This window comes from Chrysochloris asiatica, unplaced genomic scaffold, assembly GCF_000296735.1.
Source record: "Chrysochloris asiatica unplaced genomic scaffold, ChrAsi1.0 scaffold00054, whole genome shotgun sequence".
Lineage (NCBI taxonomy): Eukaryota > Metazoa > Chordata > Mammalia > Afrosoricida > Chrysochloridae > Chrysochloris > Chrysochloris asiatica.
In genome coordinates, this window is record NW_006408572.1 from 2646977 (window position 1) to 2716557 (window position 69581).

General features: G+C 51.1%; 4 protein-coding genes across 5 annotated transcripts in view; 3 read left to right on the plus strand and 1 right to left on the minus strand.

Annotated features, from left to right (window-relative positions):
* Positions 1 to 23609: 23609 nt before the first annotated feature.
* DPH1 (diphthamide biosynthesis 1) lies at positions 23610 to 32818 on the plus strand. Its single transcript, XM_006863235.1, has 12 exons — positions 23610 to 23678; positions 25606 to 25758; positions 25882 to 25945; positions 27557 to 27678; positions 28100 to 28257; positions 28390 to 28511; positions 30074 to 30142; positions 30516 to 30672; positions 30790 to 30890; positions 31744 to 31822; positions 32439 to 32579; positions 32729 to 32818. The coding sequence occupies exons 1-12, from the start codon at positions 23618 to 23620 to the stop codon at positions 32816 to 32818; spliced, it is 1317 nt and encodes a 438-aa protein (XP_006863297.1). The 5' UTR covers positions 23610 to 23617.
* Positions 32819 to 33011: 193 nt separating this feature from the next.
* OVCA2 (ovarian tumor suppressor candidate 2) lies at positions 33012 to 34060 on the plus strand. The gene is made up of 2 exons (XM_006863236.1): positions 33012 to 33195; positions 33567 to 34060. Exons 1-2 carry the CDS (start codon positions 33012 to 33014, stop codon positions 34058 to 34060), a joined length of 678 nt encoding a protein of 225 aa, XP_006863298.1.
* A 10418-nt stretch (positions 34061 to 44478) lies between these two features.
* Positions 44479 to 49001, plus strand: HIC1 (hypermethylated in cancer 1). Of its 2 annotated transcripts, none has more exons than XM_006863238.1 (2): positions 44479 to 44617; positions 46017 to 49001. In XM_006863238.1, the coding sequence occupies exon 2, from the start codon at positions 46037 to 46039 to the stop codon at positions 48173 to 48175; it is 2139 nt and encodes a 712-aa protein (XP_006863300.1). In that variant the 5' UTR covers positions 44479 to 44617; positions 46017 to 46036; the 3' UTR covers positions 48176 to 49001. The 2 variants fall into 2 exon arrangements, with proteins under 2 accessions (XP_006863300.1, XP_006863299.1); XM_006863237.1 differs by lacking the exon at positions 44479 to 44617 and adding an exon at positions 45660 to 45696.
* A 1022-nt stretch (positions 49002 to 50023) lies between these two features.
* SMG6 (SMG6 nonsense mediated mRNA decay factor) overlaps positions 50024 to 69581 on the minus strand; it is a 286565-nt gene continuing 267007 nt past the window's right edge. Inside the window, exons 15-19 of the mRNA XM_006863239.1 lie at positions 68673 to 68819; positions 57686 to 57839; positions 54525 to 54736; positions 54129 to 54210; positions 50024 to 50857 (exon numbers count right to left, since the gene is read on the minus strand). Coding sequence (XP_006863301.1) covers positions 50727 to 50857; positions 54129 to 54210; positions 54525 to 54736; positions 57686 to 57839; positions 68673 to 68819 — 726 coding nt within the window. The 3' untranslated portion in view covers positions 50024 to 50726. The remainder of the gene's footprint in view (positions 50858 to 54128; positions 54211 to 54524; positions 54737 to 57685; positions 57840 to 68672; positions 68820 to 69581) is intronic.

Consider the following 69581-nt stretch of genomic DNA (forward strand, 5'->3'; position numbering starts at 1 on the left):
TGTGGGCCAAGGTAAGCCCAGTGTTGGCTGTAAGAGGTTTTCATAGCAAAAGGCTGGGAAAAGCCCTATACACAACCCCAGGGGCCTGACAAGTCATACAGTAGAATGTTTTGTATTCTCTGAAACTGAGGTTTACAACCACTAACATAGCCTAGTATGTGGAATAAAGTGTTAAGGCATCAAACCTGGGCATGTTCACAAGAATGTACGAAAGACTTGTAGAAGGCGGCACCCACTGCTCCAGCACGCTGGGAGGGATGAGCATCCTCACACTTTGCTTTCAGTTGTGGAGTTTAGAGCAATTTTCTTCTTTTTGTCGATTTGTGACTTTCCAAGTTTTCCACCGCGTAGATGTATGATATGGGAAGTTCTAAAAAAAATTTCCTCGATAGCTGTTGAGTCAACCAGCCTTCCTTCTCCTCCTCTTCCCTGGTACTAAAGACTCTGCAATGATCAGGTCACCACCAAGCATGCCACCACTCCAGGCCAGGGACTTGGTTCCCAGTGTCCATCAGCTCCAACCTTTCCAGCTGCCCTTTCCCTCCAGGGCTCTCCTCCCCTCTCCCCAGTGAGACTGCCTGGTGAGTTGGAACCTCACCATCTGCCCTGCCTACTTTTAGACCCCTTTCTAACCACTCTGCACCATCCCCCTTAGGTCTTCTTTCTCTCACCAGGTCAATTCCCCAAGTGTGAGCACCAGTACTCAGCTCTTCCCTCATGCCCCATAGTCCCTGGCCCACAGCGAGGGTTCAGTTATTGACAAAATGACTGCAAGACCCAGGTGGTTCCAGCCTGGTTGGAGCTGCTAGTCTAACTGGGGAGAAAAGGGTAATGTATAAATTAGGCAGCAAGTGCAAAAGACTGTACACAGACGTTCTGTGCTTTGTGCTTTGGAAAGTGAATGGGAAGAGCTCCTGGGAACCGATCTCTGGACCTTGGCAGAGGCAGCAGCCTAACTGCAGTAACAGTCATGAACCTGTAGCCTTGGTATCTGGACTCTTGGTCAAGCAGTGCATGGTGTACTTGGGGCTGACCTTAAGGGCTGGTCCTCTCCAAAGGAATTTGAAACTCCTCCCCAGGCCTCTAACGGCCCCTTCAGAGAGGAATGCCCTGCCCATAGATAGCACTAGCCACAGAGACAACCAGATATTGTTTTAAGCACACTCCCTCCAACACAATCCAGATACAGGGCCTTTGCACTTGCTGAACTCTGCCTGGAGATCTCAAGTCTTCATTTCTGTTTAGATGTTAACTTACCAGGGGCTCCCTTGGTGAGTCTAAAGTAACAGCAATCTTACTCCCCCCCCCCCCCCCACGATTTGTTCCTTAGCTCTTAACTCTACCTGACAGAATGTTGTTACTAGGTGTCCTTGAGTTGGTTCAGACCCATAGCGACTCTGTACAGGGTTTCCGAGGAGTGGCTGGTGAGTTTGAGCCACCAACCTTGCGGTTCAAAAAGACTTTGCAGTCCAGTGGATTAACCAACAGCACCACACTAGGACTTCATCTGACAGAATGTTGTTGTTGTTGTTAAGTGCTGTTGAGTTGATTCTGATGCACAGAGACCCTGTGTAAGGTTTCCAAGGAGTGGCTGATGATCTTGAACCGCCGACCTTCCATTCAAACTGACTTTGCAGTCCAGCGCATTAACCCACAGCGCCACTCCAGGATTCCTGACAGAACAATTACTACTTTATTGTCTATCTCTCTCACTAGAATGAAAGCCTCATAAGAATAAGGAATCTGGTTTTTATTCATTGTTTTATCTTCAGGACAAAGCAGACAATGGGCAATCACTTCATCAATAGTTGTTAAATAAATGTTTGTCAAATGGAGAACCTTTTCAGACCCCTCTTGGTGGACAGAAAAAAGGGCAAACACCTCATTCATGGGCAGTCTGTAGACAACCAACCAAGATCTACAACACGGTCAGACATGAAAAAATCACGTGTAGGTCAACGTGAGGTCTTCCTTCTGGGAAATTACGCTGGAAACACCAAGAATCTGAGGGGTGGGAGACTTTATTGTAGAGGACACCCCGGGCTGCCATTTTGGGCTTAGTGTAAGGTGCAAATGCAGGGATCCAGGCAGAGTGCCGAACAGGAGCTGGGCTGGATAGAGAGGCTATGAGAGGGGCCACTGGCTGTTTCCTGGAAGCTTCCAGAATCCTGGCCACACATCTTCTAGCAAGAATTTCCTATTTCCAATGAGCTACCTTGAATCGCTGCAATCAAATGTGTCCGCTGAAAGCAAAAATCCCAGCACATCACTGGACCAATTAGAAGATGATAACCTCAACTACCTTGAGGCAGGCCCGGGGCCAATCGCAGCTCCATGATTTGGAAGTAATATTTCCTTTTGGTTGGTGAGTTCTCCTGAGTGTGACCCCGTGAACTGCCTGGGTCTCTCTCACCTTACCCTCTGTCCAGAGATTCTATTTAAACCATAGGCCTGGGCAACAACCTGGGAGCCCTCCCTGTGAGAAAAGAAAGCTGTTCAAAGTAACAACTCATTTTCACAGATGGGAGAGAAGACAGAAGAGACAGTCTTCTCACCTCAGGCACCACCTGAGCTCTGCTCGCCTGGCAATTCTATCTCCTCATGTTCAGTCCAGCTTCATTTAAACATTCAGATCTCTCAAGCCCAGAGTGTCCATGAGAGATTTTCATTTGCTATGGGATCAATAGTGCAAATTTTGTTCCATAAGAATCTGCCAAGTACAACCCTAACCTTTTCCAAGTAACAGGGCTGTTTCCTGGCCTGTGTCTTCTCAGACAGCCTGTCTACCTGGGCCCTGCTCTCTTCCGAGAGTCACAGAGCTGGGAGCAAGAGCTGGACTGGGGTGAGGCAGCAGCAACCCTGGGCCTGAATGAGCTATTTAGCCTCTCCAAATGTCAGTGTCTTCATCTTTAACTCGGGGATCATACCAGTGGTTGTTGCTTCTGACTCATGGTGACCCCATGTGTTTCAAATTAGAACTGCGTTCCATAGGGTTTTCAATGGCTATGACCTTTAGGAAGTTGATTACCAGGACTTTCTTCTGCAGCACCTCTGGGTAGATTTGAACTGCTTACTTTCCTGTTAGTCCCTAAGTACGTAACCATTTGCACCACCTAGGGACTCCAAATAGTTAATGTTCACAACTACTAATCAAAAAGTTGGAGGTTTGAATCCAACTCAGAGGCATCTCTGAAAAAAGGATAAGAAATTCACTTCCAAAAAATCAGTCATTGAGAACCTTTTGGAGCAGAGTTCTACTTTGACACACATGGGGTCGCTGTGAGTCAGAGTCAATACCATAGCAACTGGTTTTGTGGGGCTAATAAGGTCTGCCATCTCTAGTTTTAATGAGGCACTGGGCAGGGAGATCTGATACCTTTCCATAGCCTCCTCACTAAAAACAAAAAACCATTTCTACCTGGTTTCTGACACTGTTTATTTTTTAAGTGCTAGGATTACTTTTTCTTATGGTTACAGTCCAATTGAAAAATTAGGTTTTGGGGGGTGGGGAGGAAATTAGGTTTTGGTACTAGGATTCTTGTGTTCCAACTAAGTGTACCAGCATTCAATCAACATTAACTCAGAAAGACTGAACATGAGGTTATTGATTTGACACAAGTCACTATCTGGTAGGTTTTATTTAGGACGCTGGTACAGTCAGGTCCTGGCAGGTAACAGGGAGCACCTCAGAGTGAGTGATTTGATGTGTACAGTGAAGATGAGACCAGGGGTAGGAGGCTCCATGAGATAATGCCATTACCCACTCCCCAGGTGGAGGAGAATGAAAGGAACGCTTGCTGAATCTGGACAGGGGGCTGCTGGCAGATATGTGGCAGAGGCCTATAAAGACCTGCCCATTTCCCTTGCTTTTACCATTTCAACCTACACCTGCCTGACTTCTAACTGCCAGAAGCTGCATCTCTTTGCCTGAGGGCTTTCTCTAGCAGTGAAGCCAGCTTTGTTCATCTACAGGAGAAGGCCAAAATGAATACCTCCACAGGTATTATACCTAGAAATGAATACCTCCCCAGAGCAACAATCAATCAGTTGGTATATAAATACCCCAGCTCCCTCACCCTATTAGTGAGATAACTTTGAGGTGCTCTAGGCCATATCTTCCAAAGTTCCCCTGTGAGATTAAGCTCTGATTGCCCACACCGGTCACTTAATTGACAAAGCACCCTTGACTGGTTTCTCTCCTTCCTTGTCTCCATTCCATTCCCCTGCTGGTGTTTCCTAGAATCTCTCTGAAATACACAACTTGCACCTAAATTCTTGTCTCAGGCTGTGTTTCGGGGAAAACTTTTGGGTGGCTTTTGGTGGAGGGACACAGAAGGCCATGATGACTCACCGTTTGTTATAACCAAGTGGAAATGAGAGGGTATGAGACCCCACTGTTAAGTTAGATAATAGTCCAGCCTCTGAGGCAGAGAGCGGGGTGGGGAAGGATAAAGAAGGGTAGGGAGAAAATCTAGAGGAGCAATCAGTCTCCTCACAGAAATTAGCATTCAAATAATTAGCGTGAGATATATTTATATAATATAAAAACAATTTCAATAGAAGGAGGTGAGTACCATGATGAAGAAGTAGAGGGTGTGATGGGATTGCCAGGATCCCTCCTCTAGTTCAGGCAGGAGAAAGAAGGCTACCAAAGGAGGTGATGTGTAAGTTGAGACCTGAAGGATAGAAATGAAGATGAAGAGAATGGTCTAGACAGAATGAGTTGCTTATGCAAATCCTTAGAGATAAGAGAGTGTGATTCAGTAGAGGAGGAATTGAAGGAAATTCAGTAGACCTGGAGCTCAGAGGGGTTAGGGAGAGGGGCAATTTTTAGCGCTGCTGCAGGTGGAGAAGGTGGGAGGACTGGCAGTCAGATCAGAAAGTCAGGACCATGACCAGAGGGAAATGGGGACCACCAAAGGTTTTGAAGATGGGAATGACCAGATGATGTAGCATGTTAGAATCTGGCCACAGTGTAAAGTCTAGGAAGGGTGAAGGCAAAAGTGGAGTAAGAAACCTGCTGGGTGATCACTGTGAGGCAGAGTGGGTGGAGAAAGAAAAAGTGAAAAGGGTACCAGGGACAATGGCCAGGCTTTGTGATGGAGACGGGGGAAGCAAGAGGAGACCATTAGAACCCCAGTTCTTGGCTTGGGCCCCTGGTTGAAGGGAGGTTCCAGACACCGAAATGCAGATAAACAGGGAGGAGGCGGTTTGCTATGGAAACAAGGAGGTGAGTTTCAGATATGCTAGTTTTGTCCAACGGCAGCTCCAGGGCAGCTGAATGGATGGTTTGGATGTCAGGAGAGACACCTTGGCTAGAGATGGAATCTGGGAGATATCAGCAAATGGCCACAGCAGCCATGGGAGTGGTGAAATCAAGTCGGAGTTGAACGTGGAGTGAGAAGAGGACCCAGAGCAGCTCCCAGGGAGATGCACATTTGAGCGATGCTATAACGAAGTACCACAAACTGGGTGACGAAAAGCAACAGACACAGTTCTGGAGGCTTGAATTCCGAATTCAGGATGTCAGCAGGGCCGTGCTCTCTCTGAAGGCTCTAGAAAAGAGCTTTCCTTGTTTCTTCCAGCTTCTGGGAGGCCAAGGCTTTCCCAATCCCTGTCTTCATTTTCACATGGTCATCTACCCTCTGTGTCTGTCTGTGTCTTTTCTTTTGAGAATGACACCAGTAACACTGGATTTAGATCTACCTGATTCCAGTACGACATTGTGTGAACTAACTAATTACATCTGCAGCGAACCTATCTCCAAATAAAGTCACATTCACAGGTACCAACAGTGGGACTTGGACATGTCTTTATGGAGGATACAGTCCAACCCATAACAAATGGCAAGATGAGGTGAAATTGGCAAAAGAGGCTGAAAAGGAGCAGCCACAGAAGTAGGAGAAGGCCAAGAGAAATTCGTGGGCCCCAAGAGTTAAATGCCACCAGGATGAGAAGTAAGATTAGGACAGGTCTCTTAGGGTTAGTCTCTAGGCCAGTGCAGCACAGTGGAGTGGTGAGGTAAAAATCAGAAGTCTGTGGGTTAAGGAGGCAAAGGAAGGTGAGCACAAGACTGAAGTGTAGCTCTTTCCAGGAGAGAGCTAGTGATTTCAAAGTGTCTTAAATGAGAGGTGAAAACAACCCACCCTCCCCTGCAGAAGAGAGAGCTCAATTCCAACACCTTGTGAGCACAGAACATAAATTTCCCTTTATTAGTAAACAACACATTTGTATGAGCACTGTGTGGATATGAGGCACCACAGGAAACTCCTGAGTCTCCCAACTACAGGGACCACCGGGGTGGCAGAACAGAAGAGAAAGCCCTGACTCAACCAGGACCACCCTGCTCATATTACATGGGAAACTGAGGCCTAGAGACGTAGAAACAACTTGGCCAGGGTCCTAGTGAGCCAGCCACAGAGATGGACCTGCTTCCTGACTCCAACTTTGGTATTCTTCCTGCAATCCCAAGAGTCTCTGGGTGATGCATGTAGTTAAGTGCTTGACTACCAACAGAAAAGTTGGCGGTTTGAGTCCATCCAGAGGCACCTCAGAAGACAGGCTTCCAAAAGGTCCCAGCCTTGAAAACCCTGTGAAGCAGTTCTACTCTGCACAAATGGGGTCGCCATGAGTAGGAATGGATTCGACAGCCAACTCACAGCAACTCAAAACCTCACAATCCCTGGAAAGAAAAGGGCATTGCAAGTCCAAAGTCAGGGTCACCACAGGGCTGCTGTCAGAGGCAGAGTCTGGCAGCAGGGAAGACAAAAACAGACAGGAAGGTAAACAGCACGCAGCGTGTCGCAGGCAGCACCTGCCAAAGACAGGCGGCTGTGGTGGGGGAGCAGCCCAGTCTTCCCCCAGAGTACCCCGACCACAGCTGCTACACTGGCCACACCAGTGACCCTCCTGGTCCCTGTCTCCACCCAGGCCAGCAGCCTTGCCCTGCAGCCCACTTCACTGCATGCTCCCTCCTCCCCACAGTCTGCTCAGACAAGCCCATGAATAGTACATTAAAGACAAACCCTTATAAAAGAGCAGCAGCTCCTCAGTAGGAGTAGACCCACTAAATGTCAAATGCAGAGCAAGGCTTCCTGCCTGGCGTGCCACTCACTAATGGAGGCACCTTAGCCTCCATACCCTCATCATCCAATTGCCCTATAAATAAATGATCATGAGAAGAATGCCAATTTCCCCCCCAGGGCCTCATGAATCTCTCCATACAAGCAGATGTAAAGGCCCCCTTCACTCTGGGTTGGCTCAGGGGCCCAGAGAAGATAGTAAACTCTTGCTAGGACAATCAGGGAGGCAGAAACAAACTCTCACTCCATGTAGTGAGTGGGCTGAGTACTGTCTCCCGACTCTGTGTGTGCAATTTCCTGCAGGCCCATTTCCTGCCTGACACCATGGTCACCACGGTGTCTCTGCCCTCTAGAATCAGCTCAGTTCACTGACAAGAGGATCTCTCTGGAGATGGTGGTGCTCTGTCCCCTGGCACCTATGTGATGAGTCGTGCCTACCTACCTCCCTATACGGGGACGGCACACACCCACTCAGCAAGTTTTGTTCCTGGCATGTGACACACATCCTACCGGCCCACCCACTCCTGAAGGCCCCCCTCCCTCCCGCTCCACTGAGTATCTCACCAGCTCACTCACAGCACCAATGCCACACTACAGGACTCGAGGTATGAGTGCCAAGGTGCTCTCCAGGGCTGCAGGCCAACCCTATTCAACAGGCACACTGCCCTACAATCCAGACCTCTGGCGCACAGGCTCCAGGGAGCCTGTTGCATGCCTACCAGGTGTGTTTCCACACACACACATGTAGTATTGTGCCAACCTCTTGTTGTGCCAGCACAGAGGCCTCCAGAGCAACTCTCCTGAATCAAATAGCAGGGCTGTCTGCAGTTTAGTCTCCAAACTTCGCTGCCTGATTAGACAGTAATCACAGGATCAGAAGCACCCGCCATATCTTAGATCAGACACTGCCTAACTCCGGCGGAGACGAGCTGCTCTACACAGAAGTAGAAATATTTCTTCTATACTGAGGGCCACTTAACTCTCTGCTTTGCTTTCTTCTTTTTCTTGGCAAACTTGGCCACTCTGGAATTTATGGCGGAGTATTAAGGCCCTCTTTAAAGGCTGAGGTGTTTGAGTTCTGAAGTTACCAGTCCAGCACACAGGCTCCTCAAAGTGAGGGAATAGGCAGGTGGGGGCAGATGGGGGCCTGGGTCGCTCCGCCTGCCACTTGTCATCCACCTGGGCCAGTGTGCTCTAGCTGCTGCTAGCAAACCCACCAGGCCAGCCTGCTAGGGAAGCCGGAGAGGAATGCAGGTTGGATCCAGCACTTAAATAAACCTGGCTCTAGCCTTACTCAGGACTCCTGGTATGGATTAGCATTGGCCAGATCAGCACTGGACTTGGAACCATACGGTCAGCAGTTCAAACCCACCAGCTGCTCCTGAGAAACCCTATAACAGGGTCACTATAAATTGGCACCAACTCTTACCAATAACAACCTTACTCAAGGGCATAAGAGTAAGGAGCCCACTGTCCTAGCTCTGTGTTCAATGAAGAAACCAGAGCAGCAGACAGAAGGTGAGAGTGTGTCCTTCCAGACACAAAGGGAGGCAGGGTAGAAGGGGACCCCAGGAGCCCCAGTCAGGGACCCTTCAGGAGGGCACATGAAAAAGGGAATACATGAGAAATACCGGGAAGCTGTGTAACAGGACATGAATGATTCAGCAGCACCCAACACCCTACAAAACAAATGTCATCTAAATCAAGACAGATGGGCAAGTGAGATGATGGAGCATGCAGGTTGAGAGAGCAAGGGAAAGAACCTGGGCTTGGCACACAGACCTGGGATGGCATCCCAACGCAACCATGTGCCCGCTGAGTGACCCAGGGCCAGGGACTTCTGTCTGTGCTTCAGTTTCCGTAACTGAAAAGTAAGTCTAAACCTAAGGTGGATTTACAGGGTGGTTGTGGAGACTGCATTGGATAAGGCATGGAGTACACTAAGTAGAGGACTTGGCACATAGTAAATGCTCAGTAAACATACACAGCGTTTATCAGCATGTAGGAGCCTTGGTAGCCTGTAGGCTAAGTATTGAGCTGCTAACCAGGAGGCTGGTGATTCAAAGTCACTGGCTGCTATGAGGGAGAAAGATGACACTGTGTGCTTCCGTAAAGATTTATACAGAGGAGTGCAAGAGTTGTTGTTGTTGTTGTTGTTGTTATGTGCCGTGGAGTCGGTTCCGACTCATAGCAACCCTGTACAGGGTTTCCGAGGCTGTAAATCTTGATGGGAGCAGAAAGCCTCATCCTTCTCCCACAGAACAGCTGGTAATTTCGAACCACTGACCTTGCAGTTCACAGCCCGATTCGTAACCACTATGCTACCAGAGCTCCTAAGAGTTACAGTGAATAGAGATAAATACTATTAACCATTGGTACAGGAGGGGATTTACAATCATTGTAATGAAGCAAAGTATACGATCTGTTGACTGTAAAATTGATGATCAGCTCTGTAAACCTTTATTCAATTCACACTTAAAGGGTTTTTTAAAAAAAAAGAAAAAGACAAGATTTAAAGTCTGGGAAATTCGAAGGGGCATTTCTACTCTGTCCTGTTAGGGTCCACATGAGTCAGAATCCAGTTGATGGCAGTGAGGTAGGTTTGGTGTCAGTATATGGACATGGATTGGCATAAGCAGATACAAAGAAGGTTGGGAAGGACTGTCCTCCTACTGCTCCTGTTTCCATATTTTATCTAGACATTCTCCAGAAGTAAGATCCAAAGCGGTTTCTCCTCGCTTTGGTGTTGGACACCAAGTCAGCCATGCCCTTTTCTGCCTGCTCCTGGGGCCAGCCTTTGGAGGCTCCCTCACCTTGGCATCCCTGCCCCACTCCTGCTCTGTAACTCAGTTCCTCCTACAGTGGCCAGGCCAGTACACCCTGAGAAAAAGGGCTGCTTCCGGTACTCTGCACGAAGGTCCTGCCTTCTGTTGTCCCTGGAGGCTCTGTTCCCATTTGCCAGCTATTTTGCTTCCTTAGCCATCTGTTACCTCCCTGTCATCGCCTCTCTACTTTAACCTTAACCACCACTTCACTACAGATGGTATCAAACAGATCCGCTCTTGACATCCTTCATGATGCCTGCCCCCTCTTTCCCATTTCCAGCAAGTGACCTTCTGCTCTGTCCTTTTGCAGTCCTAACCCTCAAGATGTGGCTGAAGTTTGGAGTTAGATTCACCCCTACAAGCCTCCTTTCTAGGTTCCATCTGCTGGAAATTCAGCCACAGGTCAGGGGACCAATACAACCTACTCCTTCGGCTGCTTTGCCTTTTCTTAACAAAATTTCCTGTTTTCAAATTTGGCCAAGGACCTGGCATCTCACCTTATGTTCACTGTTTTCTCTGGTCATTTACCTGGATTGCTATAAAAGAAAGAAAGAAACAAAACAGGCTGTCAAGTCAATTATAACTCAAAGCAACCGCATGTATGCCTGTGAGCCATAGAGTTTTCCGTGGCTGATTATTCAGAAGTAGATCACCAGGCCTTTCTTCCGAGGTGCCTCTGGATAAATTTGAACCTCCAACCTTTCTGTTAGTAGTGAGCACTGTAATTGATTGTGGTGGTGGTTATGTGCCGTGGAGTCAGTTCTGACTCATAGAGACCCTGTACAGGGTTTCCGAGGCTGTAAATCTTTACAGGAGCAGAAAGCCTCATCTTTCTCCCATGGAACAGCTGGTAGTTTCGAACTGCTGACCTTGCGGTTTGCAGCCCGATTCGTAACCACTACGCTACCAGAGCTCCTTAATTGATTATACTACCTAGGTATTCAGGATCTCCATAAACAACGTCTTTAATGCTCCTGAAGACTTGGGTTTGGTATGCTGAGGAAGAAACCCAAAACCCTGGTTGATTCCTGCAGTGAAGGGACCAGTGTGCCCATGCCTGGAGTTTGGGTCCTAAATATTTCCCTGTAGAACACAGATCTGAAAACTCTGTAGTGAGGAATTGGCCCTGTGTTGGCATGACAGAAACCGAACCCAAACACATTTTCTACACTGTCTGAGCTCACAAGGGAAACACTGCTCTACTTTGCTTGTTTTTATTCTGGTTGCTGGCGAGAAAATGCACGCCTGGGCTTTACTTAGCAACTCTGCCTCTCTCCTCTGCCAGAGAGTCCCAGCACTCCCAGAAAATTCCTCCTCTTGGCTTCTGTTTTCTGACCCAAGGACTGGAAGCTTCGAGGATGGGAACTACCCCCCCAAACAAACAAACAAGTAAACAGTGTTGTCAAGTCTGTTCCAACTCATGGCAACTCCATGTGTTACAGAACAGAGCTGCTTTATAGGGTTTTCTTGGCTGTAATCTTTTTTTTGGAAACTTTTTATTGTGAATTGAGTGAAAGTTTGTAGAACAGATCATCAGTTTTACATTCAACAAATCACACATTTTGTTTCATCTCAAAGGTTGTAATCCCCTCCATGTAACAACAGTTATCCCACTTCGTCCCTGTGGTTCCTATTTCTATTCCACCTTTCTTCCCAACCTTTCTGAACTTTGTCCTTAGGTAAATGTTGTTCTTTTGATCATGAATGACTGACCATTCCATGGTGAGTGTACCTCACTAGTGTTGTTAACCCCACTACCTGCCCATTTACTGCTTGGTTGAAAACTGGGCCATGAGAGTAAGTTCCATTCCAGACTTGAAAGGGCCAGTCTTGGGTTCCTCCAGTCTCTTTCTGACATTTAGTAAGCCTGGACTTTTTATAATTTTGAGTTTTGGTCCATATTGTCTCCCACTCTATCCAGGACCTTCCAATGTGATTCTTTTCAGAGCAATTGGTAGTGGTAGCGGCTATAATCTTTAAGCAAAAAGATCCCTGGGCCTTTTTTCCATGGGTTCAAACTGCCAAACTTTAGGTTAGTAGCCGAAAGCAAGCCATTTACACCACTCAGGGACCTATTAGAAGAAATTCAAACCCAAAAGTCAAACCTACTGCCATCAAGTTAATTCTAACTTACAGTGAGCCGATAGAGCAGAGTAGAACTGCTTCAAAGGGCTTTCCAAGGCTGTAATTTTCTATGGGAGCAGAAAGCCTTATCTTGTTTCCACAGAGCAGCTGGTGGATTTAAACCACTGTCCTTGTAGTTACTAGCCCAATACTTAATCCATGATACCACCAGGGCACCTGAAGCTCCTAAATGAAGAGGCTGTTTTGGTGAGATTGGGTCTATCAGACTATAGTCCTTGAATAGGACAGAAGTGGCAGACTGGGAAGACCAAAATTCCACTTGTGCACTTGGATTTGGGCCAATCTCAGCCCCTTCAGGAAGGGCTCCACACATCCTCACAACAGAGAGATGAGGGTCTTGGTCATCCATTCAGCATTCTTCTCTACCTTTCTCCTTTGGAGCTAAGAAGGTCCATGTACCAACAGTTTAGAGTCTGGTGATCCCAGAGAAGGGTAGAGATGGAGCCAGCTCACACCTAGCCGAATGGAGATTCTGATCACCAACTCAACCGTGACAACTCCAAGGTCCCTTCCTCCTCCTGTCTTCCTTTCTGACAAAGAAGACTCCACCTAGCCAACAGACCAGCCCATCTGGCTATGGAAACCAACAGAAAAAAAAAAAAAAAAAAGCATTTTACTGGGTTAAAGGCCTTAATCTAGATCTTGCTGAATTATTCAGGGATGGCATTAACTTATAAATGAGTGTGTTTGACTGATTTTGTGGTTGATGTACAGATAAATTCTAATGAAAGACAGCTACATGATTTTAAATTATTAATTAGACTGCCACTTAACAAAGCCGATTTGGCACTCTATTTCCTTGCTTAACAAGACAAAAACTTTAAGGAAAGGCTCGGTATTAGCCCAGAAGCTGTTGATTTGCATTCTGTTTTTATAGCTCTAAAAATGAAAACCATAGATCCTGACCTTAAGCAAGCTACTTCTGGCAAAGCAAAACCCCCAGCAGGCCTAGATGTTGCTTGGTGACTCGGGGCCTCGCCTGCCCTGCCTGCTTCTCATCTCTGACCAGAGGCTTGCTTTTTATATCCTTGGTTCTGTCACAGTAGGCCGGGAGATGGAGAAACAAGCAGGGCAGCTGCTGCTGAAGCCTTCAGCTACCAGCACTGTCAGCAGCTTGACCCCACTAGGGACTTGGGTTGGTCTAGTTCACAGCTGAGGGGCTGTGACCAATAGGGTCTGTTCATCAATAGACTTCAGACAGCACCTCCGGTGAAACAATACAACCAGAAATCAAAGAGATGAACCTCATGGTTCAAGGCCTACCCCACCTTCCTGGCTCCTCCTGGGGGCCTCTTACCACTTATATATCCCTAACTCCTCAGGGCACTTCCTTACACAAAAGTGACAAGATTCTTCCTTTCAGTCCCACTCTATGATGGGAGCAGGGGTAGCCTATTCTTTCTTCATCCTCCAAATTCTGTTCTAAATCATAATTAAACTTGATCAGGTCCAGAAGCCCATGCAGGACTTCTTCACTTGATAGCAGGGAAATAGCAACCATTATCTTCACCTAAGGAGCTCTGTTAGCGTAGCGGTTAAGAATCAGGCTATGAACAGCAAGGTCAGCAGTTTGAAACTACCAGCTGTTCCGCTGGTAGAAAGATGAGGCTTTCTGCTCCTGTAAAGATTTACAGCCTCGGAAACCCTGTACAGGGTCACTATGAGTCAGAACCGACTCCATGGCACATAACAACAACATCTCCAACTAGTCAATGACTTTTTTTTGGAGTGGAGCCTTTGGAAGAAACACTTTTAGAAGCAGAAAGTTCAGCGGCCACCTCCTTAGGCATCTGCTTCTGGAATAGTTTTGGCTTTGAGGTGCTATTGTTGTTAAGTGTCGTGGAGTCAGTTCCAACTCATAGCGACCCTATATAGGTCTTTCAAGGAGCAGCAGGTGAGCTTGAACCGCTGACCTTGTGGTTACAGTCCAGTGCATTAACCCAGAGCACCACACGAGGACTCCTTGACTTTGAGTACACACCCAGAAGTCACACAAAGAATCTGAGTGTGCTATATATCATGTGTAGAAGGGACAAGTCCTCAGGATCACAGGCAGAGAGAACAAATTGGCCAGGAAAGAGCCAACAAAGTCATCTGCCTACACAATGTCCCAGCTTCACCAAGAGCTTCTCTGCTGTTACCCTTGGACCAATCCAGGTGGAAATCTCTTTGTTGGTGGAACCTCTCCTAACCAGGCCGTGCAGGAAGGGATAAACAGCCCGCGAGGCAAACACACGTGACTGCCAAGCCTCCAGTGGCCACTTCTGGAGCAGGGTAAGAGAGCCTCCCCCAGGGAGCGGCCCCCAGAATGCACTGGGCTCACCCGAAGCTGGGCCTCTAGTTGGCGAGGATGGAAAAGCAAAGCTCCTGGAGGCCGCTCAAGTCTCCCTGGGCACCTCAACCATATAAATAACGTGCGTGGGCTGCTTCATGGCTCATTTTTAACTGTAAACTGCCAAAAGACAAAAGACCAAGAGGGAAATGAGATGTCAGTTCCTCTCTATTATCTCCATCACTGACCTGCAGCCCAGACATGGCGGCCTTTTAATTTTTCTTTTCCCGCTGGGGCAAGTTTCTTGCTCTGGGTCCAGGCTACTTACACCTGGACCTATACACAGCTCTGTAAAGAGCACATTCTCTGGGTAGAGATTCTCCAAATAGTACCACTAGATTGTGAAAATGACTTTTCAACCCTTTCTGCAGGGAAAATGCAACCGGGGTGTATCTCTGAAGAGCTTTCTCCAACCAGCAACAGTGAAAGGCAATCTGCGTTCCCCCGCACTGCACCGACCCACGTGGAGGGCACAAGTCACGCACAAGTTTGTGACTATTCAGACACGACGGGGCAACTGAGCCTCTTCGGTGGGTCACAGCCAGCCGGGACCACCACAGTCTTTACTGACCTCGCCTGAGGCGTGGTTTCCTCACCTACCTGTCTGACTGGCTTAAGGGTCTCTTTTCATCAGCCCACATCTGCAGCTCTCAGTCCACCCAGGGGATTCGCTCCCTGCCCCCCCACTCCGCCCCTTTCCCCTGCCGGTTTTCTCCTTCCCCATCCTGCTGTGAGGTCAGAATCCTGTGCTTACGACACCTCGGTCTGTTGCCATGGAAACAGGGGCGGATTAAGGCTGGAGCGTGGAGCGCAGGGATCAGGCCCCTCCGCTACCTGAGCTCCTGCCTTAGCAGGCTCCGGTAGGGCCCGGGTCGCCAGCCGTAGGCGTCACGGCTTGCGGACCTCCTGGCCAGGGCCCGGGACAATGGGGTCCCAGTGGGGCGCTGCAGCTCGCCCGGACCCGTAAGAAAAGAGAGAAAGACGTAGAGACCGGGCAGCGGATGGCGGGGTCCGAGGGCGCACGGCGTCGTCACCTGCCCTCCCTGGGCCCAGGGGACTGCGCCCCGAGCGGCAACCACGTGGGGGCGCGGCGGTACTTCCCCGACGCCGGTGCCAACTTTGCCGTGCTAGATACACACAGGGCTGCTCGGAATTCGGAGTGAGGTGGTCGCGGAGCCAGCTCTCCCCAAGTTCAACCTGGTCCTTGCGGCGCACGCTGCCGACGCGGCCTTCGCGTTCCTCCGGTCTAGGCTTGAAAGTTTGAGCAAACGGACAACAGGCATTTGCCGCACCCCCTCTTCGGCCGCTGGGTGCCCAGAGTGGATCTCTAGGGACCAAAGCAGGGTGGCAGGAGAGATGCCCAAGTTCAGGCCCCTCCTAGGGAACTAGGGCGCGCGGGAAGCGCCCAAGCTGCGTGCGCGGTAACAGACCGCTGAATGCACTGGAGCGGGCTGGATCCTGCCCCGCCGAATCCGCAGAAGCAGGCAACATGCCTGCGCAGGGGATACAGCCTACAAGTGCAAAACTTTCTATGGCAAAGCAAAGGTCCCAAGAGGCCGGCTCGTCTCCTCTTACCTACCGCGACGCCATCCTGGCACAAGGGCCACTCACTCTGGTCTCGAGCAGCCCCACCGAGACAGATACCTAGGCCTGGCCGCTTAATTCAAAGAGCAAACCCCATGTCTCGAAACTAGCTACCGACGGGAACTGAGCTCCACAGCAACCCCTCCGCGAGAGACTCCCCGCCAAACCCGCAAAGCTGAGGACGGCTCCCCGGCCCCGACACCAGGCGGCTCTCGGGTTCGCGACTCTGCCCTGCGCTCATCCAACTCCAACTTGCCCCTGCGGCTCCAACTCACCTTTGCGAAGCATGTTGGCCGCGGGGCCGCCGCTCCGAGGTCGGTTTAGGCGCTCTCTTTCCCGGGGTCCAGATTCAAATCCCTGGGCGCTGGCTGCTGCTAATCCTAGCGCGCCGAGGCGGAGGCAAGCCGGGGATCCGCTTATGCCCGGCGGCCGGGTCCCGCAGGGGCATGATGAGCCCGAGCCCCGCGCCGAAGGCACCGGCACCCGCCAATAACCACGGTGCTGCCCCGCAGCAGCCCCGCGCGCTTGCTCAGCCCGGGGCGAACGATTTGCTCCGCGGAGCCGGCGGCCTGCTTCTGCCGCCCAGTGCACTTTGCAGGCGGTTTTGAAGGGACGCCGCCCCCCAGCCGGCGGGCCACGGCCCCCTCCTCTCCGCCCCCTCGGGCCTCAGCCGCCGCGGCTGCTGCAAAAGGGCACTCGCACGCACCGCCAAGCTCTCGGGAAAGCTCCCGGAGAGCGTTTGCAGGACCTAGCGTTCGGCGGAGCGGGGCGCCTCCCTTCCTCCCCCCCTGGCTTCCCCACCTCTCCTCCTCCCTCCCTCCCTCCCTTGCTCGTTCGCTCGCTCGCTCGCAAGCTCCCTCCCTCCCGCTCCGCTCCCCGCCCCCGCTCACGGAGCGCCTCCCATACAAAATTTATGAAAGTGCTCAGCTCGCGGTGCCTAGCGCCGTCCTATTCCCAGGGCAGCGGCGCTCAGCCGCACGGCGCCGCCTCCCAAGGTGTTTTCGCTGCTCCCCCCGCCTCCTCCCCGGGGACAATTCTCTGCCCGCGTCCATTCAAGTACCTGCCCCAACCCCCAGGTCGGTCCTCCCTATACTTCCATGTCCCTTCTAGGCCCCCCAGGCCTCCAGGAGTCAGCGCACGCAGCCCAGCCCCCTCCCACTCGCCCTTCGCGGCTGGAGGTCACCGGGAGAAGCGGCGGCAAGCGTGCGCCTAGCCGCTGGGCTGGGTCGAGAGGACAGTAACCTAGAGCACAGATCACAAGTCCGAACCCCTGTCCATCTCCGCCCTGCCCGATGCCCCTTCCTCCTCGGAGACTCGACGGCTCTTCCCCGCCCAGGAGAACTCCCACGGACCCAGCAGCCCCGTATTCGGCGCCCCAGGACACTTTTCTCTTTGTGGGGGGAAGGGTGGGGTGAGGCGTGCCCCCAGGTTGATCTGGACATTGTATCAAGTGTTCGGGGAGCCTCAGCTGCAAATCACAGAAAGCCAAAAGCTACTATGAGGCTCAAGTCGCATATCTTCTGAAGGGCGCTGATTCACTCAGACCCCATGGGGAGTCCTGGAAAATGGAGGAGGCACCGCCTAAAAAACAGGTCCCTGTGGGGTCACCTGGGCTGAGTGTAGGCCGTCACCCGCTTCTGGTCTAGGATAAAAGGGGGTGCTGGGGAAGGGAAAAGAGAGAGCTAAATCACTCATTCAACATATTTTATTAGTAGTCCTGGAAACTAGGCCAATGAAAAAGACAAAGCCCCAGCTTTCCTGGAATTTACAATAAACCAGAAACACACACACACACTTTACCTTCCAGCTTGTTCTGACTCATGGTGACCCCATGTGTGCAGAGTAGAACTACACTTTCAGAAGCATATTACCAAGCCTTTCTTCTGAGGTGCCTCTGCCTGAGTTCGAAACCTTTCCATTCTTAGTAGAAAACTTAACCTTTTGTATCATCCAGCGACTTCTTACAATCTGTTGTCAATTTTGACTCATAGCTCATTTTGACACACACACACCCGCAGTATAACTGCCTCATAGGTTTTGTAGGCTATAATTTTTATAAGCACACATTGCCACATCCTTTTCCCGAAAAAGCAGCTGGTGATTCAAAACTAGTGGTTCAAAGCTGGTCGTTTTAGTTAACAGCCAAGTGCTTAACCACTGCACCACCAAGACTTCTTTCTGACAAATCAGGAAAAAAACAAACAGATGAAATGTAAGCTTTGAAACAAAGAAAGCAAGGAATTAGGCTGGAGCTGACATCAGGGTGGTCAGAGGAAGCTGCTCTGAGGCAGTGACATCTGAGCAGATATCTAATAGAGGGACAGAATGTGATTCCTTGGAGAAAACCCTAAAGCTGGTAAAATCTTGACATTATAGGAAGATCACTAAGAAGACCAATAGTATTCATTCACTCATACACTGACGTTCTAGGTTTTAATGAACAATACTGACTTGAACTTCCAAAAAGTTGGGGGAAGAAAGACCCACAAGGCATTCCAGAAAGTGACAGGGAGAGACACAAACTGTAGAGAGAGGCCCTGCTAGCTACATAATGAAGTGGGGGTTATAAAATGGTGTTGGGATAGGGTCTCACCTCCTCTAATTTCACCACATGGAAGGAGGAGAATCAAAATCAACAGCCCAAGAGGTTAGACGTGTCTCCACCCTTCAACCTTTGAACCAGCTGGGACATCATCAGCTGTTCCTCTGATAACACTGTCCATTTCTCTGCTGGGTTCAATAATACATTGCAATGGGCACACAGAACCATACTCTTAGTTATGAAATATGTTAGGGAAGTTAATAGGTTACAATTCAGGTTCAGGAACATTCAGAATACAGTTCTTTGATCAGAACCGCCTCTTCTCTGCTATTTCCTCCAGCCCTCGGTCCCTCTGCCTGACCCAACTTTACTCCTCAAGTGTTACAATGCTCTTTCAACACTGCCAGTAAGTACCTAAAGGCACCCCACTCTACCAGCAAGCTTCTTGCCCAAAGGCATTCAGCTTTTTCACTCCATGGGCCGTGAAGACCAGCACTCTAGCTCATACAGATCTCTGTTATCTCTGCTGCTGTTTCTTGCTTTCTCTGTCTTTTGAATCAAGGAGGTTCCCAGTACAAGGACCCCAGTTCAAAGAATTCCTGGTTCTTATATTTTGATGCTCATGAGCTCTCCTTTTGCCTCTGGGATGGCTTATTTTTAAGCCTAGGGCAAGACTGACCAATCCCCCTTAGGGTTCCATATACCTTATTTACATGGCCCCGCCCTCACAAGGATGCCGTGTAATTTATTTATGTTACAGCAATCTATCTAGTTCCCTTAGCTGGACACAAGAAACTCACATTTGCATGGTCCTGTCGTGGTGTAGTGCTGTGGGTTAGTGAGCTGGACTGAAAGGTCAGTTTGAACCACAAGGTTGGTTGGTGGTTCAAGCCCACCAGCTCACCAGGGTCACTATGAGTCGGAAACAACTTGACAGTACTTAACAACTACAACAACAATCCAGTCATTTGGTGGGAGGTACAAAGACTATGACTAGAAGGGCCATGTTAAGTAATTCAGAACACCATGGGGATAATCAGAGAAGGCTTCACAGAAGCCATTTTATGGGCTGGGTTCATCAGGACAAGAAGGAAAAAGGGCATTCCAGGCAGAAAAGAATGTGCTTCGAGGTAGAAAAACAATCTGGTTTGCTTTGAAGGTTAAGAAAGTTGGTTCCATAGTCTCAGTCAATTGGCATAGCATAGTAATTCACAACAATCATGATCTGCATCCTAGTGAAGTGAAATCTGTCTGCAGTCTTAACAGCTTATGAGTGGCCATCAAAGACACAGCTGTTGGTCTGTACTCACCAGGAGCAAACAATGAGAATGTAACCAAAAGCTCAGAGAAGAAACAAGTCTACATAAACCATAACCTCATCTACCCTGAAACCAGAAAATAATGGTGTCTGGCCACCAACAATATTGGTCCCAGATAGAATGGGAGAAAAATATGGAATAGAACTCAAATTCTTACTAGGAAAAAAAAAAAGTCCAATAATCCGGAACAGTAAAGAAAGAAGACTCCTTGACACTGTCACTCTGAGACACACTTTAAACCAAGTCTATCCCCTGACATCAACTTTTATTGAAATAGCAGGGTGACACACAAAATAAATGATGTTCTCCATAAAATCAGTACCCTATTTTAAAACTATCAGTATGAGACCAAAAAGTCAACAATTACTTTAAAAATAGGACAAGATAAGGGGGAAGGGAAACTTTTGTTAAGTGCTGAGTTGGTTCCAACTCATAATGATTTATAGTAACCCTGTTTCTGAAAAGCAGCTGGTGGGTTTGAACCACTGACCTTGTGGTTAGCAGACAGGGAAACTAGAGTACTTGAAAGAGAACAAACAACACAAAGAGAAGGTTAACACATTGTTAATAAATGTAACTAATGTGACCAAAAAAATGTGGAGATTGTCAAATGGGAGTCTAACTTTCTATGTAAACTTTCACCAAAACCCCAATAACACTGCTGTTGTTGTTAGGTGCCATAGAGTCGGCACCGACTCATAGCAACCCATGCACAGCAGACTGAAACACTGCCCGATCCTGGGCCAACCTCACTACTGTTGTCACGCTTGAGCCCATTGATTGCCGCCACCTGGCCAATCCATCTCGTTGGAGGCCTTCCTCTTTTTCTCTGACCCTCCACCTTACCAAACATGATATCCTTCTCCAGCGACTGGTCCCTCCTGACAATGTGTCCGAAGTACCAATAACATTAGTAATAATAATAAAAGATTGGTCCCTCTTGAGGTGGGAGCAGGAGGTGAGGCATCCTTCTTTCAGGCTTGAGCTGTTTGCAGAGCTGACCTGACCTTACTCCTTGCCTAAATTCTGCCAGGTATACAGTGAAGTCGAACCTGACATGCAGAGCAAGTGACCCTCCATCAATAAACAGAGGTACAGAGAGGTTGTACAGCTTAGTAAATGTCACACAACACATCAGTGGTCATGTGTGGTCCTGAATCAGTACACTCATCTTTCTTCTATCTCTCTAGCTGCCTCTTCATGACCCCCTGTCCCACAGACTCCAACATTTTAGGCTGGGGCTGGGCGTGAGTGTGAGAAACAGAGCTATTTTAGGCCTCAGGAGGGCTGGGTGTTGCCTTGGAGTCCTGCCAAGGGGGTGGGGTGACTGTAGGAGGGTGATGTGGTGTAGTGTGGGGGTACACTGTACCCTCCTTCTTGCCAGGCAGTAATTACTCAGGGCTGCTGAGGAACTTAAGCAGAGAGACCCCCATGGACAGATGGGATGTCCTCCGCCCAAGTGCTCAATGCTGAGTTGCAGGATTTGGGGGTAAGTGCTCCTATCTGTCCTTGATATCCTCTTCTCCTGGACATTGTCTGGTTTCCTGATGGAGACCAGGACTGCCCATTCAGCACAGAAGCTGTGGGGCAATGTCTCAGGAGGTAGGGGATCAATGTCACACAGTAGAAGGCCCCCGCCTCTGCAAGGGTAAGGTCCTAAAGGGCAGGGCCAAAGAGTCTTTCCTCTTTTGAGATCACAGCTGCTTCCAGAGCTAAAGCTGACTACAGGCTTGGGGTTCTGAAGGGAAGGGGTTGGTCTCAGGCAATTTCAGGAATTCAGATACTGAACTCTGAGGGGCTAGAGACCCTGGGAGAGCTGGGAAAGTCCACCACACTGAGCTCTTATCAAGGTAAAAAAGGGATTTCCTTGGTCACCTTCCCGTTCAAAGCTGACTGCCTTGGGGTGTCAGTGCTGAGTGGACCCCTTCCGGTTCAGCTCTCCACTGATCACTCCCTGCCTCACCCCTACCTCACCCCGCTCCCCCCCCCCCCCCCCCCTCCAGCTGCTCTCTGGGCTGCCTCTCTGTCTGCTAGTTTTAACTTCTCCCTGCACTTTAATTAGGGGTTTCCAAGCAAGGAGGGCCTCCGGGGGAGCCTGAGGCCACAGAGCTTCCTTAAAGATCCAGCTGTGCTCACTGCACCTCCTCTGAGAGATGGCGGTGCCAAGGGGTTGGGTGGACCATTGAACGGACCATCGCTCTAGGGGTCCGATCTAGCTGGAGGCCAGACCTGCAGGTACTTTACTCTTTCAAAGGTCAAGGCTGTCTCATTGGCAGCTCTGCCTTTTTGGGATCCCAGAAGCCCAGGGCGCTGATCAGGAAAATAGGCTTAGCTGGGTCTGAGGGGCAGCACTGGCCAGACAAACATTGGTCAGGAATGGGTTTAGACAATCCTCAGACTGCCCCCTCTCCCCCGCCAAAAGCACAGTCGTTTGGTGCCTTTTCCTGTGTAGCAGCTCCTCTCACATGAACCTTCCAGACGGTTGTTGTTGTTAAGTGCCGTCGAGTCGGTTCCGACCCACAGCGACCCTGTATAGGAATCCTGAGTGGCTGGTGAATATGAACCGCTGACCTTGTGGTTCAAACCGACTTTGCAGTTCAGCGCATTAATCCACACCGCCATACCTGCTAAAAGTGCCAAGAGCACTCTGTTGCTTCGAGAATCCGCCGGGCCAAGACTCTTAACGTGGTGGAGCTGGGCTGGTGGACGCTGAGTTCTGTTCGGTCCCGGTAGTGGGGTCCTCTGAGGGATGGAATGTGACTCCACCTATACTGCGGCGGCCTGGTTGACCACTGCTTACCAGGAGGAGAACAGAAGGAAGGTGTTCCATTCACAGAACTCGGGCCCCCGCACGAGACAGCAGGGAATCGGACTGAAGGGTTCCGGTAGGCGGGGGAGAGGAGGGGACACTGGGTGGCCCGGAGAGCTCAACCGCGATGATCAGGGACCACTAGGGGCTCCCGAGAGTCCAGACCTTCCGGGAAGAGATTGTTGTTGTTGTTAAGTGCCGTCGAGTCGGTTCCGACCCATAGCGACCCTGAACAGGGTTTCCGATGCTATAAATCTTTACGGGAGCAGAAAGCCTCATCTTTCTCCCGCGGAGCAGCTGGTAGTTTCGAACTGCTGACCTTGTGGTTCACAGCCGGATTCGTAACCACAACACTACCAGAGCTCCTTATGGATGTAGTAGCTCAAAATACCAACCAAGAGGGAAGGAGTCTTCACATCAAGGATCAAACATATCCCCTCTGTACACCGGGTTGATAGGGATGGGCAACTTAGACAAATGGGAGGGCATGAAGTGGCTTCGTGACTTCGAGTCGGTTCCGACCCATAGCGACCCTGTACAGGGTTTCCGAGGGTGTAAATCCTTACGGGAGTAGAAAGCCTCAACTTTCTCCCGCGGAGCGGCCGCTGACCTTAAGGTTCGCGGCCCAATTTGTAACCACTACGCTACCAGAGCTCCTTGAGTGAGGTTAATTTCAGAGTGAGGAGTAAGGTAGACTCTCCACTGAATAGTTCTGATCTTGTCTAGACGGGTCTGGTGAAAGGAAATGGGGATAAGAGTCTTAAGATTCAATAGTAATTGTTATCATGACTAATTGAGATAGTCAAAACTGTAAAGGTAGAATATAGGGCCCACCATAACCTCACTTCTATCATATCTTCTAGGTCCCCGCCCAGAGAGTCTCCGCCCCTCGCTGGTCAATCGGCGATCGACTGCAATGCCTACGCGCTCCACGCTCCTCTAACGCTGTCTTTTTACTGCCCACGTGGGCAGGTTGGTGATGGCGGCGCTGGCAGTGTCTGAGGCGACGGAGTCCCGTGGCCGAAGCGGCCCTGGCAGAGGTGGGTGCTGCAGCGCTGCGGCCTCCAGATCTCCCGTTTCGGGGCGTCGCCCTCAAATCAAGGGCAGGACCAGCATCCTTTAACGGCGGCGGCGCCTTATCCTCCAGATCCCAAGTCCCCGCTGTCATTCGCTCTGCGTAGCAGGGGGATCTGGTCTTATTTTTCAACTCCGGGACTGGATCGGGAGCAGCACATCCTGGAAGTTTGTAGTCCTCAAGTCTGCCTTGTCTCCTGCATTAGCGGACAGACAGACTCATGAAGAGTCACGGATAAAACGGACCTGATGCCACCAGGCCTGGTGCAGCGGTCATCCCACAGTGACCCCTTTCAGGGAAGAGGCATATAGTTTAATTCATCAGGCATTTTCTGAGCGCTGATTGAATGCCAGGCCTGTGCTAAATGCAGGGATTAGAATACTGCTCTTGTCCGCAGGGATCTCAGTCTATCGGGATTACAGATGTAAACAAATGTTGACAGGCACACCATAAAGGAGGCGGCACCAATCCTCAATTCCACTAAGACCAAGGGACTTGTTGAGCTGCTAAGGCTGTTCTGTGAGACTGGACTGGTTGTCCCAAGGCCTATGAAACAAGCGGACAAAAACCTTAGCAGTGGTAATATGCAGTGCGAGCCTTCAGCCCTATCCCACCCCCACCTCCGTCCCCCACCCCCCCCACACACACATTCACTCTGGATGAAAGCTCTGGGCTTCCAGGACAAACTCTCATTGTGAGGGACCCTAGCACAGATTGTAACACATAGTACAGGCTCAATAAATATTCTTTGAATGAATTAAAGTCTTGACTTCTCACATTCACAAACTGTCTAGCTCATAAAAAAAAAAAAAAAAATATGGGGGTTGCACTGAACTGAATTTAGGGGAGTAGGACGAGTCCAGTTTAAAGGTTGCAGTCTTGCTTTAGACAGTTGTAATTTGCATGTGTCTTGACCCCACTAGTCTGTAGCCCCTAAAGGATGAGTTAACTTTTCTGTTCTTACCTGTTTGCCCATAATCCTGTCTAGAGTTTGTTTTCTTCTATCCTTCTGGGGTATAGGGATGGAGCTGCTGAGGGAAGGCAATGGAACTAGGAAATTTATTAGCTTAATTAGGAGCCCTGGTGTGCTGCTGTAGGATAAAATGGACTGCTAACCACAAGGTTGGCTGTTCAAACCCACCAGCTGCACTGTACAGGGTGGCTATGAGTTGGAACTGACTTGATGGCACTTAACAACTAGATAAATATATTTTTTAAATTTCCATTTTAAATGAGGAAAGGGAAGAGCTAAACAATGAACTGGTGTGGACATGGTCAGTGGAACATTAAGGAGGACAGTTTTTAAAATAGGTAGTTCTAATAATTTCCCTGTAGACCTCATGTCTGAGACCTCAAGATCAGGGTGAGGGAGGAGGGACATTTTCCCAGACTTGTTGAGCTGACTAGGCTCTTGAGTTTTCCACTGGTTATTCTTATTAAAAGCAGTTGAGTGGAACCTGGCTCTGTGGCCCTCAGTTCAGTCCCCTGGTGTCATCTCTACGTTTCTTAAAGGAGTGGGCCTAAAATCTTTGAATTCCAATAATCTTGTTATTGTTAAGTGCCATTGAGTCGATTCTGACTCAGAATAACTCTGTATAGGATTTCCAAGGAACAGCTGATGGGTTTGAACTACCAACTTTGGGGTTAATAGTCCAGTGCTTATCCTACATCACCATACCAGGACTCCTCTATTAATCTTGCAACACAGAAATTAATTATGCAAATTCCTTCCTGGCTTCATAGGGCCTCAAGATGAATCAGTGAGGAAGAAGACTGTGCAAACCCTGTTAGGATCTGGGATGTGGGCCTTAACCCTTGATGGAGTTAACAGTTTAGTTGAGTCGGCTTGTGGTCTAGGCCAGATACTAACTCAGACCTTGTATTCATCCTAGGTCGAGCTCCTCGGGGCCGATTAGCAAATCAGATCCCCCCTGACATCCTGAACAACCCCCAGCTTCAGGCAGCCATCCAGGTATTGCCTTCCAACTACAACTTTGAGATCCCCAAGACCATCTGGAGGATCCAACAGGCCCGGGCCAAGAAGGGTGAGCCCCAAAACTTTGAGCTGGAATGGGTGTGAGGAGGTTGCCTTGTCCAGCCAGGGGACAGTGTCCCATCCCAGCCTCCTTCCAGCCCTCTGTTTCTCTGGTCTCTGTTCTGTCTTGCAGTGGCCTTACAAATGCCTGAAGGCCTCCTCCTCTTTGCCTGTACCATGGTGGATATTTTGGAAAGGTAAGGCAGGTTGCTGGCCCTGGAGGGGAAGCTGGACCAAGACCCTCTCTACTTTCACAGCTCTGTCTGTTGGTATCCTTTTAGACTTCTGTGTATTCTCCACCCACCAGCCCCCAACCACTCACACACACACACATACACACTCTCACACACACACATACACACTCACACACACACGAACTCCCAGCCCTGATGAAATCCTACTGGTCCAGAGAAACTACTTCTTCCCCAAAAAAATTTGGAATAGAGAAAGAGATCAATTTCAATGTCTTTCAACCTGTGCTTAGATCAGGTGATGGGGCCTGGCGAGAAACCTAAGAATCCTCAGAATAGACCCTGGGACAGGCTAACTGGACAGCATAAAGTCTGGCTGGGGGCATCTTTTTCTTGGGTACATTCAGGGCAAAGATGGTTAGGCTGGAGAAGATGATACTAGAAGGGGCTCAGTTCCTCCACTCCTTGTGTGAAGTTTCTTCAATACAATGAGCCATCCTTGGGGAGGGGGGACGTGACTGCTCAGCCATCTGGAACTATCACAGAAAAGAGGGGGGGGATGAAGAAAGGGAGGTCATCTAGTGATGGGAACCTCCCACTTCCCTGATGCCTCCATTCCTCCACCCTGCTCCCCATCCTGCGGCTGCCATAGACTCACATTCCTGCTCCCACCCTCTTGCTCCTTGGGGATGCTCTCTGGGGCTCGGTCCAATTTGCATACATTTTAATCTATAAAAAATTAAGTGCTCTGACTGACTCAGAAGCCTGGGCTGCATTCTAAGGAGCTGAATAATCTGCTTCTGTGCAATGTGCTGGCCTGAATTGGGGAAGGGGGTGGAGGAGGGGGGCTGACTGCTAGTAGCTCCACTCCCCCATCACAGCCCAGAATGGACCTTGGTCACTGAGCCAGGCCCAGGGAGTGAGTCTGTCTCAGGGTCTAGCTGCTCCACTCCTTGGCAAGTTAGAGGAGCTAGGGCGTGTGGGGTCTTCCCTGTCCACCCCCAACCCCCAGTGATTCAGGCCTGGCAGCAGATCCCATGGTAGTGTGCTGGCCAGAGCCTACTCTTCCTGATGCACGAGGCAGGTGGGCGGTGCCATGTGCTGTGTGGGCGCGGTGTATGGGTCCTCATCCTGGAAATTGAGGGCCCTGCCTAATGGTGGGGAGGTGGCAGGGGGTCCAGGCGGGAGGGAAGGTTGTATATGCCCACACATCCATTCCCTAACAGACCTCAGTGCTAGAATGTGGGAGTAGGTGTCTGTATGTGTGCCCAGGCGTGGGCTCATGGCTGTAGGTGGGATGAGTGCAGGTAGCTACAGACCCTGTTGGTCTGTGTTTGACTCTTTGCGCCCTGGTCAAGGAGTAGGGGCCCTCTTTCAGTCTGAGTCTCGGCACAGGAACCAGGGTGTTACAGAGACCAGACTTGTGCAGCTTCAGTTCCAGGAACGGCTGCCAGAACTGAGAGAGGTGGCAGCTGGGCCCCTCCCACTCTTTGCTGGCAGAAGTGGCAGCTGGCAACCTGAGGAACTGAGAGAGTTAGGGAGAGAGGAGCTGGTCCCTGAGACCTTCCACAAATCTCTCCCACTTCCTTATGTTGGTCCCGCCTCCCCCTGCTCCAGGTACACAGGGGCTGAAGTGATGGTGATGGGTGATGTGACCTATGGGGCTTGCTGCGTGGATGACTTTACTGCAAGAGCCCTGGGAGCGGACTTCCTGGTGCACTATGGCCACAGCTGCCTGGGTATGGTGGGCCAGGCTCCTAACCAGGCAGGGTGGGCAGGGGGCAGCGCTGTACACCAACCTCCCTTGCCATGTTTGCCTGCCCTGTTTCCAGGCACAAGATCCCTCCTGATTTCTGGGATGGCCTGGGTCTTCCTGCTCTGCAGGTGGATCATTCCTTTGGATTTGGTTGCCTTGGAAACCATGCTGCTGCCCCAGATGCGGGTGTTCGCAAGGCAATTGGTGGTAGAGCTGGCTGGGCCCCTAGCCGACTGACAGAGAAGCCTGACTGAGAAGGAACTCCTAGGGGACCTATAACATTACCCGCCACCCCCCCAGCCATCCTCCTTCCCCTGGGTTGTGAAGGACTATCAGTGCCATTAGTCTTGGCTTCTTAGGCCCCTTGCTTCTTCTGAGCAGAGGCTCCTGAATTCTCCTCCCAGTTCCCATGGACACCTCAGACCAAGACTTCAGAGTACTCTATGTGTTTGTGGACATCCGGATAGACATCACCCACCTGTTGGACTCGATCCGTCTTACCTTTTCTCCAGCCAGTGCCCTTGCCCTGGTCAGCACCATTCAGTTTGTGTCAACCTTGCAGGTGAGTGATGTGAAGATACCCAGCATTCCATGGGCAGACAGTGGTGATCAGTCTCTGCCTATTCCTAGATCCCCAAACCAGCCTGACTCTCCATCCTCAGCCACTTGCTTCCCTTCCCTCATTTCCCTACAGGCAGCTGCCCAAGAGCTGAAAACTGAGTACCGTGTGACTGTCCCACAGTGCAAGCCCCTGTCCCCTGGGGAAATTCTGGGTTGTACATCCCCCCAACTGCCTGAAGAAGTAGAGGCTATTGTGTAAGAAATGGGGGCTGCTCTTGGGAGCATAAGGAAAGAACCCTGAAGGGTGGGGCTCCTCAAGGAAGGGAAACTGAGTCTAATGCTCTTCAGCCATCTGCCCATTACAAATGAGGGGCAACATTCCCGTTTCCTCTCTTTCTCACCTGGGCTGTGTTTAGGGTGGGGCCAGGAATTGGAGGGCTTGATGGGGTGGAGATGAGGGTAGACTAGAAATGGTGGGGCTATAATTGGAGAAGATGGATGGGCACGCCCAGGCTGCAGCCCCATTAATTTAACATCCGGACAGCTAAGAAGCAGAAGCAGCGTGTCTCCTGCCACCTAATTATTTTAGGTAATGGAAATGCTTAATGTTGTGTGAATGCAGCCAGCTCAGAGCCGACAGCTCCCCCAGCTGGGACTGGGGAGGGGAGGCCTGTTCCCAGCTAATGGCAGGGAGGGAGGGGCACTCCCTGGCTCAACCCCATCTCCGGGGCTTTGGAGGCTGGTCCCACAGGCCTGGCTGCATCCACACAGGACACTCTGTCCCCCAGCCCAGCGCTGGCAGCCTTCTCCCTGAGGAGCAGTCCTGTGTTCATGCCTACTTGGTATCAGCTTGGAGATGCTATCCTTGGGGGCTTTAAGATGTCTGGTGTAGGGAGGACCACCCTGAGGGTTGGCCATCATCATAAGATGAGATCTCCAAGAAGGAGAAAAAGAGCTGCCACGAGTGGATTATCTTCTATGCCGTGGACTCTTTAGGGCCCGAGGAGGTACTGTGAGGGACAGGATCTTCTAGAGCATGCTTGACATGACATGGTGATTAAGCCTAGAGTCAGACCCGAATTCAAGTCTCAGATCCACTGCTTAGTAGCATGGTTACTTTGGGCACATTTTTTTACATTCTTGAACTTCATTTGTATCTTTTGTAAGATGAAAGCAAGTATGGATATCTTGGAGAATTTTTTGGTAGGACTGAGTGAAGCCATGCACATCAGATACTTGTTCAGGCCTGGTACCCAGAAGGCACACACCCAGTGAAATGTAGCTATTGTTGTAATAACAGGACCCAGTAACTAGTTGGGGTAGAGCGTTGGCAGTGCATATCCTGCATCCTCATTTACAGCTCACTGTGAACACTACTTCCCCCATCTGTATTGTGCTAAATGGAACACAAATCTGCTCCACCACCAATCAAATCAGGATCTCTACAGCCTCAAGAGGTCTTACTGTGGCCTTCACTGCCTCTTTACTCTTCTCTCAGAAGGTCAGGACAAGAAATTCTTTAATTCTGCATTATATTCAGAGGCACCTTACAGTCATTCAGTTTACACTTTTATTTTACATTTGGGTAAATGTAAAACCCCAAGAGGTGAAATGATGACTTGGCCTGATTCACACATATGAGGGGGGGGCCTCAAAAATTTTGTGGAAATTGTCCCTTATCTTTTTAGTCAATTTTTCTATGAACTCAAAGCCCCCTTCTATAATCAGCCGCACAACCAACTTAGAACTCAGTCCAGGGTGGTGAGGGCCTCCACTGTCCCACAATGCATTTATGGCCTCCTTTCTACCACCTTCAGGTATCTCGGAGATGGACGCTTCCATCTGGAGTCTGTCATGATTGCCAACCCCAAGATCCCTGCTTACCGGTACGGGCTAGGTTAAGCTAACCAGCCGGGATGGGTTGGGATGCCCTGCCACTGCTGCCCTCAATTGGCAGAAACTTCCTTACGACCTGGTCCCTCAACAGCACTTGGCCCTAAGGATCTGGGCCTCAGACCAATAACAGCAGCCCACCCACTGAAATTCTAAAGCTCTCCTTGACTCTTGCCTGCCCCAGCTATGTGATTGAGCTTCCCGACTCCGGCCTCTGTCCTCAAGTTACCTGCAGCTGCAGAGTCAGAGAATAACTGGCACCTGAAGGCTCAAAAACCCAAGGAGCTGAGTCAGGGAGCCATGTATTTAAAAGAGGAGTTTCATGGGTGGCTGTCACGGTGACCCAGCCAGGTTCTTCTTTTCCAGGTATGACCCATACAGCAAAGTCCTGTCCAGAGAACACTATGACCACCAGCGCATGCAAGCCACCCGCCAAGAAGCCATAGCTACTGCCCGCTCAGCGAAATCATGGGGTCTCATCCTTGGTACCTTGGGGCGCCAGGGCAGCCTCAAGATCCTAGAGGTTAGGGGGTTCTGGATGGTCTTGGGAGTGACTGACTAAAAACCCACCTGGGAACATCAGTAGGCCAAGGAGACTCCGTTTGATCACAGTGACCCCAGCTCTGTCCTCATCTAACAGCACCTGGAATCTCGGCTCCGAGCCTTAGGACTTCCCTTCGTGAGGCTGCTGCTCTCAGAGATCTTTCCCAGCAAGCTTAACCTGCTTCCGGACGTGGATGTGTGAGTGTCCCATCTTACCTATGCAGCTGTGCATCTGACTAAAGAGGCTTAGAAACTGGGTCCAGCCCTGTACGCATAGACTAGAGTCAGTGTGAATTGCTTCCACGGTCATGAAGTCTGAATGTTTACTAAGTGCTTGCTCAGCAAGGGGTTACTTCTAACTGTAGGTCACTCCTGGCTTGTCTGACTCGACACCTGAGAGCTAATGGCAGCATTAGTTCTGTGTGAGGATAAGATGAGGGGTGACTGGCACTAAATTTGGTTCTGGGGGTACTATCACAAAGGAGTTGCCGAGGTCCTGCCCTTAGAAAACTCAGTCAGTGAAGGAATTGGAAAACAAGCAGTAGCAATATAAAAACTTAATGTTCACTGCCATCGAGTTGATTCTGACTCATAATTACACTATATAAGGTTTCTGAGACTGTAAATCTTTATAGGAACCGACAGCCTCATTTTTCTTCCATGGAATGGCTGATAGATTTGAACTTACAGTCTTACCGTTAGCTGTCCAACACCTAACCCACAGTGCCACCAGGGCTCCTTAGTAGCAATATTGTTGTTGTTAAGTGCCATCGAGTCGATTCCAACCCGTAGCAACCCAGTATAGGGTTTCCAAGGAGCAGCTGGTGAGCTTGAACCGCTGACCATGCAGTTCAAATGGCTTTGCAGTCTGGCGCATTAACCCACAGCGCCACAGCAATATAGTGGAAGTGTTATTACTCTAAACAGCAGTAGGTAACAGCCTTTGCTTTAGTAAGCATTCATAGGGTGTGTTGGGGACACAGTCATGTTTAGTATGTCCTCCTATTTAGGTGAGGCTCCCAACTAGAGTCTTTTGTGCTTTCGTTCCCAGGTGGGTGCAGGTAGCATGTCCACGCCTCTCCATTGACTGGGGCACAGCCTTTCCCAAGCCGCTGTTGACACCTTATGAGGTAAATTTTGAAAAATTCAGGAGAGTGAACTTTGCACCTGGTTCTGTGAAAGGCGGGCCCAGAGTGAAGTGGGTTGGCAGGCAGCACTTGCTTAAATGCATAGGCTCTGAAGTCTGTCTTGTATCCCAGCTAGGCCACTTCCTGTGTGGCCTTGGGCAAGTCCTTTAAACTCTCTGAGCCTCACATTTCCTTTCTGTAATATGGGGAAAACAAGACCTTCGTAAAGCTGTTGTTGTAAAGTGCATCGAGTAGGTTCCAAATCATAGCCACCCTGTATAGATAGGATTTCCAAGGATTGGTTGATGTATTTGAACTGCTGACACTGTGATTAGCAGTCCAGTGCTTATTCTACAGCACACCACTAGAACTTACATAAAGTCGTTGTTGTTAAGTGCTGTTGAATTGGTTCCAACTCATTGTGACCCTATGTAGAATTTCTGAGACTTTCAATACATGCGGGACCAGAAAGCCTCATCTTTCTTCAGAGGAGCAGCTGGTGATCTCAAACCTTGTGGTTCGCAGTCCAGTGCGTATCCTATAGCACCACACTAACAGGAGGGTTAAATTGGATTTATCAACGTGCAGTAAAGATTATTGTCTGGTTCTCATCCCCTAGGCGGCTGTGGTCCTGAGGGACATTTCCTGGCAGCAGCCCTACCCCATGGACTTCTACGCCGGCAGCTCCTTGGGGCCATGGACTGTGAACCACGGGCAGCACCGGCCCCCCAAGACTCCAGACCGGCAGGCCCTAGGGAAGGTGGGCAAGGACAACCGAGAGTCCGCCCTCTAGGCGAGGTCTTGGCTCTGGCCGCCTCCTTGTGGCCACCATGAGAAGTGCAATGGAGCGAGGTGGGGGTGGGGGAGACGTCGCAGAAGCAAGCCCTTAACCAAAGTCTGCATCCTCAGGTGCAGGAAAGATCCACGTGCCCCTCTCCAGCCACGGGCTGTGAAGGTTGCAGTTGTAGAGACGAGCAAGTGGCACCGCTCGCACCTTGAGACCGTCCCGCGACCCAGGTATTCCTCTTCTACTCTCGGGCTGTGCCCCACCCCTCTTCGTTGTCCTGGAAACGCCCGCTAGCTCCTTGGCCCGCCTTCAGGGTGGTGCCAGTCTTGGGCTCCTCCCCTCCCACGCTTCTTCCGCTCGGGGAAAGGCCGCTTCCGGTGCTTCCGCGGCGTGCTGCCTAGCGTTATGGCGGTACGGCAACCTTTACGCATCTTGTGCCTGGCGGGCTTCCGGCAGAGCGAGCGGGGCTTCCGCGAGAAGACCGGGGCGCTACGGAAGGCGCTGCGAGGCCGCGCCGAGCTCGTGTGCCTCAGCGGCCCGCACCCGGTCCCGGAAGCAGAGGGCCATGAAGGTGCAGGGCCAGACTCTGGTGAGATGAGCCCTGCCCCGGAAATGCCCACAGTCTTCACCATCTTGCCTCGACCCCTTACAACCCTTTAGCGATCTCCCGATCCTACGCCCACCTCTTATTCTGCCTGCTTCATTCTCTCCATACTCTTCATTTCTCCTATCCCAGGCCCCCCCCCCCCCGTGTTATATATACCCCACTCTGCCCTCCCAGACTTCCAGCTTCATTCATGGTTTCCCACCTTGCTTACCAATTCAGGCCAATCCATTCTCCCCCTTCATCACCCCCAACGGGCTCCTTCCCATCAGCCGCCTCTCTTTCTTGCGCTGTGATGCCCAAGTTTTCGCCATCTCCTTCATTCCCCTTAGCCTAACCCTCCTCTCCCTCAGCAGGACCCTGCCTTCCGGAGGAGCAGCCTCGAGGCTGGTGGTTCTCAGAGGAGGCAGCCGTTTTCTCTGCGCTGGAAGAGCCCACAGTGTGCAGGGGTCTGGAGGAAGCTCTGGAAACGGTAGCACAAGCCCTGAACAAGCTGGGGCCTTTTGACGGACTCCTTGGTTTCAGCCAGGGGGCAGCGTTAGCAGCCCTTGTGTGCGCCCTAGGCCAGGCCTGCGATGCCCGCTTCCCCTTGCCACGGTTCATTATCCTGGTATCTGGTTTCTGCCCCCGGGGCCTTGAACTCAAGGAGCCCATCCTGAGGGCCCCCTTGTCACTCCCATCACTCCATGTTTTTGGGGACACTGACCGAGTCATCCCCTCTCAGGAGAGTGTACAATTGGCTAGCCAATTCCCTGGAGCTGTCACCCTCAACCACTCTGGAGGACACTTTATCCCAACTGCTGCACCCCAGCGTCAGGCCTACCTCAAGTTCTTGGACCAGTTTGCATAGTGAAAAGATCAACAAATGCTTCTGTTCCTTTATAATGCCACCCAACCCCGTTGAGGCATATGACCTATCATCTCTCTCCTCCCCTACTCCTCCTAATCTGGAATTCCTATGGTTCCTCTTGCCCCTCACTATGACCAATTAAGAGACATATGTCAACTCCCAGAGCCCTGTGGTTGCATTCAAGAAAAGAAGAGAAAAAGGCCTTAGTGATCACTTTGACTTTTGATATTTAAACATGGAAAAGGCCAGTGGAACCCTGGATGAGAGGAAGGTGACATGGGAAAAGACAGGCTGGTACCACTGCGATTACAACAGAATAAAGTTGATTTGGACATGTAGCATGTTTTTCCTGGTACCCACAGAAAAACCCATTTTCTAATGGAAGTCATGGATCCCTGGTCACTCACACTACCAATGGGGTAGCACCAAGCCAGGAGGAGTTCCAGTTGTGAACTCCAGGACAGACTCCTGCATGTGTGCACATATACATCCACACATTTTTGTGGAAATCTGAAGCACAAACTGAAGGAAACTGCTAAATCAGGAAAAAGTTTATGTTAGAGAAGTTTTAGCAAGAGAACCCTGACAAGAAAGGCTCTGGGCCATGGGCCTTTTGGCTTCCTCTGGTGTGGCTCTGTGGGATAGAGCACTGGACTGCTAGGTTGCTTTGAACCACAAGGTTAGGGTTAAACCTCACCAGCCATTCCTCTGAATCCCTATACAGGGTCACTAGGAGTCGAAACATACTCCACAGCACTTAATAGTAACAACAACCTGACCCCTGAGAGTTGTGTGCCACATTGCTTTTACTGAAACCTTGGGTTTCTTGTGTTGTCTCTGTAACTGTTCTCCTTCATAATTGGTCTTGTTAAGTGCTCTTGAGTCGATTCTGACTCATCACGACTCTATAGGATTTCTAAGGAGCGACTGATGATCTTGAACTGCTAACCTTGTGATTCAAACCACCTTTGCAGTATAGTGCATTAACCCACAGTGCCACACCAAAACTCCAAATATAATCGAATAATTACTCTGAATAATAAATGACCTTAAAGGTTGGAATCTGACCTTGGGTAGAGATTACAGACAACAAAAATTGCCTCCTCATCTGATTCACCCAATAGTTTCTAGATTGACCTACTCTGTTGTGACCATAGCCAGAGGCTACAACAGCCTAGCTGTTCTGCCCTGGGGGTTGTAGTTAGTTGCTTCCTAGGCATTGTAATAATTACCTCCAGCAGCCATTTTCCCACTTCTAGTAACATACACACACACTGTTCTCAGTTTCCACCCTGTCTCTGCAAGGGCAACTATCAACCTGTTCCTTTTCTGGATGATGGCAAGGGGCCCTTTTCAGCCCTTGGGAGTTTATAACTGAGCAGGAGTTAAGGTTTAGGGGATATAGGACAAATACTCCAGACCAACCTGAGACAACTGGTACCCCCTAAAGTTAGGCAAGATTGAGTTCCTGACTACAGGTAGCAGTTGCCCAAGATAGGGTGGATAATGTCTACTGTTGGGCACATTAGCTACCCAGACACAGGCACTGTTTATAGGTTTAGGACCTTTGCAGCAGAAAGTGGGAGCAGTTTTCCTGCTATGGTCTACTCTACCCTGTCTTGGTGTTTTAGAGGGATCCCTTGGCAAAACAGGGAACTCAAATGGATTGGATTACTTGTACAGACTGGTTGGATTTGGCCATGAGCAAAAAATAAATTGAACTAGTTTATCAGTATTTACATTTTTAGACATTTCACACCTAAGTTCATTTTTTGGGTTCTTTGGAAATAATGGATCTTTAGCTGAGGACCTATATTGCTATGGTTGTTGTTAAAGTACCGAGGAGTCGGTTCCGACTCATAGTGACCCTACATAGGGTTTCTGAGGCTGTAAATCTTTATGGGAGCAGACCGCCTCATCTTTCTCCCACGGAACCGCTGGTAGTTTCGAACTACCGACCTTGAGGTTAGCAGCCCAATTAGTAACCACTACGCTACCAGAGCTCCTTATTGCTATCATAGGCTGCCTCTTTTAGCAGGGTCCCAAGAGTCCTAGTGTGGTGCTGCAGATTATTGTGCTGGCCCACAGGTCGGTGGTTCAAACCCACTAGCTGTTCCTCGGAAACGCTATATATGATTGCAACAAACTCAACAGTACTTCCCGTAAGAGGGGAAGTGACATATTCCCCAACGAGTACTACCTGAGGTGATTATGAGAAAGGAGAGTGGGGAGATTGTAGTGAAGAGGAAATTGTACCGAAGGGGGGACTGTATTGAAGGGGAAATTTTAAGCCAGGTCTTAAAATTAGAAGGGGAGAAGAAAGCAGTATTATATAAGAGTTGTTGTTGCTATGTGCCATGGCATCGGTCCCAACTCATAGCGACCCTGTACAGGGTTTCTGAGCCTGTAAATCTTTACGAGAGCAGAAAGCCTCATCTTTCTCCAACGGAACAGCTGGTAGTTTTGAACTGCTGACCTTGTGGTTCGCAGCCCAATTTGTAACCACTACACTACCAGAGAGTTGTTGTTAAGTGCCATCGAGTCAGTTCCGACCCATAGCGACCCGGTGTAGGGTTTCTGAGGAGCAGCTGGTGAGCTTAAACCGCCGACATTTAGGAGTGTAGAAAGTAGATAAGTAAAGGAAAAGATAATCTGACCTTATTTCCAATAAGTGGGCTATGTTTAGAGGGTTTGCCTTCCCCCGCCCCCCACCCCCAATACAGATTCTATGAGCTGCTTTCATGGGGATCATCAGATTCCTGGGGCCAATTCCAGACACTAAGACCCAGGAATCTGCATTTTGACAGAATGTCCCTAGTCATTCCCAAACATGGTAATATGAGAGTAAGTACAATATTACTATAAAGTCATAGAAACCTTAATAAAAAGCTAAATATCCAAATGTGAAGCTACTGTTTCTTAATACATCCTCCTCCATCTAGGTCTATACACTTCTGAAGGCAGGGCTTCTATCTCTAACCCTTCCCTGAGAAATACAGGGCTTTCTGCTCCCATAAAGACTTAAACAGTGACAATACAAGGTTGCTGTAAGTTGTGAGTGGGCATTGACTTGATGGCAGTGGGTGGGTAACCTTGATTCATTCTGCAATCCTCAATTTACACCGTCACATCAAAATGGCAGCTTTGTCATCCTCAAGACATTCAAATCATGTTCCTTTTAAATGGTCTTTGAGTTTGAGGAATAACAAATCTGAAGGGGCAAGATCGTGGCTATAAGATGGATGGGGTAAAGTTTCCCAATGAAATTCTCTTAGAACAGCCCTTACTACCCTCGAAGAATGAACAGGTGCATTGTCATGATGGAAGAAGGTTCCTAAGTGCAACTTTCTTGGTCTTTTTCTCAACAATGCAGTTTTCCACTTTCTTAAAAACTTCCTTATAATAAGCTCCCATGATTGTCCTGTGTTCCTTGTCAAGATTATTCCTTTGGAATCCCAAAAAACATCATCGTAACCTGAGCTCTCTGATTTGAATTCAATGGGCCTACCAGATCCCATGGGAGGTCACTATCTTGATTGAACCTTTTTTTGGAAGGCTTCCTAAAGAAACTAAGACAAGTGCATTACTGAGAACTTGTCTGTAGCCATTCTCTGATCGAAGAGCCATGTTTAAACACATTTGTTTGGAATAAACCCGTGCATGTATGAAGTAAAACCCTAGTAGCAATACTTTTTTACTTACCTTCATATTTGAAAAGCATTATCTTCTTGTTGCTGGTAAATATGTACTGTTTTTTAAAGTAGCATACTAGTCTCCAGTAAGCATGTGTTTAAAAAAAAAAAAAAATCCTTTTCATGTGGTTCTCGTATACCCTTCAGGAGGGGAAGGAAGTTCCAGTCAAGAATGATTGATCTAAAATGTTCAATTTTATAGTTACGCAAAATGAGGTCCAGAGAATGGAAACAGTAATAGCATGCATACTACATATTAAAATCATATTAAAACTATGCTAGACAGTGTGAAAAATAGAAGCTTTGGTGCTGCCTAATTTAATCTCACAACTTCATGAGGCATTATTGTTAACTTCCTTTAGCAACAAGCACAAAGAGGCTAAAAAAACTTGCTCAAGGTTGGATCCAGACCCAAGAGTGCATGTTGCCTTCTCCACTACACTGTAAGAGATGTGCAGAGAGAATACCACTCATTTACTACTTGTTGAGCACTTATCTGATCCTTATCTTCTTAATCCATAAAATGGGTAAGAGGAGCATATGAATTTCCAAGATACTAAACAACTAACATGGTACAGTCCTCTGGTTCTTTTCCCTCTGACTGCCTCCTCCAGATGGGTCCAAACTGCAAAAGATTTGGGCTCTTTTCAAAATAGCCCTACTCTTTCTCATTTCCACCTCTCCCTTCATCTTGGATTCTTGAGAGAGTGGGTCCCTTGGCAAAAATAAAAAACCCAGCAGCCTCCTCTTCCCTACCACCACTGTGTGTCCGAGAACTGCTCAATATGATTTTCGGTAGTTGTTTATCTGACAGAGATCACCAGGCCTTTCTTCCATGGTGCTTCTGGGTGGACTCGGATTGCCAATCTTTTGATTAGTAGCTAAACACCACCTATAGATTCCATCTTTAGCAAAGGCACTCAACAGTCCCAATCCAGAGTGTGCTCCTGCTCACCTGCTCATTCTGCATAAGTGCCCAGAGCTGGGGTCTCTGCCTAACACTACCTCCCCTTAACAAACATAGTACCTATACTACTTAACATCAGAGTATCATTTTTCAGTTTTCAAAGATTTTACTTACAGGATCCTATTGGTCTTCACAGCACATCCTCCAGGAAGGCAGAGGAGGGATTATCCTGTTTTGCAGAAGGCTCCGAAACAGAACATGTCCCCTTAAATGATGGTCAGTTGATGAAGAGCCAGTTTGAAGCTTCTGCTTCCCAGTGCACTAATCCCAGTACAGTCCATCCACAGATGTTCACTGGAGCCCAGCATCAAGTGCATCTTACTGGGGTTAAGACCTCAAGGTCCCTAGAGGGGATAATGTGGGCGTTGATTAACCATGAGTTCAACACCAACTGCCTTAGCAGTAGTTTAGAAAGAGAGGGCATGGGGTAGTAAAGAAAAGTTGGCCTAATGGGGACGCAGGGGTGGGTGGCATGACGCAGTCTCACCACTATCCACAAGGAAGTTGGAAATGCAATATCCAACAGTTATTCTCTGCAGTGGATGATGTTGGCAGTGGCAGGTGATGGTGATCTGCACAATGTTTTTGTAGAGGTCATTGCCCACACTTCACTGGAAGGGCAGGACTTCTGCCCCTCTGATATTCACTCCCCTTCTTTAGGGCTAATTTGAGAAAGTCTTAAACTGGAACACAGTGCCTTAGGAACCACATTAACTTTAAAAGCTCATCAGTTTTGAGAGTCGAGGACAGGCTTGGGGACCCTACTTACCCTCTGTAGTTCTAAAGGAGAAACGGGGATGGGGGGAGGGGTGGCACATTAGGGAAGTCTGTGATTCCAATCAGGAAACGAACTCAAGGGTTTAATTTTTTGCCCTCAATCTACGCAACTGAAATAACAGTGGTGGTGGTGTGCTGTGGAGGCGGTTCCGGCGGTTCCGACTCATAGCGACCCTGTATAGGGTTTCCGAGGCTGTAAATCTTTACGGGAGCAGAAAGCCTCATCTGTCTTCCTCGGAACCGCTGGTAGTTTCGAACTGTTGACCTTAAATTTCGCAGCCCGATTCGTAACCACTACGCTACCAGAGCTCCTTGAAATAATGGTGGTGTGGCGTATTTAGGAAAACTTGCCTTCAATCTCCAGGACGCAAACAGAATGTTGTCCGATGCTTCTTGGTTGGTTGCAGCAGCCTCCCTCCCACAGAGGAGACGAAAAAGAACCCCAGTCCCAGAACTACCCCTTCTGTTGCCATATCCGCGCTCTGGTAACTAGGCTGGGAGGAAAAGACAGTCACTGAGGCCGAGGGTCAGACCGTGCCTCCCTGCCTGGGTGAACGCACAGCAACCAGATCCCTAGGCACCCCCTCCCTTCCCCGCATTTTCCACCACCTCCGAGGGCAAGTTCGATCGTGACTTTCGCCCCCGCCTTCGGCTCGCCGTCTTCCCACTGTCCGCTGGCAGGGCGCGGCGTGGAGCAGCACGTGCTGCGGAGCGACCATGGCTGTAGACTGTTACCTCCGGTTCCCACAGTAACAATCGAAAGCCACGGTTGCCCTGGAGACGCGGGGCGGGGTGCGCGCCGCTGACGGCACCGCGGCTGCTCCAGACCGGCTGACGTCAAGGCCGCGGGGGTGGGGGGCGCGGGTAGGGCAGCGCGCGCGGCGGGGGTGCGGGGGCTGTGCGAGTGTGAGCTTTGTCCAGTCTTCCCTAGCAGCACCTGGGGGTCGGGGGCGCGGACGGTCCTGTGGCGTCGCCAGCGCTGGATCAGCACCGCGGACAGCGGCGACGCGGACAGCGAGCGCTGGGCTGCGGGGTCCCGGGGGGATAGAGGGCCCCGGGGCGCGAGTGGTAGCCGAATCCAGGGTCCTGGGGCAGGGCCAGGCGTCGGTGGCCGTGACTGGAGACTGTTACTGAGGGCGGCCCGGGAAGTAAGCAGTCTAGAGCCAAGGTGCCGGCGCACTGCCCGGAACCAGGGGTGCTCCCAATGCCTGCGGCGTGGGCGCTGCTTCTCCTCTTCCCCCCATCGTCTCCCACCCATCTCGGCTCCAACCCTCATGGACAGGCACGTGGCCTCTGACGTCAGAACCCTATGACGTCAAAGCTGGTCCTGCGGGGAGTCACTTCCGGCGGCGGGGAGAGGGGGTGGTGGTGACTGTGGGGGCGGGGCGGGGCAGTCTAACAGAGTCCCCGCCTGGTCCTGAGAGGACAGCTCCGCGTGTAAAGGCGGGAAGTCGGGGGCGCTGCGGGACAAGCCCGACGGCACGGGCCAGGGAGGGGGCGCTGGGACTGAATGCGGGCAGGGGTTTCCAGAGAGCAGTGGCCTGGGCGGCGGGCAGGTGGGCGCCTGTCTGTCGTTGGCGCCCCCACTCCGCCGGTCAGGGGGCAATGAGGCTGAGTCACCGCGCTGCCAGGAGGGGGAGGAGGGGGCGCGTTTCCTGGGGCGCCAGCACCCTCGCCCCACTTTCTTGGGAGAATGGCGCAGAAGCCCAGGAAAAGCCGTGGGGATTTGGGGTCTGTCTTCTGCTCGATGCTTCTTCGAAGTGTCTGCGTCTCCATCCGGGCGCCAGCAGGTGTTGCCAGGGTTCTGCATCCGCCTCTGGTCCCAGCGTGAGGAGGGGGCCAGTCAGGCCTCATCCAGCCACCGCTCCACCAGCTGCAAAGGGACCCTCGTCCCCCACCCTGTCCCCACCACAGAGAGGTGCCCTCCAGTCTACCCCTGGCCTCCCGTCCCTATCTTCTCGGGTCGGTCCATCTGTCGTCTGTCGGTCCATCAGTCCTGCTTACCTGGCGGCCGCGCTGCGCCCGCGCCTGCTAGCCTCCCGCAGCCCTGCCCGGCGCCGCGGCTTTTATAGGCGCGCGTAGTACTCGTGCGGCAGCTCATTCATGCGGCCGCTGCTCCTACACACTGACGCGTTGCCGACGTCAGCAGGGAATTTAGGAAACGGGAAGAGGGGCTATTTATAGTGGTAAGGCGGGGTGGGGTGGGGGGGAAGTGGCGAGGGAGGGGGGGATGGTTGGGGGGACCTAGGCGATGGGGAGCTGGAATGGGAGGAGGGCGCGGAAGCAGGAACAGAGTGGGGAAGCCCGCACCCTTGCCCGTGCCTGCAAGGGGTTAACTTTCCGGAACTGGGGGCTGAGGGGAGAACAGAGGGAGGGCATGTGGGCATGCTACATGTTTATTCACTCTGCTTTTGGAGCTCTGGGGCACAGCTCACCAACCCTGCTCTACCTTTTGGGGTTCTTCACTGGTAGTCCCCACCCTCACTCCTCTCTTCCAGGATCCGCCGGGCTCCGTGATATCACAGGATGACCCTCGATGGCGTCACACCCCACAAGACCATTGGGGTATTGGCATCCTGGGGGGGTCAAGAGAGGAAGCTGGACCTGGAGAGGGACCTAGGGTGCAGTTGGGGCTGTGCGTGGGGAGATGGGATTGGGGAGAAGAGTAGGAGACCGGGGAGTCCAGTGGTCTTGGAGAGCTTTGGCCAGGAGGCTGGACCTGGGACAGAATGTCTAATCTAGGTACCAGTTACAAGCTGGCGACCAAGGGAAAGCAGAGAAATTGAGGATCTTGGTACAGGGGGATTTCGCGGGTTTTAGGAACAATGTACTACATCTTGGAGGAGTCAGAGCTGTTGGAGATCATTATTAGCACGAAGGGCCCATGCCACATTGGTACAGTTCCTCTGGAGAAGTGAACTGAGAGGTCCTGGCCCAACCTAGTTTCATTATTAGAGGAAGGCTTGAAAAAGGAAAGGAGAGAGATAAACTGCAATGGGGAGTAGAGGGGCAGCAGATACTCATTAGGCCAGAGAAGGTGGGTCTGGGCTGGGAGGAGCTGAAGACCGAGAAAAAGTGAAGTCTATGGTCTGAGGGGATATGTTACATCTGGTCTGGGGGCAGGCTGTGAGACCCTTCTTTAGAGATGTAATGATGGCTTGAGGGTAGGGGATAGGAATAGTACTAGGGGAGGGGGGACACACGGATCCCAGGAGAGTGTTTTTAGGACAGTGGACCCTGCATAGACCCCACTGCACAAAAGATTAGGGGTACGATGGGCTCCTTGGCTAGAAAAAGATGGGGTCAGAGAGGCCCTTGCACGATCTTTGGGATCTAGTCTACTAGAGTGCCCCATTTCTTGTTACTAGCTTTTGTCCCAGCAGTGGTGGGAGAACTCCTATTCATCCTTGAAAGCCCAGCTCTTAGAGCACTTACTCTGAAGAGGCTTACAGCTTCCTTCCAACAATCTAAGCACTCTTGCACTTTAGCCCAAGCACGTTCCTCAATCAAGTTGTCTGAATCTTCCCTAGAGGCTCCAGAACCTAGTTTTCATCTTTGAGATCTCAAGTGGGCGGAAACAGGGTGAAAGTTAGACTCAAGACGCGGTGGGCGTCAGATTGACCCGTGAGGACTAGAGCAATCCGCCCGTACGAAAGTCTTGAAGCCTCCCGTGGAAGGAAGGGAGCCTCTGGGGGGCGCCCGAGACCTTGGTGTTTGTCAGGAACTTCGATTGGTCGTGCCAATGCCCCCTAGCTAGGTGACTCAGCCACTGCTTCTGGTGGGGGCCTAGGGGCCCGCGGCGGAGGACTGCAGGGGTAGCAAATGCGGCCCCCTCCCACCCGGCGGCCGGGCGCGCTTGCTAAACTCAAGGCCTTTGAGAGACGCGATCTGGGCGAACCTCATCGGTTACTATGGTAACAAGGCGCCCCAACCTCCGGAGCTCAGCCGCTCTGGGAGGCACAGCCAATCAGAAACTGCAGGCGTTCTCGGGGACCCCCTTCCCCCCGCGCGTAGGCGGGGGTCAGGAGGTGCGGGGAGGAGGCGGAGCGTGGGCCAGGAAGACGCAGCTCTACCAATAACTGGGTGCAGCGGCGGGGCCGTGCGGGGACACTTCCGGAGTACAGCATGCCACTGGGGTGTCCCCTCCCTCTTAGAAGAGGCATCACCAGCGTGAGCCAGTCCTCCACACATGGTGCAGGCTCTCCTGTCACGTTTCTCTTGGGTCCATGAGTTGGTAAAGAGATGGTCCAAGCAGAGTTTCTCAAAATGGCTCACGCGACAATCTGGGTGTGTGTGTGGTCGCTTCTGAAGGACCCTAAGAGACGCTGCCTTCTCAGCTGAGTATCCTGGGGCTTCCCTGGAGACCCACAAGTTTAGTGCAGGCTGTTTGGGTAACACCTCTGTCCAGGTTCACGGGCGGCCCTAGTTAGCAGTCCTGGGAGTATCTCAAGAGAACATAAACCCGGACTCCGGAGGAGGCGAGGGTGTATCTGTGTAAACATGCACGCCCCGTGGGTGTCATGTCTGTTTATACTGTGCATTTCTAAATCATGTAGCTGAGAGAGTATGGGGGTACTTTTGGCTGGGGAATCCAAGTGGACAGACTCTTCTAGGAATGTCTGAAGAGATCTTGTCTCCCTTAGAATTTCGACCAGAGTCTCCTCCTTTCGAGCAGGACTTTTCCAAATTGGGTCGGTAGGGGAGGAGCGATGTACCCTAGCCCTTATCGGCTCAATGCCCCGGGATATGTGTGACTCATAAGGCTGGGGTCTTGGATCCCAGGTGGGCTGGGAGGGTGGACCTACGAGTAGGTCCCTTACCCAACTTCACATCTGTGAGCCCACGTCCAGGTGAGCGGGAAGGAGGTCGCGGTTTTGCTGATCAGGGCCCCGCGTGGCCGCCAGATGGCGCCATGGCCGCAAAAGCGCCAGACGGCCCGGGCCGCTCCAGATAAGAGTGTGCTGCAAACGCGGTGGGGCTGAGACGCGACCAGGACGCGGGGAGGACGGACCAGCAGGACAGACCGACCGGGGGCCCGGCGGGCGGAGCGCAGCGCAGCGCAGCCACGTCCCCCCTGGATCCGCCGGCAGCCGGGCCCGGGGCTTCAGACATGCCCCCCAGGTGGGTTCCCAGTCTGGGGTCCGGGCGGGACATGGGACCCGGGACACCCGGTCTCCACGCACTGTCCTTGTTGGGGCGCATCCTCCGGTGCAGGCGCCTTATCGCGGCTGGCGTTCAAGGCTTTGGATGCAGCCCCTAGGGAACTCAGGACCGCAGGGTCGCTGCTTCGCGCAGGGTTCACGGCGGGGTCAGTGGCCCGGGCCGGCTCTGCCCGCACATGGGCTGGAGAGGGGAGAAGGGAAGGGGAGCTGGCGGGCGGGGCAGCCAGGGGCGCTGCCCTGGCACAGTTCGGCGCCTGGCAGCGGGGCGGGTGGGGCACCATCGAAGAGCTGCCACCACCGCGGGAAGTCCGATTGGTCTGAGACCGCAGGTAACGGGCCGCCAGGCCCAGCAGGGAACGGGAGCGGGCGAACGGGCAGAAGAGCTAAGTGCTCGGCTCGGCCGCAGGAATTGGGGGCCGAAAGGAAAAGCAGGGAGCTGAGGAACTGGGGCTGGCTGGCTCCTCCCGCCCTGTCTGAAGTTGGGAAAGTTTTCCCTAAGTTTGGGGTGATGGAGTTCCCGGGGAGAAGGGGCCAAGGAGAGCTGGGGAGGGAGGTGCCAGGCCTGCGAATGCTGAGATGAGGCTGAGGCCAGGGCCGTGATGCGGGTGGGGCGCAGGCCGGGGTCAGGGCCGCAGCCGGCTGTACGCCGTGCCCGCCCGGGGCGCTGCCCCCTCCCTCCCCTGGGAGCTGCGTGGCTCCCCCCTCCCCCCCCACCTGCTTCCTGCCTCAGCCTCCTGCCCCGATATAACGCCCTCCCCGCGCTGGGGCCCGGCCTTCGCGCTCTGCCCGCCACGGCAGCCGCTGTCTCCGCTCCCCGCGCCCGGCCACTACCCCGGCCCATCAGAGGGCCTGACAGCCCCGGGTCTGGGCGGTGCCCCAACGGGCACCGCGCTCCCCTCCTTCGGATCACTTCCCCCAACTGGGGCAACTTCTCCCGAGGCGGGAGGCGCTTCCTATTCGGCTCCTTTTAGCCCCACTTGGGCAAAACTTCTCGGCCTTGAATGACTTTTCTTGAAGCGGACATTTTCCTCAAATCGGGTAACTGTCTCGGAAAGGGTCTCTTCACTCCCAACTGTTTTCTCCTCGGAAGCCCCCAGCACCCAACTCGTGTGCCCGGTGGCCGCTGGGCCTGGGGTGTCACGGCCAGCCTGGCCTCCTCTCAACTGGTGGCAGCTCTTTCCTCTGGCTTGGCCTGTCGGCCCAGGCTCCCACTCCCAGAGGCTGCGGTGCCAGGCTGTGGTGCTCGATGTCCCTACCCAGTCGAAGGGAAGGGGGAAGTGCAGGGGAGAATCGACGGGCAGGGTAGCGACGACAAGAGTGCAAGGCGGCACTGACTTGGCTGGTGTGTGTCCCCGCAGGAGACTGTGCTGGGCAGACGATGCTGGACACGATGGAGGCGCCGGGTCACTCGAGGCAGCTGCTACTGCAGCTCAACAACCAGCGCACCAAGGGCTTCTTGTGCGACGTGATCATCGTGGTGCAGAACGCCCTCTTCCGCGCGCACAAGAACGTGCTGGCGGCCAGCAGCGCCTACCTCAAGTCCCTGGTGGTGCATGACAACCTGCTCAACCTGGATCATGACATGGTGAGCCCAGCTGTGTTCCGCCTGGTGCTGGACTTCATCTACACCGGCCGCCTGGCCGATGGCGAGGAGGCAGCCGCGGCCGTGGCTCCCGGGACCGAGCCGAGCCTGGGTGCCGTGCTGGCTGCTGCCAGCTACCTGCAGATCCCTGACCTCGTAGCTCTGTGCAAGAAACGCCTCAAGCGCCACGGCAAGTACTGCCACCTGCGGGGCGGCGGCGGCGGTGGCGGAGGTTATGCACCCTACGGGCGACCGGGTCGGGGCCTGCGCGCCGCCACGCCAGTCATCCAGACCTGCTACTCGTCCCCTGCCGGGCCTCCACTGCCTCCCACCGCCGAGCCGCCGTCTGGCCCGGAGATCGCGGTGAACACGCACTGCGCAGAGCTGTACGCCTCGGGCCCCGGTCCGGCCACAGCGCTCTGCGCTTCCGAGCGCCGTTGCTCCCCGCTCTGCGGCCTGGATTTGTCCAAGAAGAGCCCGCCGGGCTCCGCGGTCCCTGAGCGACCTCCCGGCGAGCGCGAGTTGCCCCCGCGTCCGGACAGCCCTCCCGGCGCCGGCCCCGCCGCCTACAAAGAGCCTCCTCTCACCCTGCCGCCGCTGCCGCCGCTGCCCTTCCAGAAGCTGGAGGAGGCCGCGCCGACTCCGGACCCGTTCCGTGGCAGCAGCGGGAGCCCGGGACCCGAGCCCCCTCCAGGCCGCCCCGACGGGCCCAGCCTCCTCTATCGCTGGATGAAGCACGAGCCAGGCCTAGGCAGCTATGGCGACGAGCTGGTCCGGGAACGGGGCTCGCCGGGTGAGCGCTGCGAGGAGCGTGGTGGGGACGCAGCCGTCTCGCCTGGGGGTCCTCCGCTCGGCCTGGCGCCACCTCCGCGCTATCCCGGCAGTCTGGACGGGCCGGGCGCGGGCGGCGACGGCGACGACTACAAGAGCAGCAGCGAGGAGACGGGGAGCAGCGAGGATCCCAGCCCGACTGGCGGCCACCTCGAAGGCTACCCATGCCCGCACCTGGCGTATGGAGAGCCGGAGAGCTTCGGTGACAACCTGTACGTGTGCATCCCTTGTGGCAAGGGCTTCCCCAGCTCGGAGCAGCTTAATGCGCACGTGGAGGCGCACGTGGAGGAGGAGGAAGCGCTATATGGCCGGGCCGAGGCGGCGGAGGTGGCTTCTGGGGCCGCTGGCCTAGGGCCCCCTTTTGGTGGCGGCGGGGACAAGGTCCCTGGGACTCCAGGAGGTCTGGGCGAGTTGCTGCGGCCATATCGCTGCGCGTCGTGCGATAAAAGCTATAAGGATCCGGCCACGCTGCGGCAGCACGAGAAGACACACTGGCTGACGCGGCCCTATCCGTGCACTATCTGTGGGAAGAAATTCACGCAACGCGGGACCATGACACGCCACATGCGCAGCCATCTGGGCCTCAAGCCCTTCGCGTGCGACGCATGCGGCATGCGCTTCACGCGCCAGTACCGCCTCACAGAGCACATGCGCATCCACTCTGGCGAGAAGCCCTATGAGTGCCAGGTGTGTGGTGGCAAGTTTGCTCAGCAACGCAACCTCATCAGCCACATGAAGATGCACGCTGTGGGGGGTGCGGCGGGCGCGGCCGGGGCGCTGGCGGGCCTGGGGGCGCTTCCCGGTGTCCCAGGCCCTGATGGCAAGGGCAAGCTCGACTTTCCTGAGGGTGTTTTTGCTGTGGCCCGCCTCACGGCTGAACAGCTGAGCTTCAAGCAGCAGGACAAGTCGGCAGCCGAGTTGTTGGCGCAGACCACGCACTTCCTGCACGACCCCAAGGTGGCGCTGGAGAGCCTCTACCCGCTGGCCAAGTTCACTGCGGAGCTGGGCCTTAGCCCCGACAAGGCGGCAGAGGTGCTGAGCCAGGGCGCCCACCTGGCCGCCGGACCTGACGGCCGGACCATCGATCGTTTCTCACCCACCTAGAGAACCCTGCGCCGGCCCACCTCATCAGGGTCGTTCGGCCGGGTCCACGCCCCCCAGGGAGCACGCCGTGCCTCAGACTGCTGTAGTATCAGAGGCAGCGTCGCCCCACCTCTCTGTGGCCTCACAGCTTTGTGCCTTAGCCCGGGGGCGGGGGTTGGGGGAAAGACCCCGGGATGGGAGTGGGATGGGGGGGAGGGAGATTTATATTTTTGATAATTCAGCTTTGACCAAAGGAGACCCCTGGCCTCTCATCGCCTCTTCCTGTGGCTCGTTGACCCCCTCCCTAGGCTACGTGCTGCTCTTGGGGGGAGGGGTGTCACTGTTGAGGCCCTCCCAGCCCTACCTCCGGCCCTTGCGACCACACCCATTCTCACTGTGAATCTCCCCGCTGGGGTCGGAGAGTCGGGCAGACTTGGGGGGTGGGAAGGGGACTGAGCCGGCCGGAGGGCCCCCCGCCCCCGCCCCCACCTGCCCCGGGACTGATAATGTGAAGTTCCTCATTTTGCACAAGTGGCACTAGCCCCAGGGCCAAACCTTCCTTCCCCCGACCACCAAGGGCTGGGAGTTCTGGAGTCAGCCCTCTGTACCCAGTCTCCTACTCCCTTAGTGCCTCCTTTCCCTGGAGCCCCCGGACATATTTATTGCATGCACCCCGGTGGCCCTCCATCCGAGTCCAGGCTGGGCTGGGCTGGAACTCGGTCTCTTTAGCTCCCTTCTCCTCTCCCTCCTTTGGGTTTGTATATTTTCTACCTTGTACACAGGCTCTTTTAGAGCCGCTTCCATTTTCTATACTCAAACCAAACAGCAATAAAGCAGTAACCAAGGACCATGGCCCCTGTGGCTCTCTTCTGCTTCTGCACAAGAACCCGGATGGGTGGTACCAGGGTGGGTGAAGGGGCCCAGAAAGGGCTGCCCTTATACAGGTGCCCAGGCTTGGGCTTTTCCTTCCCTCCTCAGTCCCTGAGACAGATTAGCAAGAGGTCAGATTGTTTCATAACCAAAAATTTATTAAGGAAAACAAAACCAGCGCTGCAAACAGGACAGGAGATGGGTTTCCCACCCTCCCAGTCATGGGTTTTCATCTAGGGGAGGAGGTCTCAAACAAGAGGCAGGGACCCCAAAGAGTCCAGTCTTCTGAGGCTCTGGGTGACTTATGCGCCCCCAAAACTGTTGGCTATCCTGAACAGTCCTGCTCCTTCTGGCATAATGATGGGCCTCTAAGAAGGCATACCTCACTCCTGGGGTTTGGGCAGGCTGTATTGGCAGAGAGTGGGCTCTGGGGCATTCCCCCACTGGCTCCATCAAATTTTCTTCCTGGATTCTCCTCAAAACCCCTTTAAACCCTGCCCCTATGTTAAAATAATTCATTAGCTGTTGAAAGCCTCCCAAGTGAGATTTTGAACATGGGTGCCAGGCTCAATGGGCAACTAATAAAAACTCAAAAGGCCAAAAGAGCCCTGTGGCAGTTCTGGAAAGCCCAGGGCTAAGACAGAAAAAAGATGAAAACTCTAGGCTAGGTGATGGTCCTCCCAAGCCCTGGCGCACCCTCCCCTCAGACTGGGCTGCACAAGGGTGGAAGTTTCTCCGCACAAGGGCTTAGGAATGAAGGACTGGGGAAGAATGCTTTATTAAGTTCCTGCCATGGGTATGAGAGGAGGAAGATTCAAAGTGAGAACAGCATGAAAGGGAACTGAGGTGAGGAAAATAGAGACCAGGGAGGGAAAAGGGATTAACTAGACAGGGAAGGGAGTGAGAGGGATGATTCAGAAGGCCAAGGAGAGGAGAGGGAACTTCTAAGCCTATGAGGAAAGTGAAGCAAGAACTATAGCAAAAAGGCCAAAGAGTGAAGAGACCAGATATCCCTTTCCTCTAGATCTATGACCATTCAAAAAGAAAGACAAGTGGCAAGTACAATCCAGGATGTTAAGGGCAGGAAGAAGTAAGGGAGGATGGCTGTGAGGGGTGGGGAGACATGGTGTCCAGAACCCAACATGGGTTCATGGGTATATATATCCTGGCCCAGGGAGTGGGAGACACACCCTGGGCACTCTCTTCATGGTATAACCAAAACCTCTTGGACACAGATTGAGAATGGGAGGATGAGGATTCTAAAGAAAGAAGATTAAAGGGAATTGTAGTTTCACCTGCATCTGATGGACACTTTCAACCCTCTGCCCCATCTCCACCTCAGAAAGTGGCCAAGTGTCTAGGGCGAGAAGGCCTTACCTCAGCCCTTGAACCATATAGGGGGAGGGAAAAGGCTGAGAGCACAGTGACCCATCTGGCTCGCCCACCTGCTGTCGCTGCAGCCAGCCACCTCCCTGCTAAATCTTGACAGCCCAGGAGGGTCCCAGCAGCTTCCGCCCGACCCTTGAGAGGGGCTCTGTGAGGAGCAGCTCCGCCACAGCACGGCCACAGTGTGGATTGGAAGAGGATGGTTTATTGTCTGGGTGGATTGGTAGCTCAGGCACATGGGCATCTTCCGTGCTACACTGGGCACCTGGTGGCCTTTCAGGAACGGTTCCATGGGAGCAGGCCCTTGAGTGCCCCCTCAGCCCACCTGGGCCCATGCGAGGAAGGCTGGGATGTCCCGAACGGGCACATTCCTTGTCAGTGCCTTCACACGAAGGTTCCGGTCATCCGTCAATAGTACCACCTCCCGCAGTAGCCTGATTGGCTCCTCTGTTGGTATGAGAGAGCAGAAAGACTTCAGTGAGGGTGAAGGTAGAGGTACTGGCTATCTCTTCTCTTGCAGGGAAATGTGGTCCTGATGACCAAGGGGTCCGGGTCAGTCATTTCTTGGCCTTCCATAAGTCTTTTATCTCTCCCAGCCTTGTAGCCCAGGGTGCCCTTCCCTTAGTGGCTTAGAGAGGGGGCCATACTGGGCTGAAACAGGAGCTGCATATGCCACATGACTTCTACTGACCTGCCCCCCAAGACACTGAACTAAAGGAGTAGAAGCAGCCTTTTCCTTTCTATTCCCTCTGACTGTGTGGCTGCTCTGGAACTTAGAACTCTTTTTGCACACACTCTCCCTTCAGGGTCAGCAGGTCTAATGGCTTTAGGTATCAGAAGACAGGAAAATAAGGATGGAATACAAAGTGTATGTGGAGGGAGATGACAACTCAAGGAAGCTCTGAGGAGAGGGGAGGCAGGTGGCCCTGAGGCTAAGGTGAAATGAGGTTCTCTGTTACATAGAAGTGATCCATGTAAGTGGGGGCGCGATCTCTAACAACACAGAGGAGAAAAAAGAAAGGTAAAGTCAACATCATCATTCCCAAACTCTTTCTTCACACATTTCTGTCCGGCTCCCCAAAATTGAATCTTTCCAGATTTCTTTCTAAACATTTACAAGTATACATTTCCTCTCTATAACACTGGGATCGTATTAGTTATATTTACTTCATTCAAACGATATAGTTTATTTTTTATGTATTTTTTTTTAACTATGTATTTTATAGATCTTTCTATGACAGCATAAACTGTTTCTTCATTATTTTTAGAAGGCATTTCTGGTACTGTCTCTTCCTTCACTTTTCTTCTTCTAGATTCTTAACCCTTTGATGTATTTGGGAGAATTGATATCAGGGTCAAATACACAAGTGACAGCCCCACCACTGGCAGGACCACTCCTCCGTGCTTGACTGTTTGCAGATTGTAGCCAGGTCAGGCACAGGCAGTGTCCTGTGGTACACACTGGATGTATGACCTGGCGGGGCTGGGGAACTACAAATATCCATGTCTGCCCTTAGCAGTTCTAGGCATGCCTGTTCCAGGCAGGGAGGCTGAGAACTGGCTGTCAGTCTTGGGAGGGTAGGCTTGTGGTCTTGATGGTGGTGAGAGGTGGGGGAGGGGGAGAAGGTGGAAGTGGGTGTGATGGGAAGAGACAAGGAACTGTGGTGGGCAGACAGGAAGAGAAAGGAGGCCATGGGTAAAGAGAATGCTCTGAGGCCACTCAAGTGCCTGTGCTGGCCCCTCAAGGGTGTGAGCGTGGGGTGTGGTGGTATGCAGTGGTATGTGGGGCTCCCAGCTGGCTGCGTGAGTCTGTATGCAACTTCACCAGTTCTGCCCTGGGACTCAGACCAGGAGAGCCCCAGGCCTCAGGTCAGCCAACCGAGGCCCAGTGCTGTTGGCAGGGGTCTACAGGGGTTTCTGTGGATACTTTTGAGACATTTTAACAATAAACATCCTCTGTTTTGACACTGGTAACTTCACTTTGTTAGAAACCAGAGACTGTCATCTTGTCAGGCCCCATCCGCCATAATCCACATGATTTTAAAATTCAACATCGTTTACACATAAACATTTGGTGACGGTTTCTCTGTGGATCTGACAAGTTAATCTGCTGAGAATTCACACTGACAAATGGGGTTTGATTACACCAGCCATTGCTGATGTAATTCTGATAGGGGTGGTCCCCAGGATGGCAATGGGATCCTGTAGGCTGTTTGGGGTGAAGTGGGGGTGGGGAGATTAGTAGGGTCAAAGCCAAAACATGTCTCTCCTAAGAAAGAAACGGCTGTGAAGCTGGGGTGGGGCCATGACAGTATTCTTCCCAACAGACTTCCCAACAAGGCCTTCTGCAATCCTGCCCACTTCTCCTTCAGAGGCTGCTCCTCTCAGAAGTTGCCTGGGCTACAGCACACACAGAGCTCCTCTAGCTCAGGCAGGTCTCTCCTTTTGACCACTGCAATACCCCATGTCTGGGCCTAAGTGACACACAAATGACTTGTATCCTTCCAGATTTCTTTGTACCTATTTACAACCCCTACCCCCAATAACACTGGGATCATATTAGCCACATTTACGTAACTCCAACTATCTTAAAGATCTTTCTGTATTGGCACAAACAGGTATCATTCATTCTGTTTAGATGACTTTTTTAGTATAATCTCCCCCACATCCATCTTTCCTCCCATAGCTCCGTAACTCTGATGCTAAAGCAGAGTGAAGGGTTAAAGCTAATGTGGATGATATGGAAGCAGAGCAAGGAGAGAAGACACTCCCATACCAGTTTGAAAGTCAGAGCTGGGAACATGAATGGAAAAGAACGATGGGTGACAACGACTTCGAGAGAAAACCACCAAACTCTCCACATGTGCACTCAGGAGCCAAATGACGAGCAACTCTGTAGATGACACTGAACTAGGAACTCCCTTCACAGAAGACACGGCAGAACCCTGGGAACCAGAACCAGACAACACCTGTGCCTCTGTGTGGGCAGATACCTCACCTAGGAAGAGAATCACAGTGTGTGGGTCCCTAACCTGAAAACGGCATTCTGCTCACCAAAATGCAAGTCTTGAAAACTGAGCTGAGGGCTCAGTCCCTCTTTTCACTGGCCTCCAACTCTGGCCAGCCAGCAAAAGTACTATACAGTTCATGAAGTAAAGACTAGGAATAAAATGCTCTCTACTGGCTGGGGAAATACCTTTCTGCTGGCCCTGATGTACAGTCAACATCCAGGGCGGGGCAGAGTTGGGTCGAGAGAAGGGAAGCGAGTCTCAGGGAGCACTGGGGACAGTCTTTCTCAGAGATGCCAAGAGCTGGGTTCAGGAAAGCATGGTTGGAAGACCTTACACTGAATTACAAAGATACTCTAGCTGTCAGAGAAAATTCACTGAGGTCCTGAGAAAGGAAATGTCCAATGATGGCACACTTCTCAGGACATGGATGCATGCAAGGTGGGGACACCTGCTGCCTAGAGCCTGGTTCCCTGGTCCAGCATCCCCTTGACATTCTTTGGGGGTGGGGTGAGGGAGCTGTGACAGAGAGGTCTGACCTTCAGGATGGCAGGAAACTCAGGTTGACCTGAGTCCTGATTCCTCAGACTTCCCAGGTCAGAGACAGTGGAAGGTCCTTTTCTAGGGCTGAGGTGGGCAGGATGAAGAAGGGAGGAGGATGAATGATGTTGGGGCAGGCGCCACTGCCCAGGAGAGTTCTAAAGTCATACCTTTGTTAGTGGGCATGAAGTCCTTGGCCTTGTCTTTGCAATAGTGGAGGCAGCAGGAGAGGATCAGGTCATCATTGTTCCCCTAGAGGAAGACAGTGTGAGGAACACCACTGGGCAGAAGGGGGCGCCATGTGGAGGATGCAGAGGTACACCCCGCCACCTCTGGGGCCCTGGGAAAGGCCATAGCCTAGACTCCCTCCCATACTTACCCTGGTCCTGCTAGGCTGGGTCTAGTCCATGCCAAGCATGATCTGGAGGACAAGGAACACCTCCTACTGGGCTCCATGATGGCACACTCCTCAGCTAAATGGGCTGACCCTCCTTTAGTCCCTCCCTCCTGAATACCTTGTTCTAAAGGCTAGCTGTGGGCTCTCTCCTGGAGATGGGGGGTCTCACCAGCTGGCCAGTGATGTCCTCACTGCGGAAGGCGATGGATTCGAGTTCATTACCACGACTTGTCAGTGCCCGAAGGCAAGAGTCCCGACTCTCAAATCGCCGCTCAAGGAATTCGATGGACTTCCGGGCCTTTTCCTGTACCACACGGGCATAGCCCCCAGCCCGATGGTCTGTTTCTTGTCCCTTGGCCAGGCCGTCAAGCTCATTGATCACTGATGGGACAGAGCCCCCCAAGGTATTAGCGTCGGTGGTGATTCTATCTGCCCTCATGCTAGGCCTTGCTTGGTCCATTCACCTTCCAGCCAGCCCCTTCCCAGACTATGGAATCCCTCCTGCCCTAGTAGAGTCTTTCAATGAAAACTAGGGCAGTAGGGCAATTTTGTGGACAAGAACTATCCCAGGCTTTCCACAGTGTTCCTTCCCTTTCTGCTTCTTCCCTTGGTCCTGCCCTCCTGCCTGGGAGGAACCTAAAAGGGATTTTCTGCTATATTCAGAGGAAGACACCCGGTCCTACTATATTCCTTAGTTGTAGGATCAAATAGAAATAGTCCCTTAGGAGAGGTAAGAGTAGGTAGCAGTTGAGAGGAAGGTGGTGTCTCTCTCATGTCACTTGGGCCCTAACTACAGAAGGCCAGGAGGGGTTTGGATTACTGCTGCTGGTCACATTCTATGCTCCACCTCCATGGCAGAGTTCAGTGAGATCACCAAGTGGAAAGGAACATCCACAGCCTCATTTGGAAGGGCCCTGGTATTCCCCTCAAGCCATACCCTTGACACATTTACTTCTTCTGACACTGCACGTGTGTGTGTGTGTCTGTGTGTCTGTCTGCTGCTTGCCTATGTGTCTGGGACATGGCTTCATTTCTGGTGAAGACTCTTTCCAAAATTCCAGCCAAAAGTCTGAGGTCAAGTGGGAAATATGCACTCCTTGGGGGCTCCGGGAGAATTTGGGGTCTGAGGCATCTCCTCAGTGCAATGATTCATAGCCTAGGGAGTCAGCAAAAGCATGCTGTTCCATGGTGAGCCTGGCACACACTGTCTGGATATTCAGAGACACTTTCTGGAAGGGACGGACCCATGTGGAAACATACTCATGCCCACACACTCACATACAAACACTTTCAATGCCCATGTTCTCAGCAACCTGAGGCTACAGTGTGTATACAATGCATGGCTGGGGGTGGGGTGGGGGAGGAGAAGGGTGGATGGTGCAGTAAAAAGAACATCAAACAGGAAAAACTGGTATTCCATCCCAAAATCTGCTTTCCTGCTTCCAAGCTAAACAGGCTTCAAAGGGGAGGCTTGTTTGTGCTTCTGCACCAGGCAGGGCTTCTCAAGGTTGGGGTCAGGTCTAAGGAGCATAGAGCAGGTTAAAGAGCAGAAGAAACAAGCAGGGAAAGCTATAGGCTTAACCCTTTGCTGCTCAGGGCAAAGGACATGAATGAGTCCACAAAGGAAAGCCTCAGGGCCTGCCCAGCTGGGGCAGGGCTTAGGAGGCTGGCATGTGTGGCTGCAACAGAGCAGTCTGCTCCCACCAGCACTGGGGATCTCGTATTTGATCTGCCCACATTCTTGGTATGCTCTCATGCGCCTGCTCTCTCCTCAACAAAACTGGCTTTCCCTGCTAGACCCTAAGTTCCTCAATAGCAAGGCCTTCTGCTCTGGCATTCACTGACTCCATGAACAAGGAGACTGAGGATACAGTGGAGAAAATCAGTCCTGGTAACCAGTAACTCTGCTAGCTGTGAGTGGGTTCTCTTTAGAGCAACCTTTCTCAGCAACACAGTTTTCTGACCATCTAAGTCACTTTCTTCTATGATATACTCCTAGATAGCTGAGGTGTAAGAAAGTGCAGAAGTATTATCCTGGATCTCTGGCCAGAGGGTGGAAAGTCATCTCACCCTTTGACCCAGAGTGGAAAAAGGGGAAGCCTAAGACAATTTGATGATCTTATTGCTCTGTCCCGGTGACAGAAGCTACTCTACTTCTAAAGAACAGAAAATCGTCTTTCCTTAGGTCGAAGGGCCTGGGCTTAAGAGGTTCTGGCCAGGCCACATGGGGAGGGGAAGGAAGACGGGGAGGGTGGAGGCAGGGAGGAGGGCTGCTTCAGTGCCAACATTCTCAGGTGGTGCTAACGTGTTTCCCACAACCCCCCAGGGTTCTGCAGCCTCTGCAGGGGCGGATGTTTCCTGCCCTTTGTTTTCACCCCCATCTGGCACTAAGACACTTGGGACTGGGAGGGAAGGCCCAATGGAACATCTTGGCATGGATGTCAGAGGTGGCTTGGCAGGCAGACTGCCAGTCTGGCAGCTTTTCCAGAGGACAGGACTCCCGAACTTATTTCAAGTGGCTGCTGAGAGGGGGACATTAATAAGCCTAAGCTTCTGATCTTCTCCCAGAATCTCTTTCTCCACACAGTATAGCCATCAGCTGTATCAGACAGGAGTCCAGAGTCCAAAATCCAGGGTACTGATGATGACCCACCACAGAGCTCCAAGAACCAAGGACTTCTGACAGTTCCCAGGAGACAGAAATCTGGGAGGCCCAGCTGGGCTCTTCTGGCCAGAGAGGGTGGAAACAACCAAGCTGGGTCCCAGGATGCTGACCCTATACCAGTAATTGATGACCAGACAGGAATCATAGGCAGGGCTTGTTCTAGAAGGTTCCCATGCCTGGCCTTAGTGTGACACTGGCCAGAAGAATGCTACCTCGAACCAACAGAATGGTCATGAAAAGCTACAAGACAATCAGACCAAAGGCATCTAACCACTTCAAAATCCTCCCAGTCTCCCCTGCCAGACCACCCAGCAGCACTGCCGTTATCTGCCAGGGCTGAGTGTTTACCAATAACGGGAACCAGCTTTGCTGTTTTACTGCAAGCTTTATAAGGATAAAAACAAGGGCTGGGTTCATGCAGCCTCTGGTTGCTGGGACACAGGAGTTCATTTGCTCAAGCAGTTTAAGCCATGGATCAGTCATAATAATCTGAACTGCTTTGATTATTAAACAATTTTCCTTGCCCCACGCATTCCCTACTTCCCTACAAATCCTGTCTTACACACACACAGCAGGGCTCTGCCTGCCTGGCCGAGGGCCGAGGGGCATGTGTATGGAGGGTGCTGCACACGTGCAGGCCGCTCTGGCCTTCCCGCCTGACTCACCGATGAGGGGCACCACCAGGATGTACTTCCTGCTCTCCAGCAGCCTTGCCAGACTGGCCAGGTGGTCAATGAAGCCATTGGTGTCTGGAACGAGGAACAAGGGTCTGATCTCGAGTTCCATCTGCCTCATCTGACTCTGGTCCTCCAAGACAGCCTACAGAGACACAGAAGGCTGAGTGAGCCAGTGAGCAGGCGGGCCAGGGCCCTGACTCCACAGTGTGTCAGCTTCCTGGCCACCCTCCCCTGCCTCCTGCCCAGTGGAACAGCGAGCCCCTGTCAGGGCCTGGGCAAACACTGCAATAAAAAGCAATATAGACCAACAACCCAGGGAAGGGGTTGTGACTAAAACTTTGCTTGGGATTGAGAAAGCACCAGTGATGTATCTCAAAGTCAGAACTTGGGCTAAAGATCAATGACGAAGAGCTAGGTTCCTTGGATGATATGAAAGTAGTTTCACATTTATTGGCAGCATATGGAGGAGTACTTCTCAGCATAGACACTTACGAATAGCCATAACAGAATTTATTACAATTTACTTTCTTGTATAGCTTAAAAAAAAAACAAACTTAAGCTCAAAGGCTATACAAAGAAAGTGATGCTGACTAACGAAGTCTCCCACAGCATCAAGGTCTCTCTCATGTGTCTGCAAAGAGAAACACTCAGACTGCTCACAATCACCACCTCCTTACTCTTGACAGCAAAGTTTTTTATTTCTACTTTGCCGCAACCCTACTATTTACTTAATATTCTTCTTTAAACTGATTTTAAGTCAACTCTCATTTTTGCTTAGCCTATTCCTAATTCCTTATTCCTGTGGTATCAAGGATCTGATAGCCTTGTCAGGTTCACTAGTGCATGCTAAATCACCATAACAAGGACTCCAGGTGTTTTCTATGTACCACTTAGAAACCACCTCATGCAGCAACCCCCAAGGTTTGAGTACCACGCCCCAGAAAGCGCGTGGTCTTATGCGCGTTAGCCTTACAGATTTTCAGGGACCTCCAGACACACCTACGGAAGCCCAACTTTTTTTTAGGTCTGCATAGTCTTTTGTGTGGCAGTGGTCCTTCATGACAGCTCTGGGTATGCCCATCACGACAGCACATAATCAGTGGTAACTACTGGACTACTACTTCTTCTGGGGACTACACAGCCAAGAGACAACCAATTCGCTGATATCTGCCCAGATGGATCCCTGTGTAATGAGTGCCGACATAAACCTGGCAGGGACCAAGTGAGCAGGTAGCAGCCCTGTCATGCCCTCTCATGGTCTTCTGCCACATAGCAACTTGCAGAGACACAAGAGACATGCAGGTGTAAGGCAGGAAGAGTGGACATGCGTGCCAACTGAGAGAGATGTGTGGTGTTGGGCCCTGGCCACCAACAGTCAACAAGGAAGGCTGCTCAGGTTTCACTGACAATGACAGTAAAACTGAAAGGACATGGCTTCAAATGATGGGGGTGGCTTCTCTGTGACCTGCTGGGGACCTCTCCCTATGAGTAAGGCAAAGCTGCCATTGCCACTACAGCTGGTGGAAGGCACAGACCACAGGACGCTGGCAGACATGAGAAATTCGACTTGAGAGGCCCCTTCTGCTCAAGTCTTCCTATTGATCTCACCTCATTAGGGGAAAATACCACAGCTGCTGGCCGCCCTCCCAGGAGACCTGGGTCATTCCCCTCCCCACAGGGCTGCCAACTAGAGAGTGACACATATTGAACTGAACCTGGCTTGGATATTTTGTAAGAAGAGGTAATGGTCCCTGTTCAGGTTAACAACTCCCTGCCCGTTCTCCATCAGGCAGACAAAGCACCAATAATCCTCTTCCTCATGTTCCCAGATCTTGTTGGTGCTCCCTGAGACTCCTGTACATCTCAGTTCTGTCTTGGGAAATGATCCTTCAACCTTGCTTTGATGCTATCAAGAAAGTGGAACTGGCTGACATTTTTTCCCAATGAACAATTAGCTTCCCAAACATTTTGCTACCTTACCTTTAGAGCTGGCAGTAGGCATGAGACCTTTTAGTCAGATGGCCAAGGGAGGCTGGGGACAAAATGAGTCCACCTGAGTGTTCTGATGACTGAATAGAAGGAAAAGATAGCAGCAGGGCCCAGAGAAGCTCTTGAGTTCTTTGAGCTGCTGCTTAGGGTCAGAAAGGTAAATAGAGCACAGTGTCTCAAGAGAGATGGCGGCCTTTCGGATTCCTCGGGTGGGGTGGGGTTACAATGTGTGAGGGTGGTCGGAGCTGTGCTGCCATCATCCGGTCCCAGGGACACCCGCAGACAACTTCCCTTAACCTGGTTCTGCCCAGTGAGTCACCACACAACTGCTTCCTGTTCCCCACATGCCCTCAGAGAGTCTCAGGAGATAAAATGAAGCTGCCCCTTCTCCTCCTGGGGTACCAGTGGGCCGCTGGAGGTCAGCTGTGGGTCATGAGTCCAGCCTAGTCCCCTTAAAGAATGACAGACTGAGGAGGGGTTGAGAGCCTGCAAGAACTCCTCTATGGGTGTCTGTACTTCCGGCCCTCTCTGAGTGGTGCTGTATGCAGAAGTGTGTGTGTGTGTGTTTAGCATTTGCCCTCCCAACTTTTCCAGATTTTACCCGTCAGATTCCTGGCAGCTGTGTACGGCGCCTGTGCCGGCCGTCACGTCCCATTCCGATCTCTGGGTCGCACGGTGAGAGAAGGACACAGGATGCACAGGGAGTGAAAAAGTGATGTCGGTGGGGAGAGTGCCAAGTCCCCACTCACAGCCGTGGGACGCTTGGGGAGAAGGGGGAAGCATGCTGCTATGGAGTTCAGAGGCCGGTAGTGAGATTTATTTTTGTTTGTATGAGTAAAAAGCTGCAGAAGCCTATGGTGGGGGTGAAGGGAGCTTCATTGGAATGTTGTGATTCAGAGAGACAGGTCTTGGCTGTGAGTCAAGTGTGTTGACCCGGAAGGAGAGTTCCACAGTAACCCTTTTAACTGCAGTTAGCTGGGCCACAATGGCCCTTGGACAGTGTACTGAGAACACAAGAAAAGCACAGACACTCTGAGTCAGACCCATAGTAATGGGTACCAAGCTCTCATCAAACATGGAAGCAAAAAAGACCTTATTTCTGTTTCCGAGAGGTGCTAAGTAAACAAACCACTTTCTCTGAGATGTGGAAGCATCCGTGAGTAAGCTGGTGGGAACCAGGAAAGAGATGAGGGACAATAACCTCCAATGAGGAAGCCAACTGGCTTGGGTTCCCAGGAAAGGTGCTTTTGTTCAGGGCTAAGTTCCTTTTTCTATATAGTGAGGATGATTCGGTGACGTTCATTTGTTAAGAACTGAGACAATGAGAATTACAAATAATGATAATGCAATTAGCTCACACAGGAGAACCTAGATCAGCAAAAGGTCTTCTTAGGTTTTCCTTCTGCTTAGGGGCTCCACAAGTGGCTTCTTTTCATCTATAAGGAAATGGAATTCCTGGGTGTCTGACCAGAGCAATGTTTTCACCAGAAACAGGTATTATAACACAGCAAATGTTCACATTCACCTCATATAAAGATACTAACGACGTGTCAAACACAGGTATTCATAACTTAAATATCAGTTTCCTTTCTTCCAGTCTAACTCCATTTTTCAACCTCTATGAATCCAGGACAGGTATCTGGGGATACCACTAGGGAGCATAACTCGACATCTCGACATGGGGAGGGAATAGGTAGGTCAGAGGATGGCTGATTTCTATTTTAAGATTCATAGTAGTGTGTGTGTGTGTGTGTGTGTATATATATATATATATATGGAGTCCTGCTACTGTAGTGGTTACAAGTCAGACTGCCAACCTCAAGGTCAGCAGTTTGAAACTACCAGTGGTTCCGTGGGAGAAAGATGAGGCATTCTACTCCTGTACAGATTTGCAGCCTTGGAAACCCTGTGTAGGGTCACTATGAGTCAGAACCGACTCCACGGTACTTAACAACAACAACATGGAGTCCAGCTGTGGTGCTGTGGATTTAATGCATTGGACTGCAAAGTCACTTTGGATCACAAGGTCAGTGGTTTAAGATCACCAGGTGCTCATATACAGGGTCACTATGGGTTGGAACTGTTTCGATAGCACTTAACAACAACATATATCCTAGGATAAAGCCCTAGACTTGCCAAATAGGCAGTTCAAACCAGCTGCTCTATAGAAACCTTATACAAGGTCACTACGGAGTCAGAAACAACTTCATGACACTTAACATATATATTACACATATAACACATACACAAACATGGGAGCTTGGTGACTCCATAAGATAAACACTGGACTATGAACCACAAAATCCATAATTCAAGTTGCCAGTCACTTTGCATGAGAAAGATCCTTTCTGCTCCTTACTCCTGTGAAGATTTAAAGCTTTGGAAATCAAATAAAGTGCTACTATGAGTCAGAACAGACTCGATGGCACTTAACACACACACACACACACACACACACAGACTCCTGGTGTAGCGCTGAAGGATCAGCACTGGACTGCAACTACAAGGTTGGCAGTTCAAACCTATCAGTTACTCCTCAGACACCCTATAACAGGTTGCTATGAGTTGGAACCAACTCGACAGCAATAACAACATACATACTTGTATATACTCCTTATATACATATAATTTTTTTTTTTAAATTTGGAGGGGGATATATAATTTTTAATGAAAAAGTGAAAATTAAATTAAAAATGGGAATAGTTGATGAGATCACCACTGGCAGCTAGCTCCTTCTTGTGCCAGCAGAAACCAAAGGGAGCAGGTACTGCCTCTGCTATAGGAAGCAGAGCAGCCACTTCCCTTGGAAGCAGTGGGTTAGCATAAACATGGGGTGGATGGCTAATAGGAAACTTGCCGCTTAGGATTCCTTCCTCTAGATGTCCAAAGTCAGTATCACACAAGTGAACATTTACAAGCTTTCTTTTTTACAATTATAAATACTAACTTGTTATTTCTTGTTTGGTTAGGATTGAGCTTGTTTTAAAACAAGACTGTAAGGTGCTCAGGGAGACTACACCTTCTTCTCTCTTGGTAGAGCTCGATATTCCTCAGGAGCTCAATTACAGAATCTCAGAATTGAAAGATAACCAGATAGAATTTGATCTGGTAATTCTTGGTCTGAGAAAACTAAAGAAGGGTGCTCTTTCTTCAAGAAGGGGGATTGAGAGATGCCTCTGAGTTTGCTCTAAGCAGCAGCTGCTTAAGGATGTCCCAGCAGTAGCCCAACCATTCTTAGGCTGACAGGACCTCATGAATGCTAGGTCCTGCTGGACAGGACCTGCTGGGGTCAGGGAGGCGGCCAAGCACCAGAGTCAGTCAGGACACTGGAGTGGGCTTGGGTGGGGAGGGCGGTTGCCCGGCTCTACAGCCTGATGTGCTTTCCTGCCCTGGCGTGAACGTGCCCCTGGCCTGGTAGTGTGTTGGCTCCCACCCTGTCTCCGACAGCTAGGAGCCAGGGTTGAGTGTCTGCCTTCCGCTAGCTTCCATACAGGTGTGGGGGGCTCTGTGGATGCCCCATTGTTCCACAATACCCCCACCCCTACGCTGGGTGGCAATGTGAATGAGCTGCAGCTATATTTAGAGTGGAACTCCTGGGGCCACCACAAAGGAGTGACTGCATCTTCAGGAGGGGTGGGTGGGCGGGAAGGGGACAGGGGAGTGAAGCTATTTTCAGAACACATGTCATTGCTGGCTACAGAGCAAGCCTGTGGCTGTAATGTGGAGGGGAACAATAGATGTGGCCAGAGGAAGAGCCTGTTATGTTTCAGGTGGGATGTTTGCAACTGCTCAGGAAACCTGACCCCGCCCGTCTCATGGAGGCGGCAAGGAGGCAAGGAGAGGGGGATTCACAGGGCCAGCTCAAGGTGCCAAGAGGCCCCACCTCATGCCTAAAGGAGGATTTTTAGTGATTCCTTTGCCCAAGGGGACTGGTTAGAAATGAAGCATTTCTGACCAATTTCCCAGACAAACCAGGCACCCTCTTCTGGTCTCTGAATAATTCCCAAGATTGGTGATTGGAAAGAATAAATAAAAAAAAAGAAGGCAGAAAGTAGCAAGGTGGGCAGAACCAATGCAATAGTGAAGAGTTGTCTCGGGCAACAAGGTAAAGCCTGGCTTGGGGCTGAGTGTGGTTCTAGTCCCCAGGTGGGCGGGCTTGGCCCCCACAACATCCAGGGGCCTGACTGGGCCGCTGCTCCAGCTGTACAGGCCCAGAGAGCTCCCCACACCCCTTTTCTGACCTCCAGTCGGCCCCATTCACCAGCCTCTGTTCAACACCGGAAGCGGGGAGGGACAGGTTGTGGAGGGAGGCCAGGCCTTACTTATCTCCCCCAGCCCCACAGAAGAGCTTGGGCTCAGGGGTCTAGGTGGGAGCAGGGAAGAGGAGGTGCGGTAACAGCCCTAGCTTTCACTTGAACTTTATAGCCATTATGGGGGCCAAGAGGATTTTTTTCAACCCCATCTTCATAGCCCCTTCCCCAAACATGTGTGGTTCCTGTTTTGCTGCATCTGTAAAAGGCAATGGGAGCTGGGGACTTGCCTTACACCTCTCAGTTAACACCCCTGGAGACTGATGGAGTTCAGAACAGTGTAATTTACAGTCCATCTCTCCGATCTTAATTCACTGGATGCTCCTTTCTTCCTTATTGTATTAGTATGACCCAGGTACCTGCCAACAATAATGGCCTCTTGAGCTAGGAGCCTCCCCCCGACTCCCAGGACAATTTATACCTTTTCCTTGGGATTTTTCAACCTTAAATTAAACAAAAAGAGGAAAAATAAGAAAAGGTTAACATGGGTTTGGAGCGCTGAAGCCCCCGTGGTTCTGGGCAGGGAGCCAATGGCCCGAGGGCACACACATGTGTGTGCTCTCCCAGAAGGGCCTTCACCGGCCCTGTTTTACAGCCACCTCGGCACAGACTCCAGGGTTCACGCATATGGCCAGACAGATGTGTCTGGCTTACATTCAAGGCTGGAAAATGAAGAATTATGGAAGTGAAGGGCCCCGGGCATTAAAGGGGGGGGGGGGAGGAATGGGGGAATTTTTCCTCTGCTGAGAAATCCTCCTGTGGCTGTGAGGCTGGAAGAAGGAGGCGGACAGGAGGCAGGGCCGCCAGCAATAGTGCATGTGGGGCCTGTTCTTAAAGGGGCCATGGCAACCCAAGCTCCAGCCAGCCTCCAGGAGATCCTCAGTGAGGGGGCCTGAGCAGCCTCCTCTGAAGGAGCTGTTGTGGGGGGAAAAGGATTCCTGAGCAGGGGTGGCTATTCACATCTTACAGAGACCTGCTATTTGTAAGGTACTACATATGGCTGGGTAAGGCAAGGCTGAAAACTGAACATATAGCACTCTAGATGGACAGATCCCTCATTATGTGTTACTGTAAGCCAAACAATCATTGGTTCACACTTCAAATTGCTTGTTTATACCCTGGCTTCTCATTGTAGACTCTGAAAGACGTTTTTTTTTTTTTTGCTCACTCCTGTGTCTCCCAACCACTGGCATAGTAGTGTTCGCTACCAATTCTACTTTTAAATGAAGACCTGGTCCCTGATTCCAAGTTTACAATAACATGGGAGAAACAAGTTCAGGAAGAACTGTAATCCGAGACATGATACAGATTTCATAAATGAAGTCTAAATCAAGGCTACAGGAACACTGAGGAATGAATTCCTCCTGGGGACAGTTGGGGAAGGCTTCACTGGGGAGATGGGAGTTTCACCTGGGGATTGGAGGAGGAATAGAATTTAACAGGTAACAAGAAATGTGGAACAGGAAAAGGATACTCTGGTTTGAGGGAACAGCATTAACTTGACCTGAGAGGAGGAAAGTGTGTGTAGGGAATAGTGAAGGGAGAGGAAGGGTGGTGTTGTTGTCCAGGTAGGAGGGACTGCGTGTATGGATAAACATTTGACAAGTACTGTCTCATCTTGGCCTCATATCAACTCCACGAAGTAGGTGCTATACCACTTTCATTTTCTACACAAGAAAACAGGCCCAGAGAAGTTAAATCATTTGCTCAATGTCATGTAGCTATTAACAGGGGATGAACTTGTGGGAGAAGAGGTTGGAAAATTGGGGACAGACTGGAAAGTCTTCCAGGTCATAATAAGAAATTAAACTTAATTTTACTAGCCAAGCAGAGGTACTGATGATTTATGAGCAAGGACAGTGGATCTTTTGTAAAGAGAATGATAAAAACACCTCAGATGCATTGGAGATTGTTGTTGTTGTCAGTTGCCATAGAACCGACTCATAGCGACCCCATGCACAGCAGAAGGAAACAATGTCCGATCCTGGGCCAGGCTCGCTACCGCTGCCACACTTGAGTCCATCAATGATGCCACCTGGCCAATCCATCTCGTTAGGGGTCTTCCTCTTTTTCTCTGACCCTCCACCTTACCCAGCATAACATCCTTCTCCAGCGACTGTTCCCACCGGACAATATGTCCAAAGTATGAGAGATGAAGCTTAGCCATCTTGGCCTCCAAGGAGCACTCTGGCTGCACTTCTTCCAAAACAGAGCTATTGGTTCTTTTGGCAGTCCATGGCACTTTCAGTATTCTTCTCTAACACCACAACTCAAAGGCATCAATTCCTCTATGATCTTCCTTATTCACTGTCTATTGGAAGTAGTGAATGTTAATTATGACTGTGTACTACACACCTCTTTCTCTGCTATTGAGAAAGGTATATAGTACACAGTCATAACTGGAAGACCCCCAGCGAGATGGATTGGCAAACTGGCATCGATGGACTCAAGCGTGGCAACGATAGTGGGGTTGGCCCGGGATTGGGCAGTGTTTCGTTCTACTGTGCATAAGGTCACTATGAGTCGGTATCGACTTGATGGCACCTAACAACAACAACAACTACATATCTCTAGAGGTGTCAGTCACAGACTACAAAATAAATGGCACCACCTGGAGTTGCACAGGAGCCCAGGTGGCACTATAGGATAAGCACTGGACTATTAGTCACAAGGTCGGCAATTCAAACCTACCAGCTGCTTTGTGGGAAAAGATGTGGCTTTCTGCTCCCATAAAGACTAATAGCCTTAAAACCCTATATAGGGTCGCAATGAGATGGAATAGACTTGATGGCAGTGGGTTTGGAATTTGGTTTGTAGAGACCTTGATTGTTACAATCAAGCAAGTACTTGAACTAGAATAGTAGTAATGGCAACAGTAATAGAAGAGGAAGGGAATAAATGAGTGAATAAACAGGATTTGATAAGAAACTAGAAACTAGGGTTAAAAGACAGGGTGAGATTTAAGATGATGCATGATGCTCTCTGGCAGTGGTTACGAATTGGGCTGCGAACCTTAAGGTCAGCAGTTTGAAACTAAAAGCCGCTCCATGGGAGAAAGATGAGGCTTTCTGCTCCCGTAAAGATTTATAGCCTTGGAAACCCTGTTCAGGGTCGCTATTAGTCGGAACCGACTCCACGGCACTTAACAACAACAACAAATGATGCTCTAGTTGCTACCATCCATTAAGCAACTGAACAAATCTTTGCTAAAAACTCAGCAGTAGTAGAAAGGAAGAAGGACATCAAGAAAAAAAAAAAAAAAGAATGGCAGTAAGGAAGCCTGGGAGGATGGTCATCAGAGAAAGACCAGGGTTCATTTGTGCTAAAGTGAAGCTGGAGGAAGGTGTTATTGGAAAGCCAATTATGATGAGACAGAGATGTGATCAAGACAAGTTCTTGCGGGGGGGGGGGAGGTTGGCACAATTTTCTGCAACTGCTTGAGTGAGAGTACAGATCAAGGAATGGAGGTGGTTAAGTATAGATAGGGTTTTTGGGAGGACTGTGGGTGAAGCAGCAGTATCGGGCAGAAGCTGGAGGATGAAGCCGACTTGAGGATCGTAGGCAGGGATTTAAAGGCAGATGCATGGAGGGAGCCCCCCACAATGGACAATGCTGGTCAAGGTATTTACACACTTGATTCTATCAGGGACATGAATATATCTGAGGAACGATGGATCTTAACTGCTGTTCATTGTTCTTTGCAGGTTAGAGCTCTATCTGAGGGGCTGTTAGACTGCTAGAGCATACTCACCATTTATGGAGCATATACTATGTAATTTGCACTGTACTAAGCACTTGAAAAACACTGCCTCATTTTAGCCTGAGTGAATCTAAGGGCTAGGTGCTGTTACTTTCACTTTACAGACGAGGAAACAGGCTCAGAGACGTTAATAACTTGTTCACCGTCACAAAGCAGTAAGTAGTGAAGTCTGCACTGCAATCAGGTCTGTCTGATAACATGGCTCTTAAATCCTGTGCCAAAGGAGAGGGCCAGTTGAAGAAATATTTGAAAATAGACATTTCTGAAGACGCTGTAGGGAGTGGCCTGATGCTCCCCCATGTATATACGGTTAGTTATTAAAAGGGACTAGACCAGCCCTTCTCTGTCTCCACTGAGCCTGAGATCAGAGGGAATGAACAGGATATCCAGAAAGAAAGACTTGCTGGAAATGAGGGTACGGCTAACTGAGAGGGGGCACGGTGGAGATTAAGTCGTTTCTCTCTTAGTCAGTGAAAACAGTGTACTGTCTAGAGGGAGCTCTTTCAAGACACTGGGAATCCAGATAAGTAGATTGTGCCTATGACATCCTCTTCCCCTGAGAATATGTACTCTTTAACTGTGATTCCATGGTCTCTCTAGCAGTATCCTGATAAGGCGCAGGGGAACTGTGAAAGTCAGAAATTATATGAAAGATCATGTATGTGTGGTATGCTTGAGTATGTATTTATTAGATCATTATTGGGGAGTATTTCATCAGGTTCTCTGAGAAGAACTTACCTGACCTTAGAACCCAAATATGCTCCCAGAATTGATTGGTAAAGAAAACAGGGGTGGTGCTAGATGGGACAGACATTGTGAGAGCCTTGCTGAGAGGGTCCTGCTCGCTCCTACTGCTAACCCACATGCCCCTCCTCATACCCACCCTGTTGGGGATCACCTTGCCAACAAATCCCACCTGGATCTTTTCCTGGCGACGCTGCTGTTCAGCTATTTTCCTGGCCAGAGCCAGCTTCTTGGCCCGAAGTTCCCTGATGTCATCTTCGCCCCCACTGCCTTCAGCCTCTGAATCCTCTTCAAAGTCTTCAATCACCACATCCTCTTCCTTTGTATGATGAAGTCGACAGGGGAAAGAGGACACTGTGAGCCCGTGGTACTTACCCAGCCCACCCTCCGACCATTTCAGGCCTCCCCTACCATGCTTATTGGGACCATTCCCCGCAAAGGGACCCCAAGGTATGTGTGCCCCTGTAATCAAGCAGGGAGGGGGTAAAGGGAAACTGTCACTCTTCCCACCAAATTGTTTCCTTTTGCACCCTAAGGCGCTTTCCTCTTACAAACCCCAGACACACAGGCAGAAGGCACTCTCACGCACACATCCACTGCCACAAGTGCACTCACAGCTCTTCCATCTTCTAGCATACTCACAAGGTCAAACTTTGAATCTATTTTCATTTTGAAATCATCACAGGGAGGAGGGGGAACAACACAAAGAGATAAACCATTCAATTTCAATCTAATTCATGCTAATGAGTTGACAGGAATCAACTCTAACCAACAGCTGGGAGTTATGCTCTCTTGCAACAGCCAGCGTCAGGGTATAGATGCTCCAGCTCAGCAGACCTTGCTCTGGTTTCTCTTTAAGACCACAGCCTGGTGGTGAGGGGGCTGCTGGGCTCCATTATGGGAATTCACATGATATGACCCAACAGGGTAGGTGGTGGTTGGCTAGCTTTAGGAGCTTGTTGCCAGGCTGGTGAAGCACTCCCCAGGGATGGCACCTCCCCATGTGCAGCTCTCAACCACCACTGTCCGGGTGGTCCCAGACTCCATTCCTCACTCTCTCACTTTTGGCCTTGGTCAGTAA

Coding starts and splice junctions, on each gene's coding strand:
- DPH1 (XM_006863235.1), top strand. CDS start 23,618: ATGGCGGCGCTGGCAGTGTCTGAGGCGACGGAGTCCCGTGGCCGAAGC. Junction 28,258..28,389: donor AGTTTGTGTCAACCTTGCAG/GTGAGTGATGTG, acceptor ATTTCCCTACAG/GCAGCTGCCCAAGAGCTGAA. Junction 30,673..30,789: donor GCAGCCTCAAGATCCTAGAG/GTTAGGGGGTTC, acceptor CTCATCTAACAG/CACCTGGAATCTCGGCTCCG.
- OVCA2 (XM_006863236.1), top strand. CDS start 33,012: ATGGCGGTACGGCAACCTTTACGCATCTTGTGCCTGGCGGGCTTCCGG. Junction 33,196..33,566: donor AGGTGCAGGGCCAGACTCTG/GTGAGATGAGCC, acceptor CTCCCTCAGCAG/GACCCTGCCTTCCGGAGGAG.
- HIC1 (XM_006863237.1), top strand. CDS start 45,660: ATGACTTTTCTTGAAGCGGACATTTTCCTCAAATCGG. Junction 45,697..46,016: donor GGACATTTTCCTCAAATCGG/GTAACTGTCTCG, acceptor GTGTCCCCGCAG/GAGACTGTGCTGGGCAGACG.